Raw genomic sequence first — 60948 nt, forward strand, 5'->3', positions numbered from 1 at the left:
ACTTCTGTGCCCCCAGGGCAGGCAGCTTGCTCAGAGCCACCTGCACCACCATCCATGGTGACTCTGACGATAAGGGAGGAGAGAGGCTTGGAAGTAAAGATCCCCTACCAGAGTACCAGGTACACAGGGAAAGAGGGTGACACTGAAACCAGCAGTGACAAAGCCCTAATGGCTTCGGACAGTTACTGCCCTAGGCTATGATGTTCCCAGGATGTCCTTGCATTTCTAGGGTCACGGCCTTTTTAAAAGATGCCTTAATGTTTGTGATCTGTTCACTGTGTCACAACTTCATTGGTTCCCAGAGAACTCTGCCTCTGTGGCCCCTTGGCTCCCTGGAGTTAGCTTGGCTACCAGACCACCCTCAACTATGGCTGAAAAACCCTTTGCACTCCGGATCCTCCTCGTAGACCCCCTGCTGAGCACGGAGGCTCCCCACCCCACCCCACCCCCCAGCCCTCACAGCACTCAGGAGTCCCTGGCCAAAGGAGTTCTGTAATTTGAAACCAGCCTAGGCTACCTAGTAAGCTTCCAAGCAGCCTGGGCTACAGTATGAGTCTGTGTCTTAAAAAAAAAAAAAAGAAAAGGCCTTCCATAGTCTCACTGCCTCTCTGGCATCTCTCACGCACAACCCAGGGGACTGTGGCAGACAGAGAGAGTGGTAGCAACACTCTTCCCTTCCTGAGCAGCCGGTGTGGTCGGTCACCAGCTTGGTCATGCAGCATCAGGATGAATTAGAATTCAGGACAGTTCTTTTTCCAGTTCCACAAAGAGATGACGTCAAAACGCAGTACGGAAAGCCCTTGTTAGCCCCTGGGGAGCCTGACCTCAGAACCTGAGATGACTCAGGCCAAAAAAAGAGCTAATGGAGAGAGAGAGAGATGGAGATGGAGGCCAAAACTACATCTAACTGACAGCTTGGGTTGTTGGCTGTGCTCTAAGCACAAGGGTGGGGAGAAGTAGGTTGCTGAAACTGGGAAAGAGAAGTGGCAGAAGCTGGGGGGAAAGCTACTCCCGGCCTGCTGTGTACCATCTGGGTACCAAGTTACTGAGTGTCAAAGAACCTGGTGATCTTTGTGTGTCTTCATGGCGTACAGTGGCCGTCAGGTTTCAGATCAGACACAGGAATGGTGGGTGCTCAGGAAGTCTACTCATCTGCTCGGATTCCTCTGAAGGTTAAAGGCTCGAAGGCCTCCCCTTGTACTGGCTGACTTCTCACAGCCCTGTGTGCCTGTTTTACTCTGGGACCCATAACCAGCATCACCTCTCAGCTCCAGCCCCCCAAACCCCACCTTCGGGCCACCACAGAGCAGCATGTGGCCTGAGTAGAGCCAACCTGGAATTTGCAAAGCAACAAGACAGAAGCCTCAGTGGTCCACTGGCAACAGGACAGAGACCCCCACCCAATAGCGGCCTCAGTGGTCCGCTGGCAACAGGACAGAGACCCCCACCCAATAGCGGCCTCAGTGGTCCGCTGGCAACAGGACAGAGACCCCCACCCAATAGCGGCCTCAGTGGTCCGCTGGCAACAGGACAGAGACCCCCACCCAATAGCGGCCTCAGTGGTCCGCTGGCAACAGGACAGAGACCCCACCCAGTAGCGGCCTCAGTGGTCCGCTGGTGTCATGACATACCACGGAGAGAAAGGTCCAGGTATTTAGTGAAGCCCAACTAGGGAAAATGAACAGGAAGAGCCTCTAGGCAAGGAAAGCGTGTGTCTCCTCAGACATCAGAGACTAAGGTGGAGGACAGTGGAGGTGTCCAGGCAAAGGAGCCAGAGAGGCAGAAGTGGTGTCACTACGGAGAGCTGTGTCCTTAGATGTCCCCCAAGCTAGAGAGGGGACTCAAAAGTTGTCTTTATGCCAGTGAGACTTTCAGTGAGAACCAGCTTGCCCTGTTAAATCTAAAGGAAACCTAGAGGGCTAGCTGGTTCTGAAGTCCAGCTCTTCTTAGGATTCATTGCAGGTCTCCTCAGAGGGCCTCCCTTCCTGCCTTCCAGAAGAGCCCCCACCACAGCCTTCCTGTGTGCCTTGACTTCTTAAGCCTGTCCCAACAGGATTTTCCTCATTTAAGAATCCAGCCCCAAGGGCAGGAACTTTGTCTTAATTGTTATGTGGGAGGAACCCCACAAATGCTTCTTAAGTGAGCAAGGCAAAGTTAAGAGAAAAGGATACTGGGTGAGCCAGCCTTGTGCTTTGGATAGGGCGAAGACAAACCTGTATCGCTGAAAACAGACAACTGAGCCTAAGAGTGGATAGGGAAGCCCTAACTCCTGAGTGACCACCAGTGAATCCCATCAGAGACAAAGGAAACTCCCAGAATCCTTTATGGTGAGCTCCACCTGGCTCACCAGATGGAAGTGAGCAGAAGAGCCCAGCAGGGCAGGGAATACAAGAAAAGGGAAATGACACCATGTTAATGCCTTCAGAAGACTCTAAAGACTCAACTGCTGTGTCATCTGCCTCGGTCTCATCACAGAGAGCAGGCTTCCTACTGGAAATAGAAACCCAAGATAGAGTTGGGACATGTAAAAGAGGCCTTGACATAGGCAACCTCACAGTCTGTGGGGGGCAAGGAGCAGATACTAGGAGGCCATGGAGAAGGCCAAGGAAATGAACATGGAGCCATCCCATAAAAACAATGATGAGAGAACAGAGCCCAATCCTCTGCTCCTCAGAGGGAAGAGGACAGGATGCAAATTAAGGAATTATAGACATGGGAGGAGGCCCGGAGCCACCAAGAATTGCCTGAGGAAACATGAAGCCAAGTAGGTTTCACTTCACACATCAGTGTATTACTGGAGAGCGCTAAAAGCTTACTTACCGTGGACACTGTCTGATCACCCTTCCAGAAGTCCCAAAAATAAGACAACAGAGACTGGGGACAGCACTCAGGCAGTCCATGTTTGTTATGCAAGCATGAGTTCAGATCCAAGCAACTATGCAAAATGCTTAGCATCTTGGTGTGTGCCTTGTAACACCATTGGGGAAAAGGGAAACGGGTAGATTCCCAAGACTCGTTGGCCAACCAGTGAAGTACAGGCTCAGTGAAAGGTCTTATCTCAAAAGACTGTGGTAGGGCGTGCTGGAAGAAGATGCCCACAGTCGACTCTTGAATTTGTTTAAAATTTCAGTAAACACCAGGTGTGATGGATCATGCCTATAATCTCAAGACGTGTGGGGCAAGCTGAGGCAGGAGGATTGCTGTGAGTTTCAAACCAGGATGGATTGTATAGCAAGGCCTTGTTTGAAAAACAAGGAACTCAGTGGTACAGCACTTGCCTAGCCCTGTTCCATTCCCAACAGCGCATGCGTGTGCGCACACACACACTTTGATCAGCTGCCTGACTATTGGAGAAAAGTAGGCGCATATCACTCTTGGAAACATCCATGTGAGACTTTCCAGAAACTGTCTAGGCAGCCCGAATGATGAAGTGGTATCTGAAACAGCACAGAGGCCAAAGGACACTGGGTGCTTGACTAGATGTCTGTGTGCCTTCCCGTCCGGCTGTCTCCTGAGAAACCTGCTTCCTGACTTCTCCTATTCCTCAGGTTTCTTCATTGTCACAAGATTCAAGCTACCTTGTTTGGTTTTGGTTGGTTTTGGTTTGGTTTTGTGAGACAGGATTTGTCTGTGTAGCCCTGGCTGTCCAGGAACTTGCTCTGTAGACCAAGCTGGCCTCAAACTAAGAGATCGCCTGCCTCTGTCTCCCAAGTGCTGGGATTAAAGGTGTGTGTCATCACCACTGGCCCTAGTCACCTGTTAACAGAGCCCTCAATAGGGCAGCACCTGACCTCATAGGAAGAGAGTACCCTGCAACCATGACGCCTGTCCAGATGGCACAGGAGAGGACTTTACCCTGGATGGAAGGTTAGCTGTGTCGTCCCTACTGATGCTAGGAACATCTGCTTCTCTAATGAATTCCCACTAAGCCCAACCCTCTGGTCCCAGTCTCCAAGGCTCCCTGTCTCCTGAGTCTGGTCCTAGATTCACTGAATTACCTACTACCCTACCTCAGCAACCCTAGCACAGTTTGCCCATCCCTGCTGTTCTAACACCTGCCCCATTACAAGCTGATCGGGCCAAGGGCACTGCCTCTGACTAGTTCTGTGGCCAAGGATGAGCTACTGTGTACCACAGTACCATTGGTTCTCAAATGGGCACAACAATAGCACTTACGTTACAGAGCAACTGAAATAATTATGCACAAAGGTGGCCCAGAGCCTAACCCTGTTGAAACATCTACTGTAGAGGCATAATATTCATTAAAGGGGTGGGTCCCAACTTTTGTTTTCTTCATTGAGTCAGTATCTTTCTCTGTTACCCTGGCTGCCCTATAACGTCTACATAGACCAGGATGACCTCAAATTCACACCATGTCTCTGCCTCCAAATGCTAGGATTAAAGGCTTGTGCCACCAAGCCCTGCCCCATCCTGTAGGCCCCAAACTTTTACCAATTTAGTTACACCGGTGAGTTCACACCACCATGAGGACTCTCCAGTAATACACAGATGTATATAAATCCTGCCTGTCCATTCATCTTCTCACCATCTCAAAGAGATGCTGCAGGAAGTCAATCTCCTGGGTCAGGGTGTCCACTTTGCCGTGCAGGTCCATTCTGCCCATATACGCAGCATCTACATCCTGAGGAGAGGTAGAGAGCAGGCAGAAAGCTCAAACCAGACCCACCTCTGCAGACCCACCTCGACCCCTCGCAGCCAAAGGACTACCTCCCCCAGCTTAGCCACCCCACACACCTTCTTGAGCAACACAAATTCGTTCTCCAAGGCAGTGCGCTTGTTGATTTCATCCTCATACCTGTAATACAAGGAAGGCTCAGACCAGCTCAGTCCAGTTCTGTCTTTTAGGCTCACCTGACTCCCACCACCCAGAAGCGTCTTTGAGGGACAGTTCTTTAATGTGGTCAGACAGTGAAGACACTGGGGTGATGTCTTTGTTTAAACACTTCCTTCCCCCACTTGAAGAAAGGGACGCCGAACTTGCACAATATTATAGCACTGTGGGACTGCCATCCCTTTGGACCTGCGCCCTTGGAGGTTCTACCAAACAGAACAGCTGTGCCAACCCTGGTTAACCTCTGTCTCCACTTTCAACAACATGTTCATTTGAAACAATCAATCCCGCCCAGCCACTTCTGCTGAAACTAAGGCTTAGAAATTGCCAATGTAAAGTTATAGGAAAATTTTTTGTTGTTTTGTTTGTTTGTTGTTTTTGAGACAGTGTTTCTCTGTGTAGCTCTGGCTGTCCTGGAACTTGCTCTGTAGACCAGACTGACCTTGAACTCAGAGATCTGTCTGCTTCTACCTGAGAAAAGTTATTTTAAAATACACTTTAGTGTAATAAATATATATATTGCTAATCATGTTGAAGAAAGGTCATTTGGATCTCAATTCAAACCCTCATTTTTTAAAAATTTATATTTATGGAGCAGTTGAAAATTCCAGACTAGGTATTCCATGGGGCTGAGGGATTAGTACTCTGAACATTTTAGATATGATTGCAACATTGTGTCTCAGTTTTGTTAGGTCTGGTTAGGCAAATGAGCTATATAAAGATTTATATTTGAATTAAGATTATGAGGGTATAAAAAATTTGTGACACGGGCATAGGAACATCCGATGTTGATTTCTCAAGAAGGGGGTTTGGAATTCCACCAAACGTGAGAAAGAACACGGTGCTCCAGTGACTTTCCTCAGTCGCTAGAGAATAGTCGAGGTATGTCCCCGCACCTCAGATGTTTTTCTGAAGAGAATAGCATTGTTGCACTTGCACTTTCTATAACCTCGAGCGTACTGGGCTGGGAAGAGCCTTTTCAGTGGAACTGTAAACTCAATTGTTATGACTGTAGTAATAAAAAACGAGGCTTGTGCTTGATGGCCCCAGGCCCCTAGTTTCCCGTGTCGGTTATTGGCTTTACTCAGGAGAGGTGGTTTGGCCAAACTCTCACATACGCCTAGTAAACATATTTGTGAATAAAGTTCCAAGAGCACTAGACTTGTTTTGGAGACAAAAAGGGAGGAGGTAGGAAAAGAGAGACAAAATGAGATTGGCTAAGCTGAGTGTGGGTAACAAGAGTATGGGATTCAGGACACTATTCTCCCTACCTTGTGAAAAAAACTTTTTAAAACTGTGAGACTAAGCGAGGTGACTCACACATGTAATCCCAGAGACTGAGGCAGGAGAATCACCAAGAGTTCAAAGTTAGCCTGGGTGAGGCCCTGTCTCAAAAAGACAAAAATAATAGTAGTAGTAGCAATAACAAAATAAATGGATGAAAAAGATCATAAACAAACAAGGCAATGCCCAAGCCCCCACCGGGGTAGCTCTCCCTGGAAGGGCTGGGTCGGTGACATCTTTTCCACACTGTCATGTGTGTCCCGCAGGGAGCCTGTATGTTCTCACTTGTTCTTGAAGTCCTCCAGATTGTCTTGCACGTTCCTCAGCTCCATATCCAGCCTCCCACGCTCACTCTGCTTGGCATCCAGCTGCCTTCTCAGGTTGCTCAGGTAAGTCTCAAAGAGAGGCTCCAGGTTCCTGGTGACCCCTGTATTCTGACTCTGCTCCTGCAGCAGGGCCCACTTGGTCTCCAGCACCTTGTTCTGCTGCTCCAGGAAGCGCACCTGGCCAGGGAAAGGAAGATAGGGGGTCAGCACCCAGGAAGCAGCATCCAGCGCACCAGGGGCCAGCAGTATTACCCATTTCTCATGGGGAGGGAACAACCCTGCTCAAATGACAATCCGAGCAGATGGAAAGGAAAGAGTTAAAAAACACAGGCCCCTGTGCTCCTGTTCTGTGTGCTAGTCACCTGAGCCTAAGCACTTGGTTCTCTGTCTCACTTTCCCACTTGTTCTGAGTAAAACTGGATGATGTCAGTGTTTATGAGACTGATCCCACATCAAAGTGGACTGTTAAAATCATCAGAGAGACAGATGGGACTGGAGAGATGGTTCAGCAGTTAAGAGCACTGGCTGATCTTCTAGAGGACCCAAATTCACCCACACAGAGGCTCACAAAAGAACCAAAAGTCACCGGGGGAGAGGGTGAGAAGTGGGCGTCCCTTGCCTCACCTTCTGTTATGCAGGTCCTACCTCCACAGCAACCCAGGCCGAGTCACATGACCGGGAGCCCTGTAGCAGGTGCACTTTGGGGCTCTGCAGCCTACTTCAGTCACACCTCTGTTTGCAAGCACCTGTGTGGTCCTCTCAGCCTCAGTTTACATATGGTAAAAATGTAAAGAATCACCTACACTGACTCCGCATGAGAAGGGGACAGGGCCCTTCTGTGTCAAAAGTTCAAATCATGGAGCCAATGAGTTATGCCTCATACCTTCACCGTGACCCCAGTGCCTAGGCTCAGAGCCAGGGAACACAGTGCTGACAGAGTAAAGCAAGAAATGCTAGACAGTAGCACCAGAGTGGTCGCAGAGTGTCACAGTCAAACTGTGGCAGCCACCCTCCTCCCTGTGCATCCCAAACAGAGCTTCTTGGCTGGAACAGGGAACCAGAAGAGGAGAAGCAATGAAGGGTTCATCCTGTACCCCATGTTCTGAGTGTAACCAAACCCAAGACTTCGCCAACTGGAGACGACAGACAGGATCCCAAGGCCGTAATTCATAGGATTCCTAAGCTGTGCATGGTTGCCCACAGCTATAAAATGACACGAGTCTTTAAAGGCCACCTCCCTAGCAGGAACACTGAGGACCACACGTGTTCGAATTATAAGGTCAGGCTGCTGCTTATCCAACACAGTCAGGTGGGCTGGACCCGTCATCGCCCGAGGCACTCTCACAGAAACGCCAGCCATCAGGATTCAACCCCAAACCCAGGTAGGCAGAAACCACAGTCACCCGCACCCTGCCTGCCTAGTGCACCCGGATGACATTCCCTTTGCCCTGACCACCCTCCACTGGAGATTCAGCTTCCACCAGCCCCCTACACACACACAGTTTGCCCCACCCACCTTGTCAATGAAGGAGGCAAAATTGTTGTTGAGGGTCTTGATCTGCTCGCGCTCCTGCGTGCGCACCCGCTGGATCTCGGGGTCTATCTCCACATTGAGAGGTGTCAGCAGACTCTGGTTGACGGTGACTTCCTGGATCCCCCCAGGAGGACAGACTGGCCCAAATGTCTGCCGTCCAGCCCCTAGGCCCACGTAAGCCCCACTGCCAAAACCTCCTAGCGCCCGGCCAGAAGAGGCCCCACCAGCCACACTGACAGAGATGCCCTTGCCTCCCAAATTATAGAGGCTTCGGCTGCCAAAGCCTCCAGAGCCGGGGCAAGAGCGGACCCCACCACCGCTGCCACTACTCCTGGACATGGTGACTGAGCTGTAGCTGGTTCGCATGCGACTCCCGCCCCCTCCGCTGGCTGAGTTAGAGCTGAAGCCTCCTTTCGTGGAGTAAGTCTGGCGGGACACAGAGGACCGCATGACTGAGAGCAAGTGAGGAAGCTGGGAGCAGGAGGGAACAGACAAGTAAGCAAGCACAGTGAGCTGATGAGCTCCCAGGGGCCTTTTTATCTTTTCCCAGCTGGGTTGGCCCTGGGTTCTACACATTCCTGCTGTGATTACCACAGGTGAGAGGGAGGGGCCTTGCGGGCCTGGAGGGGAGCCCCTTTCACTGATGCATGGGAGGGCCTCGCCCAGCCATCCCCGGGACTGGAGAGCTGCACCTAAGCAGAGACTATTTGGGGCGGGAAGGATAGCCCCCACCTCTAGCCCCCGCAGGTTCTCCTCACTTGGAACAGGATGATAGGGCTCCCACAGCTACCCTCACCACCCAGTGACTGACTTGGTCTCCTCCTACCAGGCCTGCTGTCAATGGGGCTCTGTTTTGTGAGGTTTGTCCCAGGGACCTGTGGTAAGCCAAGGCCCTCAGGGCCCAGGGCTGTGCAGGTGGCAAGGGAAGGTGCGTTGGGCAATGGGCTGTAGACAGAGTGCCCAGGCCTGCTCCAGTCCCGCCCTCCCAGCCCACGGCCTCCTGTCTCTTGGCAGGTCCAGCCTGGGGGGCACAGGTGACAGTGTAGGGGTGGGGCAGCTGCTCTTCTCTCTATACTGGCAGGTGTCTGCTGGGTAGAAACCCTGTGTGAGGCAAGGAGGATTCAAGGACAAAAGGAGGTCCCGGCCCAGCCATTGGTCTAGCTGGGCACACACTGTGGGTTGGCAAGCTTTGCTGGGCTCAAACCAGGCATGGTGGTGTGCACCTATAATCCCAGCACTGCAGTGGCAAAGGTGAGTATCAGAAGTCCAAGGCCAGTCTGGGTTCCATGAGACCCTGTCTCAAAACCAAAAAATAAAAAAAAAATAAAATAAAAAAGGAGAAAGTAAAGAAAGGCCTGGTCTCCTCAGGAAGAATGTTGGGGCTTAGGACAAACTCTGCTATCTTTCCCAGAAATGGAAGTGAGCAGGGAACTTGATCACTCCTAAGCTCTTCCTTGGTGGAGCCTTCTGGAACAACTGAAGCCCCAAGGGGCTCATGCTGTACCCCATCATCCTTCTCTTTCCCTCCACCAGTAGTCCTCACGAGCAGTTCAGGGGGCAGGGACATACACCGTCACTTCACATCATTTCCCAGTCTCTTCCCAGTCAGGTTTCTAGAGACTTCAGGCACAGGATCCCAGGCTGGGAGCCCCGCCCCCCTCACCTCTTCCATCATTCGGTGCAAGGACCCAGAAAGGACAGAGCCTGGCTTAATGCAAGGATGGGCAGTGTTTACTGTGCCCGGCCAGCGCTGGGATGCTCAGTCAGTTTGGGCTTAACAGAGACATGCAGGACCTCAGTGGGGATAGGGACCGCTGGGCTCCAAAGAAGGCTGCAGGGTCTTTCATCAGGGCCCCTGGGAAGTTCAAGCAGCTCCCACTTACTTAAAGCACTGAACCCAGCTTCTGCCAGGGGTGAAGAGCCACAGAACTAGCCTCTTAATGCCACCAAGAAGACAGCCTTCTCTGCTTGAAGTTAGAACACCAGGCATCTGGGAAAGCTCAACGCTCAACCTCTCTACCTCGAAGCATAGCACACCATAGAAATCCTTGGAGAAACGGCAGCCCTAGATTGAGCCGTCATCTTCCAGCAACCACCTCTCATCTCCTTTCCCAGGCTGAGAGCGTTTTCTCAGGCTCCCTTATCTCTGCCGGGCAGCGTAGGAGTGGAGATAGCTGTGAGTGGAGCCTAGCCTCCAGGCTGCTGTTGTGGTCCCCTAGGCAGGAAGATGTTGTCAGTCAGTGCTGTGAGTCACACTGTGTGGCTGGAGTGGTGGGAGTGGGAGTCAGTTTGTAAATATGAACGTACCCCACCCCGAAGGCGAGCAATCAGGCATGCGATTCCCTTACATATTTACAGAGCACACTCTTTGTGCCAGCTTTGGCACGGGGAGCTAATGAGCTAGTGGCGGATGCCTATGCAGCCAAGGCCCACTCTTGGGAGATAAAGTTGTTGCTCACAGACAGCCTCCCCTTCCTAGCCAGACAGATCACCACCGGCCCAGGCAGGGTCGTGCGAGGCTACTTTGACTCTTCAGCCCTTATTCCTGGCTCTACTGCTGCTCTGCTTCTGGATTTAAACACCAAACTCAAACCTTCTTTGGAAGTCTTTTTCAGAGCACACGCACACACAGCCTGATTTTGTGTAGCCCAAGCTTTTCTTAATCTCTGTGTATAGCCAAAAATGACGTTCAACTCCTGATCCTCCTACTTCTACCTCTCAAACACTGAAATGACAAGCACGTGCCACCACATCTGGCTTTTGCAGTCTTTTAAGAGAAAAATCCCACCCAGGTGGTAGTGAAACGCACCTCTTATCCGAGCACTCAGGAGGCAGAGGCAGGAAGATCTCTGTGAGTTTGAGGCCAGCCTGTCTACAAAGCAAGTTCCAGGACAGTCAGGGCTGTTACACAGAGAAACCCTGTCTCGAAAAAAAAATTTTAAAAAAGAGGAAACCCCAAACCTTTAAAAAATGGTGGAGCTTATATGAATAACTGTAAATGCAACAGAAATAAAGAATAAAAAGATTCATGAATCAAGCAACCAAGCCTTCAAAAGGCTCCTGCTAATACCAGGATCACACAGCAGCTCAGAGGATCAGTATAGAGGTGGTTTAACAGTTTCTATTATTAATTAATTGGCTGGTTCTATTATTAATTAACAACCAAGGTTCAGTCCATTGGCAGTAAGTGCCTGAACTTGATCCAAATGTTTGGCCTCCCATAAATATTATAAATGAAGTCCAGGGGGAAGGGTTTCCAGAGGAAGAGAGAGCTACAGCCTAGTGCTGCTTTTACTGCTCACTACCAAGGGCTGCCCACTCTGGAGACTCTCATCCACCTGATTTCTCACCAGCTAGCAGGAGACAAGAGTTGAATGCTCTGCCACCAAAACCATGGGTCAGAATAGCGACAATGGCAATTTGCATCCCTAATACCAAACAGCTCGGATATGAACAACATGAAAGACACAGGGCAAGACGCCTCCCAAGTGGGACTTTCCAGTCTCGTAAGAATCAGTAGTATCATCAACACGTACTGAGTGCTCACTGTATGACCCAATGCAGCCTGAGAACCTTCCATACAGTAATGGCAGCCCTTTAACTGACTCTGGCTCTGCTCCCTAGTCTCTGTCCTTGGGGCCACACCCACCTTCCCCACACTTGGGCACTGCTCTCTCGTTCCCCTTCTTCCAACCAGGTTGACCTAAGAAGAGATCAGAGGGAGAAAATGTTTATTCTTGCTAGCTCCCATCATCTTGAGTCATACTTCTCCCAAGGGTCCCTGTTAGACTCAGGAATCTCATTCAGTATAGAAAAAAGGGAAATAGATAGGATAGGATTAGGGTATCTACTTGTAAACTATTTTAGCAACTATTAGTTCTAGATAATATACATTGGTATAGATTTTGTATACTGATACATATGTAAAATTATGTTTGTATTCCTGACTAAGATAATTTGTATATTGATACAAATTCAAAATTACTTGTCATATATGTTACTATTTCTGTTTATATTGCTTTTGTATATTTGATACAAATGGTTAATTATTTTTGTTATACTATATGTTTCTACTTCTATTTAAGATATTTTGTATATTGATACAAATTAAGGACATTTTTGTCATACTGCACTATACATTTCTACCTCTAAATAAGATATTTTTATATATTGTTACAATTTTGAGATTATTGTCCTTATTGTATACATGTTTGAAGATTGTTTATTTTTATAATATGAAACTTCAGTCTTTAAGCTATATAAGTTACTAAGAATTACAGGTTAATAGTTACCCATGTTTGTCATACTTATAGTTATGTTAGGTTCTCTAGATGCATAGAGACATAGATAGGTAATCTTCAAACACTTCAAAGACCTACAGAATATAACATTTAAATGTTTTAATAATTTAGAATTCTGTTGACATGGAGACACTGCTGCTACTGGCAGCACCAATCTACTCCCAAAAGAATGATGGGCACTGAAGACACTCCATATGGAGCTTGTTTTCTTCTTGGCAAAACTGGCCTATTGGGCAAAGAACTGCCCTTGCCTTGACTGCTCACAGTAAGCATGCTGTCCAAACTAGACAAGCAGGATACAAAAAAACACAACTGCTGAACCTTGCCAAGACAAGTTAGGACAGTCTTTCAAATTTCCTCCTTCTGAAAATGGTCTGTGAGATATTCTAGGCCTACATGCAAAGTTGGCTGTCCCAAATTGCACAGAGATTTGGGTGACTGTCCAGGCAGCCAGCTGTTTCTGTCATTTCTTGCATCTTTTGGAGGTCACTTGTTTATACTTCCTGCTTAGTCAGGTAATAGTATTTTCCTTCCCAGGTCTTTGATGGGGTTGAAGATTAGATAGTTACAGTTACAACCCTCTCATATCTTAGCTAAGGCATATTAGGTACAAGATAGATTCCAAGATAGGACAGTTATTGGGGTAATCTCTGTAATTTGCCTATGACCTGACCATTTAGTATGTGTTTCTTTCTTGATGTTCTTGTTGGTTGTAGTTTCCTTTTTATGTTATTACCTTTTCTTTCTTCTACACAATACTTGATAGTTGTTCTTATTGTAAATGGTTTTACATTAGAATTAAAACTTTCATATTTAGGAAAAAGGGGAAGTGTTGTGGGATTTCAATCCATTTAGTCAATGACTTTTGGGACAGCAAGCCTAGGGCATGGTCTTGTATAACACAAAAAATAAAAACCAGAGACAGATATTGGAGCTCAATCTGAAGATCAGAAAAGAAAAGCAGCCAACGCGCTAGAGAGCTCTTACCTCTATGAAATCTTCAGTCTGAAAGAGCAATTCCTGACTCATCCCAACTTATATTCCTCTCTAGTGTTGGGATTAAAGGCATGCACCACCACCACCTGGCCTCCATGACTAACTAGTATGGCTGATGGGATTAAAGGTATGTGCCACCATTGTCTGGACTGTATGGCTGACTAGTGTGGCTGTTTTGCATTCTGATCTTCAGGCAAGGAAATATCACTACATTTCCCCTTTTTGTCTAAAATAAAAAGAAGGCTATAACTAATATAAGAAAAACTATACATAACAAGTACGATAACTATGTACAATATATACAAGCCATAGATATGTCGACAATGTCTAGTCCATTTACATTTGACAAATTCAGAGAAAATACTCCATATCTATCCTATCTTGTTGAGTGCAAAGTCTTGTACCTAATTTGCTTTCTATCATAACTTGCTTTCTGTGTCTGGTAAAAAACGAAAACTATAACTATCTAGTCTCCAACTCCCTCAGAGACCCAAGAAGGAAATAATTAACTGAGTAAGCAGGAAATGCGAGCAAGCAACTTCCAAAAAATGTTAGAAATGACAGAAACAACTGGCTGCTTGGACATTCACCCAAAGTTCCTCTGCAATGTTGGGACATCCATCTTTGGCCTTCAGGCCAAGCATATTCAACAGACTTCTCTGTGAAGCAGGATATTCTAAAGGCCTGTGCCCCCTTGTCTTGACGATGTTTGGCAGTCACTTTCTTTTGTGTCTTATTTGTCCAATTAGGAAAGCATATTGTCAGCAGTGAAGGCAAGGGTATATTCTTGCCTAGTGGCTTACTTTTGAAACAAAGAAAGTAAACTCCATGTGGAGTTTCTTTGATGCCCATTATCTTCTCTGAAGTAGATTGGTGCTGCCAGGAGCAGACATGTCTCATTTTCATAATAAAGAATCTATGTTATTAAAACGTCTTACATTCCAAAATCTATAGATCTCTGAAGTGTTTGAAGATGACTTGTTTATCTAAAATATAAGTTTGTTTGATCTTGAAAACATACCTAATGTGACTACAAGTTCAATTATAATAGGTGATTAACTTCTGAACTGTATTTCCTTATTATCCTAAACAGTTGATAATAATAATTTTCAAGGACTAGAAATTTGTATTACATTGTTAAATGAGTTGTATAGGTACAATACCTTGAACAAGAGTAGAAATGTATGTACAGTGTGTTCTAAAATAAATTAATATCAAATTTGTATCACTATACAAAATTTGTATATAATATACAAAAATCCAATGTAAAACATTTAAAATAGTAATTGTTTTTTAAAAGAAGATTCAACAATTTACCTTTTTATCTTATTATATCTATATTCTCCCATTTTTCTTTCCAGAGTAGACTCACTAATCTACCCTTTTATCCTGTCAGATCTATATTCACCAATTTTCTTTTTAAAACTAGAACTCTATATGTAATCTCCTTTGTTCAACTTTCCTTCTGACCATAACCAATAACAACTTGTAACCAATCCCTCTAAACAATGACAAACATCCATAACCAATTGGATGGCCAAAAATCACCCACCCTAACTTTTGGGAATATGGGCATTGCATTCTTAAGTTTACTTCCTGCTGTCTGGGTGAGATGGTACTTTAGGGTATCCTGAAAAGAAAAATTTGGGTTACTTGTCAAGTCCTGGGAGAGGTAGCTATATCATTTGTTGTACAGTCTCTGTGTAATGGGAAAGTACAGTGCTTGAATCCTGGCTAGAATAGTCTGTTAGGCTGGATCATCTCAGCTAGCTACCTCAAAATTGTTCTGAGCAGTTTATAGTCCAAAGTCTATCGTTGGTGTTTGTCAGCTTAGTGGTGTTATCATAGTCCTGGAGGAATTATCATTGGGGGACCACATCCTCCTTATGGAGACTTAAAAGGTGTACTCATGGTTCACTGCAGAAAACTAGAGAATCAAAACCAAAATCATGCACAGAAATGTAGATGAAATATTTTTCTAGAATTAGTTAGTACTCTATATGACCACTAATATCATGACAAAAAGTTTAATATGTATGTATTAATCTTAACAATCATACACCTTGGGGCTGGAGAGATGGCTCAGAGGATAAGAGCACTGACTGCTCTTCCGAAGGTCCTGAGTTCAATTTCCAGCAACCACATGGTGGCTCACAACCATCTGTAATGAGATCAGGTGCCCTCTTTTGGCATGCAAGCACACATGGAAGCAATGTTGTATATATAATAAATAAATAAATCTTTTAAAAAAATCATACACCTTAAAAAATTGTTAAAGCGTCAGTATAAAACCAAAGGATTGTGAGATGAGTGGCAATGAAGTCATCCTTAAATATTTGTTTTTCTTCTGCCCCATATCAGGAGGCTCTATTGACGTGAGAAAGAGATTTGGATTTCACTTTGATAAGCATGCTTGAATTTAGAGGAGAGAGCCACACCCCAACTTCAAGGCCAGGTTTAATCTTTAATTGGACTGGGACTACAAAAAAATGCATTATATGTCTGTAGAGAATAGCAGAAACAAACATTTGGGAAGATTTATGAAATTTTATCTCATTGGAAATATGATATACCAGCAGACCAATTTACTCTTTTTCTTGAGACATTTTTTTCTGGATGATTTGTCCTTTCCTTGAGATGTCTCATTTGTCCAGTGGTCTTCATATTCCTCAGCTTGATACCTTTTTTTTCCTGAAAAGACAGAAACAAAAACCTTCCCCAACCCTAATTTTGGGGAGTTCTTCTTTTGGCAAGTTATAGCTGATCAAATGAAAAGAATTTATCAGTTGTATAGGTTTGTTTAGATTAAACAACCATGCTGTTTGATGAACTATCATCTCTTCTAATTAACAACAGGTGTCTCTTGTTCAAATTGAATCTTTATCAAATTTTATGGTATCCATAGCTTTTCTTCTCCTGTGGAAACAAAAACGAAATCCCTTCCCCAATGTATCACATGTCCTGGTTTCCATTAGGAGGTCAGTACATCTTTAAAGTATATCAGCTGACTTAATTCTGTAGGTTTTCTTCTACTATCCAATGTCTGTCTGCATCTGCCGTTCCTTTCTTATTAGCATTCAGAAAATTTAAAGTTAATAGAGCATTATGTAATATATTTCTGGGGTTATTTTTCATTCACTTCTGCTTATTTAACATATCCTTTATAGTTTGATTTGTTCTTTCTATAACTGCCTGATGTGTAGGATTGTGTGGCATACTTGTAATATGCTTTATATGATGATAAGCAAAAAATTATTTCATTTTGTTAGAGACATATGCTGGTGAATTGTCTGTCTTTATTTGTACAGGAATACACATGATGGTCATAACTTCTAGCAAATGTATGATTATTGTATCAGCCTTTTCTGCATTCAAAGCAGTTTCCCATTGAAAACCTGAACAGGTATCAATGGTGTGGTGTACATATTTTACTTTTCCAAATTCTACAAAATGGAACACATCCATCTACCAGATTTCATTCCATTGAGGACCCTTTGGGTTACTTCCTGCAGTTATTGGTGTTTGGTTGTATAAAGAACAAGTAGGACATTTCCTTATAATTCCCTCCTTGTTGTCATGTTATATTAAAGTGCTATTGAGATGATGTTTTTGATGAAATCCTGAGGCCTTCAACAAATTTCCAATCAATAATTGATTGATTTCTGCATTACTTTATGCTAAAGAACCCGGAAGACCCATATGGGATTGGATGTGTGTTATGTATATGGGATAATTCCTATTCCTGATAAATTTTGTAAGTGAATAAATAATAAAGTCAATTCTGTTTCACCTAGTATAAATTCAGTGGTTTCAATATGCAGAGCAACTCTTTTTTTTTTTTTTTTTTTTTTTTTTCATTTTGGGGTTTCTCTGTTGGTTTTGAGCCTGTCCTGGAACTAGCTCTTGTAGACCAGGCTGGTCTCGAACTCACAGAGATCCGCCTGCCTCTGCCTCCTGAGTGCTGGGATTAAAGGCATGCGCCACCACCACCCGGCTCAGAGCAACTCTTTCTGTACATTGAAAATTGGTAGCTATGTTGAGAGGTTCTTTAAATAAATAAATAAATAAATAAATAAAATCCTTTAGTACCATGAGGATAGCATATAATTCTGACTTTTGGACAGAACATAAGGGCTTTGGTCCACTTTACTTAGATTTGTAACCAGCCTTTCATGATTTATTTGCATCAGTGTAGAATGTTAGGGGCTCCAGTTATTGTGCAATGTGTCCTGTACAATGCAAGGAAGAATCTAGTTAGTTCTCTTTATAAGTTGGATTCTTTTGCTTTGGGATAGTTCTTGTTCATCTCTCCCAAAAAAAATTACTATACTCTTTGCCTGGGTTCACTTTTTCCCATAATTTGTCAGTTTCATCATTATTAAAAGGTACTATAAATTTCTGCTGGGTCTATTTCTACTAATTAATGAAGTCTCAATTTTCTTTTATAATTAACTCAGAGACCTTTTCCTCCTAAGTTTTTAATGTTTTACTCAGTTTATGTGGAATAATCATCCATTCTAAGATACTATATTCCCTCTGCATTAAAATTCCTATAGGGGAATATTGGAAGGATAATATGACCAGAATGCAGTTAAGATTCAGATCTACAAAGACCTCAAAATAAAGCCAGTCACACTGAACCTTATAGAAGAGAAAGTGGGAAGTACATTTTTTAATGCATTGGCACAGAAGACCACTTCCTAAATATAACCCTAGTAGCACAGACACCCAGAGAAACAATTAACAAAGGGGACTGCCTGAAACTGAAAAGCTTCTGTAAAGCAAAGGACACAGTCAACAAAACAAAACAACAGCCTACAGAATGGGAAAAGATCTTCACCAACCCCATATCAGACAGAGGTCTGATCTCCAAAATATATAAAGAACTCAAGAAATTGGTCATCAAAAGAACAAATAATCCATTTAAAAAATGGAGTACAGACCTAAACAGAAAACTCTCAATAGAGGAATCTAAAATGGCTGAAAGGCACTTAAGGAAATGCTCAACATCCTAGCCATCAGAGAAATGCAAATCAAAACAACTCTGAGATTCCATCTTACACCTGTAAGAATGGCCAAGATCAAAGACACTGATGACAACTTATGCTGAATAGGTTGTGGGGAAAAGGAAACACTCCTGTATTGCTGGTGGTAGTGCAAGCTGGTGCAGGACCTTTGGATGTCAGTGTGGCAATTTCTCAGAAAATTAGGAAACAACCTTTCTCAAGACCCAGTAATACCACTTTTGGGTATAGATCCAAAGGATACTCAATCATGCCACAAGGACATGTGCTCAACTATGTTCATAACAGTATTGTTTGTCATAACCAGAACCTGGAAAGAATCTAAATGCCCCTTGACTAAAGAATGGATAAGGAAAATGTGAAACATTTGCACAATGAAATACTACACAGCAGAAAAAAATGACATCTTGAATTTTTCAGGCAAATGGATTGATCTAGAAAACATCATATTGAGTAAGTAACCCAGACCCAGAAAGACAATTATCACATGTACTCACTCATAAGTGGTTTTTAAACATAAAACAAAGAAAGCCAGCCTACAAATCACAATCCCAGAGAACCTAGACAACAAGGAGGACCCTAATAAAGACATATATAGATCTAATCTACATGGGAAGTAGAAAAATACAAGATTTACTGAGTAAATTAGGAGCATTGGGACCTTGGGAGCGGGTTGAAGGGGAGGGAAGAGGCAGAAGTGGAGTAGAGAAAAATGTAGAACTCAATAAAAATCAATAAAAAAATCCAGAAGCAAAAAAAAATTCAGATCCACATAATTCACATGTGTCTTCTATAATTTCTCTTCAATCAAAGCCAATTCTCTCTCAGCTATAGTTGATAATTCCCTGGAACTATTTAAGCCCTTGTCACCATCTAATGTTTTGTTTAAATTAATCAGGTCATCCAGTTTTATCCCAAGAGTGAGCCATAGATGGTAAATGTCTCCTAGAAATCTTTGGAAGTCATTAAGAGTCTACAGTCTATCTCTCCTAATTTGCACTTTTTGGGTTCTAATTTTTTATAAACCTGTTTTGTAGTCTAAATAATAAAATATCCTCTTTGTATTTTTTTAGGAGCAACTCATAATCCCCAATAAGACAAAATTTTCTTTACTTCTTTAGACATTCTTTCTAAAGTATCTACATTTGAATCAGATAGCAAAATATCATCCATGTAATGGTAAACTACAGATTCAGGAAATTGCTTACATATCATTTCCAATGGCTGACTTAAAAATATTGGCACAGGATGGGGCTATTTAGCATTCTCTGTAGGAAAATCTTCCATTGATATCTTTTAGCAGGCTGAGAATTATTATAAGTAGGCACTGTGATGGCAAATTTTTCTCTGTCTTTTCTTGTAAAGGTATAGTAAAGAAACAATCTTTTAAATCAATAACTACAAGAATCCATCCTTCAAGCAATAGAAAAGGGAAAGGAATGTCAGACTGTAGAGAGCCATTGGCAGATCACTTTATTAACATTTCTTAGATCTTTACCATTCTCCAGTTTCCAGATTTCTTTTTAACAACATATACAGGAGAATTCCAAGGGCCGGTTGATCCTTCAATATGCTGAGCATCTAGTTGCTCCTGTTCCAGCTGTTCTAAAACCTGCAGTTTCTCTATTTTTAAAGGCCATTTTTAATCCATACAGGTTTTTCTGTCAACAATTTTAAAGAAAGGGATGTTGGTGCCTTTGAAATATCAGCAGCTGTTGTGCCCTGTTCTTGTACAACCTGAATGGTCAGTGATAGTTCTTTATAATATCTTGTAATATTTTTCCAAGAATTATACATTAATCTATGGCTTGTTTCTATGACTGGGGACTGTTAATCTGAGTATTCCATTGCTGTAACAAATCATGTCCCCACAAATTCATTGCTGTGTTAGTCACATATGGTTTTAATATTCCTCTCTGTCCTTTTAGCCCTGTACTTTCGACCCATCTCACACTCTGCTTTATCTGAGATAAAGTTCTGATCCCTAAAAACTGAACATCCTGAAGAAGCCAATTTGGATACCAAGATTCTGATAAAATTATTGTTGCATTGCACCTGTGTCTACCAGACCTTTAATGACAACATCACTTATTCTTATTTTTAATTTTGATTTTTGTTCATTTATAGAAGTTTGTCAATATACTCGCTTTATGGTCTCTTTTGAACTTTTTGTCCTCTCTTCTATAGCTGTTCAGTCATCCAGAGCAGTGTATTTTTTTACAATAAGCATTAAGCTCTTTAATTGCTCTAGGAAGTTTCCTCTATGATGACAGGAAACAACTGAACCAGATTTAGCATAGGGGCCTGAGAGAGGCCCCTCATGGCATTTCCCGATGGCAAAGGATTATCTTGAATATTCTTCATTGGCCTGCATAATCCAGAAGGGAGGGGCATTCTGAATGGATTATTCTTAGGAAAAAAAACATTGTTTCTAGGAACACCCTATCTGTAATCCCTTTTAAGGTGACCTTGTTTGCCACAATTATAACATTTGACATTTTGATTTTTCCTCAAACCTCTGGCAACCACTTCTCTTATCCACATATCATCATGGTCATGAGATTCAATATTAATTGTATCTCGGATCCATTCCTCCAAAGGTGCTGACCTTGCCTTTAATGTCCTAATTATCTATCCTTTTGCATAGAAATTGACATTTTCAAAAGCCAGAGATTCAGTTATTATTTGTCTAACTTCTGTATTTAGTATCATTCTATTTACTGCTGAAGTCGATCTTTGTAAGAAATCTGTAAATGGTTCCGGCTTGGTGGGAGCCTAGCCAGTTTGGATGTTCACCTTCCTAGACATGGACGGAGGGGGGAGGACCTTGGACTTNGGCTGATGAGGGAGGGGGAGTTGATTGAGGGAGGGGGAGGGAAATGGGAGGCGGGGGTGGGGAGGAGGCAGAAATCTTTAAGAAATAAATAATAAATAAATAAATACAAGATACTAGAACTGGTAAAAAAAAAAAAAAAAGAAAACCTTAGGTTGTTCCTCTCTATTCTATAATGCAACACTGAAATTGGTTCTCCATTAAATTCCTCTGTCTGGATTTGAATAACTCTGTGATCTGTTTTAGAAGGTTTTTCTAGGACCTATATCTTAGCACTCAGATTCATCAAATTTTTTAGTGATAAGACAAAAATGCTAATAAAGATGATAATGTTTACAATTGACATTACATAAATCCCATCTAAATTAGCTATCCTTTCTTTTAATCACTGTCTAGCATATTATCATACAGAAACCCAAATCCCTCCATTGTAATAGTTTTCCCCATTTTTAATGTGGGGAAAAAACTCTTTTAACTGATTCCTCCCTTTAAGAATTCCCAGTTGTCTTACATCTACAGATGATGTTGATGAAGATGTGAGGCTTATTGCTGCTGTGTACAACAGTAAAAGCCTGACTGGACTTCAAGGCAAGTACCAAGTTTGGCAGCAGCCCAAGAAGATGGTTCAGGGAGAGCCTGCATCACACAGTGGAGGGAGGGGGTCTGAAAAAATGCACAGGGGATTGTTTGGAAAAAGTATGTGTGGCGTGGGATTTGGGGGGCTACCCGAAGGCAGAACCATCCAGTCTAGGGCCAAATCCCAAACTCAGAAGCTTGAGGGGAAAAGAAAAGAAAGCCTAGGCAGATGGGACTGGAGCCCCTGTGCAGCTCCAGCCTGTGCCAGTGGCTAAAAAGCCATAGGCAAACAGCTTTTTCATGAACTCATACCCCAAATGATGGATGCCAAATGTAACATGAATAATAAAAACTCAGAGACAGATATTCGGGTTCAACCTGAAGATCAGAAAAGCAAAACAGCCACGGCACTAGAGAGTTCTTACCTCTATGAAATCTTCAGTCTGACAGAGAGAGTTCCTGTCTCATCCTACCTTATATTCCTCTTTAGTGCTGGGTTTAAAGGTGTGCACTACCACCGCCTGGCCTCTATGGCTAACTAGTGTGGCTGTTTTGTGTTCTGATCTTCAGGCAAGCTTTATTTATTAAAATACAAATGAAATATCACCACAGTCTTTTCTGCCTACATGACAACTTATAAAGCTGAGGGAATGGGCCTCTCACTCTTTTTCCCTCACGCTCTCTTAGGTGGTTTGGAGCAGAGAAGGCGGCTTGCTTCTTCACCTCCGGGCAGAACGACCAGACGAAGGCAGCGGTGGTGCCTAACCCATTCAGTATCAGTGAGCGCTTACCCCTATTTTGTACCTAAATAAATTTTTAAGAACCATTCCCAGACTTCCATGGATTCACACTGCAGCTCCCTCCCACTGTTGCAGAAACAGCTCTCTGCTCCTGCCTTGTCTCGTGTCTCTTCATCGCTATACAGGATGGTCGATGCCTGCTCCTCCCAGTCCTGGTTTAACACTGGAAGTCTTCTTGGGCCCAGGTAACTGAAACAGCTAGCTGGCTCCCTGGAGGGATGGTAGCTGCCTCCCTGCTTCTTGCTGTTGCAGGCCCATGGCTGCAGTTCTCTTCTCAGGAAGTACTCCTTCCTAAGTCAGTTCAGTTCTCTCAGGTCCTCACTTCCAGGGTGGTAAACAAATAAAGGAATCAGAGTTGTGGAAAGAGGTGGTGGATATGTACAATTCGCTGCATGGAATGGACTGGACCCAGTGTGCTCCAGGACAAGGCCATTAAGAAGTTCTTCATTTGGGGTCAGGGTGATGGCTCAGTAGGTAAAAGCACTTAACTGCACAAACCCAGAGATCAACGTTCTGTTCCCATCCCCAACATGTGGAAAGAGAAAATTAGCTCCCAAAAGATGTCACCTGACCTAAAACACACATAATAATAATGATAATGATGATGTAGAAAATCCCCTCTTTGGTTGGTGTGATGGCTCACGTCTATAATCACAGTATTAGAAGGCTAAGGCAGGTGATCACGAGTTGGAGCACAGCCTGGTTTACATAGTTCCAGGCCAGTCTGAAGAGCAAGACCCTGTAGGCTCAAATTTAACTATTTAATTAAAGAAATACAAGTCCCCCACTAGAGGCACAAAGGAGGCCCTGGCAATCAAGGAGATCCCCAAGCCAGCTTCTGTAATATCTGTGCTTTGCATGGGCATTTAAGAACCCACTCCACCCCCGGACAATCACCCCCAGCTGAGTTAGACTGTGGGTCCTTCCCCTAGGACCCCACCAAAGCACAGTTGCCAAGGAAGGTGTCCTCACAGGATGGAGGGGAAGGAAAGCATCTTTGGAAACAACTCAGCTGAATTGCCCTATCTGGGATTGTGCTGTGCATTGAGAGGCAGTGACTGTTTTGTTTTGTTATTGTTGTTTTGTTTGTCTATCTGATTGTCCTGAGGAGGGGTCTCACTCTGTAACGTGGGCTGTCTGGAACTCACTTATGTGGCCGAGACTGTCCTTGAACTCGTGGCAATCCTCTTCTCAGCCTCCTAAATGCTGAGGTTACAGACCCAGCTACCACAGCGGGTTGTTGTTAGAGTTTCCTTATGGATGAGGACACTTAAACATGGAGAAAATCTCCCACTTAGTCAAAATCTTAGACACATGTCCAGGAATGGTAGAACTTGGACCAAAGCACCCTCCCGAGCCTCCTAAACATGGGTAGGCATGACTTCCTCCCAGGTAATGTTGGACTCTACCATTTTATGTCCCAAGTCCTTCCCGACACCCATGGAGACAGTCCCGCCTCTCGCCCCTAGGAGACAAGTGGGGGAGATGTCTGAACCCCAGTGTTTAAATATTTCCTCCAGGGGAAAATCTTTTGCCAGCCTCCAGGGTCAGCTGTGGGGGATATGTATCTCAGATATCCCAGGAGGCTAGCCCTGCTACTAGTTGACAGAAATCAGGGGTAAGGGCAGGGGTATCAAAGCAAGGGCTTGAGGAGGCATGGATTGCAGGTATGAGCGGGCAGCTGCTGTTCTGGCTGTGGGGTGCTGCAGCTTTTCTCATGTCCCTCCGGATATACCCCAGGCGTCAATTCTGGAACGAATGCGAGATTTCCAGGTGTCAGGGTGGCCAGGGGTCTCTATGCCTGGGCTCGGAGATCTGGAGAGCCTTCAACCGCGCCTGCAGATCAGGTTTGTGAGCAAATGGGTCATGAGGGGCCTTAGGAAACTAAGAGGGGGTCCCCCATATTGGATCTCATAGGGGGTTAGTCCAAGCTGAGACGGGGTGTTTCATACACAGAACGGGGCTAGGGGAAGGAGCTGTACCCAGTCTCTAGTGCCAGACTCCAAAGGCTAATTTGGTAAGGATCTTTATTTATCCTTTTTACCTGTCCTGAACTCTGGGGTCTGTATGCACAATGTAATTTTTTTTCCAGTCTTACCTATGCCCTGACTTTTTTTGAGCAACAAGGCAGTTTTACCATCAACCTCGATTACCTTGAGCAGGCCAAACCTCGAGAAGATTTCTTCTTTGATCTTCTTAGTCCTGGTAAGAAAAAGATTCTCTGCCATCCAGGTGATGTCCCTTTAAGTAGACTGCTCAGCTCATTTACCATTGCTGCCCTGCCTTTTTACCAGCATGCGCCATCAAAACCGGCTCTGCTTGGGCATTGCTGAACCCCAAGCTTTCCATAGCTGCGGTCTGGGAGCTGGGAGCAGTTGTTCTCTGTGAAACTTGCAAGCAGCTCGGGAAGGCTGTTTGGAATTGGGCTCCGGAACCTCCCGGGCCCCTCCTCGCTTCAGTCAGTTGCTACCTGCGGGGGCAGGTGGCTGTAAGCAGAGTTCCCAGGCTTGGGCTGTGACCAAGGCAGCTGGGAGGATTCAGCCAGCAGTGGCTGCAAAGCCTTCCTCAGCAAGGTGGGCATGGCGAAGGCAGAGAGCAGCCTGCTTTTCTTTACAGTCCTGGAGAACAGTAGGGGAAATCAAAGTCTCCAACAGGTCTTTTTTTAATAAAAGCGTGGGACATTCAGGAATAATCAGCAGTTCTTGTGTCCATAGTCAAATGCTTTAGATATAGCGAGGGGTAACCCCTCCCCCTTTTTTTCCGTACACCCCAGAATCGAACACCTGGGTGCACAGCATAAGCAAGGGGGGGGGGGAATTTCAGTACTATCACTGTGGCTGCTGCGTTGGCCTCTCAGGTGGGCAGAGTGCCGCTTCAGTAGCCGGCTGTGCTTGGCGCCGTTCTCCGACCTGCTTCTGCTCAGCAGCTGCTTTGGGAGTGTCTCGAGCCCAAAGTCCTGTAGGGCCACTCCTCACTGAAGTCTGCATTTGGCCATTCAGGGGCTGCTCTGTCTGAGGTGCGCAGTCTCTGCAGCTGTCGTCTTCTGTTGCCTCCCTATCTGTCTAATTTTTTTTTTTACTAAGTCCTGGAGGGAGCATCTCTGCAGCCCCTCCATTCTCTGCAACTTGCTGTCTGATGCTGACTGGCCTATAAAAGACATTATTACATTGGCTTGGCGATCTGCTGCCATGGGATCAAAATGGGTTTACATCCTGTCCCGTTCTAATAGTCTTTCTAAAAATCCTGTAGGAGTACTATCAGACCTTTGCTCTTACCTTAGCCAAATTAGCAAATTAGTGGGGTGCTTTGCAACCCCCCCCCCTTTTTTTTTGACCCGCCAACTGGACTCTGGCAATAAAGACGAAGCTGCTCCCTACCAGCTGGAGTATTGAAGTCCCATCCTCTTTCTTGTCCGGTGATTGGGTTGGCCTGCTGTCAGCTCCTGGGACATTCTTTTTTTCTCTGTAGTTAGGAGCACCTATAAGAGCTGCTGGCAATCATCCTAAGTGGGCTGATGAATAACCAGAACATATTCTATAAGCCCGGTCACTGTCTGAGGGTCCCGAGAAAAGGAAGGGTTGTAAGTAAAGATTAGAAGCAGAAAAAGGCAGTATTGCAATTGGCCTGCTACTGAGTGAAGGGGAAATGTTTGGGAAGTCATTCTCATCCTTCCCCTGTCCCAGTGTGGATGCTGAGTACCGAAGTTTTCAGGGCTAGGGCCAGACCAGCGGGGCTCCTCAGGAACGAAGTGCTTCCTCCAGGGGAGGAGGAGGGAGAAGTCTGTCATGCTCGGCTGGATATCAGGAAGAACCAGAGGTGCCTGGATTCTGGGTTTCTTTTGCTCCTGTACAGGAAAGAGAGAAGACAAAGGGCTTGGGGAGGGGCAGCCACCATCTCCTCCAGCAGTGGGGCTGCTTTCGGAATCAGGGAAACTAATGATGGCCAGGGGGCCGGTGCCAGGTTCTGAATTCCTGCAGGTGGATTTTAACAAAGACAAACCGACATACAAAAACAAAAAATACAAAGAGACAGACATAAACTCAAAACCAGAAGCTGGTGCTCTCACCACCACTCTGGTGTAGAACTGAAAATACACAAGAACAAAAAGACAGACATAAACTCAAAATCAGAAGCCGCGCGGCAACAAACTGATACGAACCTGGAAGGGAGTGGGCAATAAGGGCCACACTCCCTAGAAACTAAGATGACCTAGTTGCTCCTAGTTTCACAAATTGCCAGTGAAGCGTCCTCCATGGCTGGGCCAGGGAGTGTTCCCGGACACGTCTGTCCCACTGCCTGGTCCCCTTCAAATACTAGCCCTGCGCAGGTACAATTCTCAGATTACTAATTTATAATACACAGAAACAGAAACACAATATACAAACAGACAGACATAAAAATGAGCTCGTTTCTTTATACCTCCAACTGGGTCTAGAGTGTGTCTGGGAGCGACTCGATTCCCGGTCAGGGAACCAAATGTTGGACTCTGGCGTCCAAACACCGAGAAGGAGTCGCCCCCAGAGACCATCTCACACACTACAGCCGATGCAAAAGCATGAGGATTTTATTAATTCTGTCATGACAGGGTCCCCCAGCATTCGGGAAGCCGAGGGACCTCGAATAGCGGGTACAGTCTACTTTTAAAGGGGCCACAGAAGCAAGGGGGGTTGTTCTTTGACTATTCTGATTGGCTTATTTGAAAGGGCTATTACCAATAATTGACTGGAGAGCTGTTGCCAGATCAGATGAGGTAAGAGGTCATTTTGACCCCGTTTCCCAGGGGACCGAACCAAAGCATACGTATATGGGTAATTGTTCAGGAACTGAGTACGTGCAAGTGTAGCTGTTAGGTCCTTGGTTCCCAGGGGAGGAGGGGAAGCACTATGGCACAGAGGCTGAGAGGATTCAGAATTGTCAAAAATGGCTTCAGGATTGTCTTAAAGTCTTACAGTAAGTGATGGACGAATCCATGCCACCCTTTCCCTGGTATAGCAGCAGAACTTCAGGATATCCCTCAGCCCAGGCCACAGAACTGACCGCATAGGCAGGCTGTCTCTCCAGGCCCCAGGACAGAAAGGGAGCAGGGAAGAGACATCAAAGAGACCCACACCGCACCCAGAATAGGGGAGAAGTCAATCCTCCCAGAACCTCCTAGCCCCGACTCCCATGAGCCTGGCTTCCCTCAGAACTTCCTAAAAGAGAAGAAAAACATTTCTAAGCTCAAGTTCAGACAAGTCCAGGGACCAGGACCTAGGCCATTTCAAGTCCCCATGAGATCCCTTTCCTGGGTTCAGGAGTTGAGTGGGGAAACCCAGAGGCTAATGGAGACACAGGGTCTCCCCTACCAGAGCTGAATGTGTAGCCAGGGACCACAACAGTGCAACCAGAATGTTCAGGGCACAGGAAGGGTTCAGCAGCTCAGACATGGGGCAGTGGAAAGGTTTCCAGGAGAAGAAAATGCAGCCTAAGGAAGAACTAAAGGAAGAAGCTGAGGTCAGAACCAGAGCGAGTTCAAGCCGACAGCCTTGATGGGGACAAGCTCTGCAGACAACTGATGAGCAGTTAGTCCTGAGAGCCACGGGGGATGGGGAGGTGGAGCAGCATGTTCGATGGTACATCTAGGGTACACCCGGGGAGTAAAGGACTTCCTTGATGACTGTGGTGCTCAGGGTGACGTCACAGTGTCACTGGACACTGCAGATGGTCCCCAGATGTGCTCCAAGGAGAGCGGGGTGAGAAATGCACAGGTTCCATTTTGTCGCTCTGTTTTGTTTTGCTGGGGGCAGAGTTGAATTGCTGGTAAAGGAATGGCGCAGGAGCTACACTCGCCATGGGAAACCTCGGCCTCTGCCTTTGGAACTCATTTCAAGGCTGTTACTGAGCATCTTAACTGAACTCGGCACCTGCTGGGGTGTTTCCAGTCAGGAGTGCCAAGGCCAGGTCAAGGCCCTGCAGCAGTGAGGGAAGGGTAGCAGGAACCTGGCTTGCTGCCCTGGGGAACACCGAACTGTGCACTGGAAATGGGGAGAGGACAAAAAGCAGCCTCCCACAAACCCACTAGGGGATCCGAACTAGTGACAGGAGGCCAGTCCTTGGTCTGAAAGGAAGCTCAGGCTCGTGAGCGGGAGGGACTTGTTGGAGGTGGTAGACGTGGACAGGGTGGGAGAGATGTGGTACACAGTGCTTGTCAGAAGAGCCCCAGTGTTGGTGCACAGCACCGACGTGGCTCTGAGCATAGACTGTGCAGAAGGGAAGGCGACAGGGGAACTGGATGCTGTAACCCTGCCCAGAACAGCTGAAGAAGGTGCAGAAAGAGGGCAGAGGAAGGAACCAAGCTGCACTCCTGGGTTCCAGTCTCCAGCCTCCAGTTAGAGACCTTCAGACCCTCCCTCCCACTTGAAGGGTGCTTGAACCAGCTAAAGACTGGCCAAATAGTCTTCCAGGCCAGCCTGAAGACCATGGAGAAGGGAGTGAAAACAGCTGCTGGCTGAAGGACTTAGCCTGTGCACCACATGGGCTGCACACACGCACACACATACACGCACGCACACGCACACACGCGCGCGCGCTCGCACACGCACACACACATGCATGCACACACACGCGCACACACACACACACACACACACACACACACACGCGCACACAAATGAGATTCAAATGAGTATGCAGAGCAGTGCCTGCCTGCTGAGCACTGGACCAGCAGGCAGGCAGACTTTATTGACTTTCTCCAGTAACCAGTGGGCTGCCTTGGGCTGTGGACGCTGGACATGGGGGCAGAATGGAAACAGGGCTGCTAGGCTCAGAAGGGATGTGACTGCCTGGTCTTTCAGTAAATGACAGATGTCTTCCGGCTTGACTCCACTGTCTTCTTCAGGATGGTGCGGCAGCAGGAGCCAGAGCCAGAACTGAAACCAGAGCCTGACACAGAGCAGGAACCCACACTGGGACTGCGCCCAGATCCATGGGGAATAGCAAAGCCCCCAGTTACGATACTAGAGCAGCCTCCAGACCCAAAGCTGCCTTTCCAGCCTCTGAGGTCACAAGTGCCCACTTGATCATCACCAACTCCCCCAGGCACAACCATTTGGCCTCTACGATCTCCCCCAGGCATGACCATCTGGCCTCTACAATCTCCCCCAGGCACGACCATCTGGTCTCTACGATCTCCCCCAGGCATGACCATCTGGTCTCTACGATCTCCCCCAGGCATGACCATCTGGTCTCTACGATCTCCCCCAGGCATGACCATTTGGTCTCTACAATCTTCTCCAGGCACAACCATTTGGCCTCCTCCAGTTCCTCCAGGCACAACCATTTGGCCTCCTCCATTTCCTCCAGGCACAACCATTTGGCCTCTACGATCTCCCCCAGGCATGACCATCTGGTCTCTACAATCTCCTCCAGGCATGACCATCTGGTCTCTACAATCTCCTCCAGGCACAACCATTTGGCCTCTATGATCTCCTCCAGGCACAACCATTTGGCCTCTATGATCTCCTCCAGGCACAACCATTTGGCCTCCATCAACTCTTCCAGGCACAACCATTTGGCCTCCATCAACTCTTCCAGGCACAACCATTTGGCCTCTACGATCTCCCCCAGGTATTACAACTTGGCCTCCTCCAGTTCTTCCAGGCACAATCATTTGGCCTCCTCCAGTTCTTCCAGGTATGACCACTTGGCCTCCACCAACTCCTCCAGGGACAACACTGCCTTCTGCCGTGGCTGCCAAGAAATGCACTAGGGTCACAGCAGGGTCCTCAGCACCCCAATGTAACCCTACTCTCCAAGTCCCCTCATACTCACAGACAGTGACCTGGCTGATGTACTCCTTTGACATCCTGAGGGAAGAAAGACAGGGGGACAGCTCTAAGAAAGGCTGTAAAGAAAGCAATCCCCAATATAAAATCCCTCCCAAGGAAGTGGTTGCCATTTGTGACTTCTAGGGTAAGGAAATCTCACAGAATGCCCTCTAGCAAAGAAGGCCTGCACTGGCCATTCTCCCCCAGCACAGTTCCATCCCCAGGTCCCTCCAGATCCCCACCTGCATTCCTCACTCTCCAGCAGCCTTCGATACGTGGCAATCTCCACATCCAAGGACAACTTTGTGCCCATCAGTTCCTGGTATTCGCGCAGCATTTGGGCCATGTCCTGCTTGGCCATTCTTAGAGCATCCTCCAGTTCATCCAGCTTGGCCTTGGCATCCCTCAGAGTCATCTCCCCCTGCTGCTCAGCATCAGCAAAGGCCGACTGCAGACTGTCATTCTGGAAGCGGGTAGAGAGAGGGAGGAAGTGACGGGACATCTGGCAGGGCCTCTTAAAACAACCACCGTGGGTATAATTTGAAGACCCAGATAGACCCTAATTTCATGAGCTCAGAATTATGCATGACCACCCGATGCCCAGCCCCTTGCACACTAAAGGAAAATATTGCCTAAAGGCTTTTTTGCCTTGGCAGAGGGTTCACTGGGGTCCCCCAAAATCTTTGTGTTCACCCAGAACCTCAAAACATGATCTTTGGAAGCAGGGTCTTCAATTCAGTTAAGCATCTCATGACAGCCCATGGTACTTAATTTGAGTCCTTAATTTGTGTCACTGCACACTGAAGCAGAGGTGTGTAGGAGACTCAGCATTGCCTCAGATGCAGAACGGAAGAAATCCTCCCGAGGTTGTCACTGCTCTGTCCTCACACAAATACCCCAGACCAGGAACAAGACCGTTTGTCCATGTCTCAGAAAGGAGATGGGTGGCTGAGTAGGGACCCAGCAGTCTGAGTCAGTATGAAAAGGTCTGTCTCGTGGACCTGTGCAGAAAACGGAGAGGACTCTCCCAGGGAAAGCACAGGTGAGAGGCTGTGGTCCTCGGGGCTGTTTACTTGAAAAACAGGTGTACTGATGTACATGCAAACAAAGCTTCAAATAACATAAAATAAGAGTAAATAGATGAATAAAGAAGCAGAGAGGGAAGAGATGGCTCAGTGGATAAGAGCTCTGACTGCTCTTCCAGAGGACCTGGGTTCAATTCCCAGCACCCACATGGTGGCCCACACTATCTGTAACTCTAGTTCCGGGGGATTAGACACCCTCTTCTGAGCTCCATGGCTACCAGGCACACACATGATATGCAGACTTATTGCAGGCAAAATACCCATACAAATAAAATTAATTTTAAATAAAATGCATATTTGGGGGAGGTTGTAGAGATGATGCTGGTTAGGAGGACTTGCTGTGCAATCATTAGGATGGGATGGAAGTTCAGATATCCCCACCCACATAACAGCAGCAAGTGCCCCTACATATATATTCTGACGTATGTACTCTACGCTTATCACCCGCTATGGGTCTCAAATCTGGCTTTGAGGAACATGAGGAATGAGGAACAGCGAGGAACAGTGATAGCTAGTAAGTCATCGCCCTTCCCACCTGGGAGAACGGGGCACCTCAGATCTCCTCGACCTTCTGTGAGATCTCCTGAGAAGGCTCCACCCATAGGCCCATCTCCCTTTCTTGCTCTTCTCTCTCACATACTTTTCCCAAAGGGAAACCAAAGAAGTCAGTGTTTGACCTTAAGTTCCTGTTTGCTTGCAGAGGAAGTCAAAAGAGGACATGAAGCAAGAGTTAAACGGACCCTCTCTCCAAGGAGGCAGAAGCAAGACATCCACCTGAACGGAGACTGTAAGTAAAAGCCAGCGTGCAGGCTGGCGTTCACAGGGAACTGGCAAAGTCAATTCAGAGGTGACCTGAAGATCTGTCTCTGAGTCCCAGCCAGTTACACATCCTCCTACAAGCCCGCCTGGGAAGGAAACAACGCGCAGTGGAGGACGGAGGCACCAAGCAGAAGTTGGATGCCACAGAAGACAAGGAGAGCCTACCTGCTTCTTGAGGCTCGCAATCTGACTCTGCAGCCTCTGCACTGCCTGCCGAAGCTGGGAAATCTGCATCCGGGCTTCCTTTATGTTGTCCCCTTGAAGCTGGGCTGATGCCTGAAGTTCCTGGTACTGAGTGCACAAAGGTAACACCATTGGTTGAGTCGACGGCTAACTCTCACTCCAGAATCAGGGACCTGCCCATCTTCCCACCCTGAGATGTCTCCTGATGTCTACATTTTCCCAGTGTGGACCAACTACATTGCAAAGCTCACAGCAGACTTGCCTGTTGATGTCCAAGCTATCTCCTACTTTATTGCCACTGTCCCCTCCTGATCTGTGGACACCGCCAAACCCTCTGAGCTCTGAACCTGAAGGATGTCATTGGAGCTGCCCCAATAGGACCTCCCTGGGATGCGAGTGTGACCACCCAGCCAGCCTCTCAGCCTGCTCTTCGGGCCACAGCACCTTGGTCTGGAACACAGCCTCTGCCTCAGCCTTGCTCGTCCGCGTGATCTCCTCATACTGGGCACGGACCTCGGCAATGATGTCACTGAAGTCAAAGCAACGGTTGTTATCCATGGACAGCACCACAGACATGTCATCTGCCTGAGTCTGCAGCTGTCTCAGTTCCTGTAGGAGAAATCAACTCAGTGACTCCCACCCTGCCTCCCTGTCCTGTCCCAAGAGGAGAAAGATGTCTGAATGTCCATGTACTTGCCCATCGCCCAGTGGTAGGACAAATTTGCTGAGTAAGGACCACTGAGGTGGTCTCCAGTGACTCGCAGTGTGGACAGTAAAGGAAAATTACCCATGAGGCCCCAAATCACCTATCCCTGTCACCCCCTCTCACTCCTACCCTACCTTCCTCCATACAATCCTCCTGCCGCAGCCACACTGGTCACCTCACACTTTCTCTGCCCAGAGTCCCAGAAACTTCCTGCCTGAGGAGTGCCTTCCACCCTTCACTTTTCAGCCTGTTTTACCTTTTACACAAGGCTCACTTGCAATCGCCACCTACCCACGTTCCCAACCTTCTCCCAGCTCTCTGTAGCACCCGGCACCATCTAACGGAGTGGAATTTGCATTTACTAAGACCGGTGCTCTGTCTGACTCCTAATAGAAGCTACCACAAGGGCTTTGACTGGTTATTCGTTGGTGAATCTCACACTGGTGCTTAGTAGCTGGTGGTCAAATGATGAACGACCACGAACGAAAGCTATCCTAGGAGACTTCCCCCCTAGTGGCTCCCCCCATGGCCACAGGGAGCCTGTCCCTCCAGCCATTTCTCCCTGTCCATCACAGGTCCTTACTTCTTCATACAGACGTGTCAAGAAGCAGATGTATTCTCTCAGAGACTCCAGCTTGCCTTCCAAATCCATCTTGCTCTGGAAAACCTCATCCACATCCTGAGGACAGCAAGACAGAAACCATGAACCTCACACTTCCTCTCGGACACCCGTGCCACTGTCCGAGCCCCCTTCTTCTCCCCACTCGGCCCTGCTCTGCACTATCTGAGGGACACAGTTCCTGCTTGACCCCACCCTATTGTGCTGTCTGCTCTTCCTCCCCTGCCTTCACAGCAAGCCCAGCGCCCAGCAAACAGCATCTCATTCGGATCTGTCTTTAAGTGCCTGTGTCTAGAGAAATGCTCCATTCCGGCAGAGGGTGACTGCATGCAGAGTCACGACCTGTCCTCAGTCAGTATCTCCACATTAGACCCTGCCAGCCTAGGACCAGCTTCAGGGCTTGGTGGGGGCTTTCTGGGCGGTGCATTTGAGCCTCTCCCACCTTCTTAAGGACCACAAAGTCATTCTGCACTGAGGCGTGCTTGTGAGCTTCCTGGTCATACCTGTAAATGGAAAATGACAGTCAAAAACCAGGTCAGAGCTACAGCCCACCCTGCACTTTGCACCCCATATCTCCTGCCTACAGCCCACCCTGCACTCCGTACCCCATACCTCCTGCCTACAGCCCACCCTGCACTCTGCACCCCATACCTCCTGCCTAACGCGCACCCTGCACTCTGTACCCCATACCTCCTGCCTACAGCCCACCCTGCACTCTGCACCCCCACACTTCCTACCTACAGTCCACCCTGCACTCTGCACCCCCATACCTCCCTGAGTGTCCTTGTCACTTCAGAGGCCCCAAGTCAGGTGCCCCACTGACCCTTTTCCCATTTCCCTGCAGGGGTTTGTCACACCCTAGCTATACCCCTGCGTCAGCCAACATCCCACAGAACAGTAGGTCACGTGTCTTGATGGCTTTCCAAGTGCTCAGATGCCTCTGAGCAGGTTACATGGGTTTCATGGGAAAGTGGGGGACAAGATTCTCCACTCAGACCTGAAACCCTTGGGTGCCTCTCTCCCTACCCCACCTGTTCCTTTCCCAGAGGCCCTGGAGACCACAAAGGGAAATGACCTTTTCCCAGACTGCAACAGTAGAAGCCAAGACTGGGAGACTAGGAGACGTAGGAGGCGCTCCCCAGCCCTCACCACCCCTCAGCCCAGGGCTGCCTGCACTACCAGGCTGCTTAGGTAGAGAGCCTAGCACCACAGTGCAGCCGTAAATCACAACACGGGCCTGGGGATGGGTGCACTAAACTGACTGCCCCCACCCAAGACCAGAGGACATCTGAGTCACGTCAGCCCCACAGCCTGCTAAACAGGAATTTCCTGAGAAAGACAGCAAGGTGTTGTCCTGACCAGACACATGGGCCCTTGAGTCTAGGCCTCAGCCCTCTGAAAAGAGACCTCAATATTTCTTCCAGGCCTCTCTAAGCCTGGGGGACTGAAGGGGGTGTCCTCTACATATTACAGGTGAGCCTAGTGGCAGGAAAAGGGCATTCAACGATGGAACGGAGGTCTGTTGAGCAGCCCTGGGTGCTGGACACGCAGGAGACCCTCGGGTGGGCAGAGCGCTCACACACCACCCCCTAGATTCCACATAAGAACCCTGTTGCCTACTTGGACTTGAACTCTTCCTCCTGATCCTGGTAGGTCTTCAGTTCAGAATCTAGAGCCCCTCGCTCTCTCTGCAGCTCCTCCAGCTGCTGCCTGAGCCGGGCCAGGCAGGCTTCAAAGATGTGCTCCAGGCCCTGAGGGCTGTGGCTCCCCTGCAGCTGCTGCAGCAGCTCCCATTTGGTCTCCAAGACCTTGTTCTGCTGCTCCAGGAAGCGCACCTGCAACCAGACACAGGGTTCTGAGACTCCCCAGGCACAGCCTCTGGAGAGGGACGCTTCAAAGACCCTCTCGTGGGTCCCTTACTCTTCCCCTCCATCCCTGCCTGTGCCGAGGAGCCTCAAGCCTCCCACAGGTCCTGAGCACATCCATGATAGGATGGGATGAGATTTCTCACCACTACCCAGCTGTTCTCTGTCCCTGGGTCCAGCCATGGGCTAGCAGAGCCCCAGCAGACCAGAAAGCCACTAGTTAGACCCTAGGAGGACTTCCTTGCCATCGAAGCAAGGCAGAAAGAGCCAGAGCACCTTATTCTAGGTCATCTTGTCTGGAGTGACTGTTGGAAGTCCAGAAACAGAGGCTGAGTTTCCCTCACCTTGTCAATGAAGGAAGCAAACTGGTTGTTGAGGGTTCTGATCTCTTGAGTCTCCTGCGTCTTCACCACCTGGAACTGGGGGTCAACCTGAATCTTCAGTGGGGTCAGCAGACTCTGGTTGACGGTCACCGCTTGGATGCCCCCTGGAGGGCACTGGGAAAGACCAGACCCTCCACTCCTCTGGACAAACCGTACCCCTTGCCTGGCCTCTGCCCCCCAGGCCCTCCCACCAGAGCTTCCTCTGCATCTCCTAGAGGAGCTAAGGCTCCTGCTGCTGAAGCCAGCCCTGCCTCGAGCCCCTGAAAAAGTAGAACACGCTGAGCGAGCACTGAAGCCCCTCTGGGCTCGGCACGGGGAGAGAGACATGGCAGAGACAGGTAGGCCCGCAGCTTCAGACAGACTGGAGATGGTCACAGTGTGTGTGCTTCTGCCCTGGGGCCCTGGCACGAGACTTTTATCCCCTCCCGTCCCTGGGCTGGGCCTCGGAGAGCAAGATGCTCTCAGTCTGACTGTTCCGCCACTTACTGCGCTGATCTGCTCTGACACACCTGGGAAATAAGCGCATGGCACGTGCGTGCCTGAGGTAGGAGGTCAGACCCTGCCCTAGAAGCCAAAGACAAGGAAGCATCTAGAGACATGAGCCATGGCTCTAAGTAACGGTTGACATCACTGGGGGTATTCAAGGAAGGCTTCCTGGAGAAGGAGAGAGAAGAGAGCACGTATTCAGAGGAGAGGGAGGCATAGGAAGCAGCGGAGGTACCCACACACCGTGCAGGTGCAGAACAAGGGAGAATGCAGCTCCCAAAGGGAGCTCCAACCTCACAGACACAGCACAGTTCCTGAGCAGCCAGGAGGCTGGCAGAGGTGGTGCAGCAAAGACACGCCACAATGTAGAAATGGCACCGGAAAGCAGGGCACCCAGTCCCTCCTTTGACCCAACCCAGCAATCATCCAGGAGATGTGAGACAGAACCTGCTCCACACCAAGCAGGTATCTTTAGCCAGGATCTTTAGAACAGCCATCAATCCTGTGATCCTACCTCTCCCAGCACGCTACCCCAGACCCTTCCAGTAGCTAAATGAGAGGCAGCCCACTACAAATAAAGTGACCATCTTGAAGCTGTGACTGAGAGGCTGGGAGCAGAAACAGGGGCCTGGGATTCTCCCAGGGTGGATTCTGTCCCTGCTCTAGCAGGTGGAGGAACACCTAATCTCTGCCTAATATTATGGTCCAACCTCCAGTGTGAGGTCCCCAGGAGGAAAGAATCCTGTAGATGATCCAGCTGCTGCCTGGGGACTGCCGATTCTCTCATTCTGATTCCTAGGTCTTTCTTTGGTGGAACAACAATGGCCTTGTTCTTCTTCCTCTCCCAGCACTTGGTGAATTCTGAGAGTGGGATATTTGGGGTCTTTGAGGATGCAGCTCCAAACAAGAATGAACAGAAACACAACATACCAAACGCTTGAGAGGTGCTATGAGGAAACCATCCTTGACAGTTCGCACAGCCCCGCAGGGACTCCACCCGGCCAAGCTCCCACTCCCTCCAGGAGGGGGACAAGCCCCTTCCTCCTTCTCTGGACCATTGGCAGCACCTCAAGGGACATGAAGAAGCCTTTGAGGAGGCAAGAGTAATAAAGAAATCCAAGGTGTGAGGAGCCAGGGAAGCCAGAGAAGAGGAAAGAAAAGACTCCAGAGAAAGCCGCTTGTACCATGGGAAGGGAGCACACACCAAGCTGCCTGGAGTCAGAAAGAGCTGGAATCTACTCAGCTCCCACTGAGAACTCAGCTCCAAAATCTGCTCACCACTGTCAGAGACACTGTGAAAGGAAGTTTCGCCCACATGTAGAAGCGTAAAATAAGACCCGTATCTATCAACCTCCTTAAACGTCAACTCCAAGTAGACCAAAGACCTCGGTGTTTTAACCTGAACTGCTCGGCGGCTGGGAGAGAACATAAGCCACACCCCACAAGGCGTAGGTATAGAAAAGGAGTTCCTAAATAAGGCGCCATCCGTTCAGGAATTAACAACTGGCAAATATGAGCTCATAAAACTGAAAAGTTTCTGTACAGCAAAGGAAAGAATCAACTAAGAGGACGTTCACAGAGTGAAGCCATCTTTGTCAGCCGTGTGTCAAATAGAGGGTTGATACCCAGACTATAAAAGATAAAGAACACAAATACAAAGCTGTGAAAACAAATGACCCCCATTTTTTAAAAATGGGCTATGGTTCTGAACAGAGAGTTCTTAAAAGAAAAGATTAAAGGGACAGAGACCCACATGGGAGCACTGGACTGAGCTCCCAAGGTCCAGTTGAAGAGCGGAAGAAGGGAGAATATGAGCAAGGAAGTCAGGACAATGAGGGGTTGGTTCACCCACCGAGACAGTGTGCCTGAGCTAATGGGAGCTCACTCAAACTGGACCCTCTGAGTGTGGTTGACAGTTGGGGCAGACTGAGGGGCCAGTGATAAGGGCACTGGGATTTGTCTCTACTGCATGTACTGGCTTTGTGGGATCCTATTCTCCTTGGATGCATACCTTCCTAAGCCTGGATGGAGCGGAAAGGCCTTGGGCTTCCCACAGGACAGGGTACCTTGCCCTCTCTTAGGACTGAAGGGGGATGACGGGGAGGGTATGTGGGGGAGCAGGAGGCAAGTGGGAGGAGGGAAGGAAGTGGGAATTTTGATTGGTTTATAAAGTAATAAAAAATAAGAAAAAAAGAAAAGTTTAAAAAGGTTTAAAAAAATCTCAAAGTGCTTAACAATTAGGGAAATGCAAATTAAAACTCTTTGAGAGTCTGATGAGATAGCTTAGCAGATAGAGGCACTTGCTGCCAAGCCCTACAGCCTGAGTTCAGTTGCTGAGAACCACATGGTAACAAGGGAACACTAATTCACACAGGTGTCCTCTATCTCCACACATGCATGCTGGACACACACACACACACACACCTCCATACATGCATGCTGGGCACACACACACACACACGCACACACACACGCACAAACAGATAAATAAATAAGATGTGAAAAAATACTTTGAGATTTCACATCACCCCAGTAAGAATGGCTAAGACCAAGACAATGAATGCTGGCGAGCCTGGGGTGCGTGCACGCTGGAATACTACTCAGCTGTGAAGGAAATTTTGAACTGTCCCAGATGGAACTAGGGCCTTTTCTACTAACTGAGGTAACCCAGATCCAAGAAGACAAACGCCACATTTTCTCTTATTTGTGGATCTAGCTCTGAGTCTTTAGATGTGTGTAACCTGGAATCACTGCAGAAACCTGGAGAGAAGAAAGGGTCCTCGCTGGGGAGGATTGTGAAGAGGGTTGAGCAGAACACGGGCTCTGTAAAGTGAGAAGAGGGGAAAACGGGGTGGGGACTTTATCTGGGAGAGGGAATAGAGAAGAGCGATAGAAAACACCAAGAAGGATTTGAAAAGCATAAGGAAACACTATTGTAAGTTTACTTAACAACACATGTATAACGTATAAGTGCATGTGTATACATATATAAATAATTACAATACATATAAAATATATGTGTGTTATACATAAATAAAATCACAACACATATATAATGTATAAGTGCATGTGTTTACATATAAATAATTACAACACATATATAATATGTAAGTGTATGTTATACAAATATAAAATTACAACACATATATAATGTATACGTGTATGTGTATATGTATATAAATAATTATAGCACATATATAATATATAAGTGTATGTTATACAAATATAAAATTATAACACATAATTATAATGTATAAGTGTATGTGTATACGTATATAAATAATTACAGCATGTATATAATATATAAGTGCATTGTGTACATATATAAATAATTTAAATGAAGCTGTGTCACTTGGAGCGATAATGCTCTTCCCAAGAGCCACAGACTATCTAGAAGAAAGAAAATGGTGCCAGGCATGGGGACCTCCCTTTGAGTTTTTGGGTCAAAGGTGGTCTAAGAGACCCTCAAAACAATGTAGGTCATTGTCTTTATCCTTTGCTGCCTCCCAGAAGGCAATAAATAAGGTAAGGCCTTATTGATGAAGACATCACACGCTTAGGACACAGGGCTTGAAGGAACCAAGCTGGAACTTCCTGGAAGCCTCTCCCTGGGGACTGGCTCTCCTAGTGACAGAAGGCACTATGCATGCTACCAAGGGAGAAGAGCAATCAACAGCCCTACCCTCTGTAAAGCCTCTGTCCACACAAAAGATCCCCACAATGACGCAATAGTGGTGCTCTGTTCTCGGGGTGACCAACAGCTGTCTAGCTGGACTTAAGGTCCACTCAACAGAAGGGAATGTGTTCCTAGTACTGTAAACCGAGCCAGATACCTAAGGCTGGAGAAGCCATAGGCCAAAGGAGAACCCACAACTGCCAGTTCCTAAACCAATATAATTTTTAACTTATCTTTATAACCAAAGATGTGCATAGCTCTCACCAAAGCAGTTTATTTTTGCAAGAGAAGAAAACCATTACAGGGTCACAAGTGGTCAAAGTGCAGAGGATACGTGACTGGGCCCAACCCCAACTGCTACATCTGCGACACAACCTCATGAAGGAGGCAGCAGAAACATTGTAAGAGCCAGAGAAGCAAGACAGCTGCTGTGACATAGTATCTTCTCTATGTTAGGGACGCTGCGCCCGTGAGCTGCCCCAACAAGACCAGTATAGTGACAATATCAGTTGGGCTGCAGTGTGTACAGCCCAGGGTGAAGAGCTGCAGGCTATCAACGCCTGCTAAGAAAGGGGACTCATTCTCTTCTAGAGTGAGCTGCCACAGATTGTCCAGCCCCACGTGCTCAGCCCTGAACACATGCACACACGAGCAGACCAAATGCACTCAATAACAATAATAATTAAAGGGGCTGGGCATGGTGGTGCGTGCTTTTAATCCCAGCACTCAGGAGGCAGAGGCAAGCAGATCTCCTGTTCTACAGAGTGCGTTCCAGGACAGCCAGAACTACATAGTGAGACCCTGTCTCAAAATAATAATTGTGAGCTCCAGGACAAAGCTACAATAGTGAGACCCTAACTCAAATTTTATTATTATTATTATTATTATTATTATTATTATTATTATTATTATTATAGTGATCATAAATTTGGAGGGTGACATGGGAGTTGCTGGAGAGGGAATAGGAGACCCAGAAGTGATAAAGACACAGTACTTTCATATGAAGTTTTAAAATAATTGATAAAAAATTTTAAAGAGAGGGGGATAAAAGGCCTGGGGCCTTCCTACCTGCCGCCTCAGTGGGCCTTGCTTAAATCCATCCCTGAGGTCCTATGGGGACTGAGATCTACTGCCCCTTCCTCCCTTTGTGTTGAAAGAGGACAGAGGTCACACCAAGCCTGGCATCAAATCCTCATCCATGGAGCTTCCCCATACCTGTGATGTAATGAACATGAGATTCACAGGAAGCTTCAGGGTCACGGGACCAGAGGCTTGGCTTTGCCCTAGCGTTCTCGGGCTCTGAGGGCGTGGGGCAGGCATAGACCATGCTTCCTTGGGTAACCAGAGAGATTGCACCAGCTGAGCTCAGGCCACTCTGGGCTCACTCTGGCATCTGAGGGACGTGGCCAACAATGCCACCCACACAGAGTACACTAAATGAAGCTGCATCCCCACTCCCTCTACTCTAGGAACCCTCCAAACTACCCAAACGAGCCTCCTCCTGCAAATCAGACCTTCAGAGACCCTGTCACCTTATCGGCAATGTTTTCTGGCCTTCTAGCAAGCTGGCTGGGGTGTAGCATTCACTACACAACCTGCAGTATTAGATTGAAGAGATGACCTGTGCATGTGTGACACCAGGACACGTGGCCTTGTGTGCCCAGCAAGCCCCCTGCCGCTGAGTATGTGTGACACCAGGACACGTGGCCTTGTGTGCCCAGCAAGCCCCCTGCCGCTGAGTTTAGCCTGCTTGATTCCTCTTTTCCCTTGACTTTGAGACAGAGTCTCATTCCGTTGTCTAAACTGACCTTGAACTCATTCTGCAACCCAGGCAGGTTTTAAATTTGGCAAGTATCCAGCCTCAGAATCTGGAGTAGCTTGGATTATGGACCTGGCAAAAGGTAATCCTTGATAAAAACATGGGAGACCTTCTAAAAAACCCCAGTGGCAAATGTGAGGTCATTTTAAAGACCCCAGAAAGATGGCTCAACAGGTAGAGTCTGGTAGAGAAACAGACATTAAATAGGTAACTAGACAGATCTTGAAGTACAGGATTGTCCCCAAACCTGACCATTTGAGTTCAGTTCTCAGAATCCACACGGGGAGAAGAGAACTGACTCCCACAAGTCGCCCTCCCATCTCCACAAGTGCACACGTTCACACATACATATATACACATTCACATACATACATACATACATATACACATAGTCACACATACATACATATATACACATTCACACATACATATATACATATAAACAGTCACACATACATACATATACACATAGTCACACATACATACATATATACACATGCACACATATATACATACTATACAAATATTTACACATACATACATATACACATATACACAGTCACACGTACATACACATCACATATACACACACATACATTCACACACACACACTCACACATACACACTCACACACACCTTCACACATACACATACATAATTCACACATATACACACTCACACACACACATACACACACTAATACATACATTCATACATACACTAACTCATACACACATACACAAACTCACACAAATACATGCATATTCACACACATATACACATACATGCACATAAGCATACACACATTCACACATACATTTACACATACACACATACAAAAATTAACTTCCTTTTAATGACCAGGTAGTGCCCAAGATCCATGTGGCGGGATAAGTTGGGGATGGCAGGAGACAACTGGAAAGAGGCGAGATCTGTAGGTGTGAGAAGGGAGCAAGAGAGGGTAACGGGGGTGAAGTGACCAGAATCTGTTATATACATGCAGGAGAGGGTCAGAAAGAGAGATTAAGAGAGGATCATACAGGCACCGTGTTTGGGGGTGCAGGCGGTGAAGAGAAAGCCCCTAGTCCGACAACAAAATGGAAAGTGGCTAGGATCATGAGGCTGGGCCTTCCCGCTCAGCACAGCCCAGCAGTGCAAACACACACAGGCACTGTGACCTCTTCCTCTGCCTCCCTTCTCCGGGGCAACTGTGAGAGATGGGGTTGGTTTGCTGTTGTGTTGTTGTTGTTGCTATTGTTGTGTTGTTGTTGTTGTTTTCCCAGTCATCATGGATTTATTCAGCAAACATGGCTAGGCACCTACTGTGTGCCAAGCCCTGTGATGAGAATTTAGCTAAGAACCAAGCCCAGCCTTAGTACCAGGATATTCAAGAGTCTAATGGAGAAACGGGCACTAGATAGTTAACGAAACAAGTCTTTAAGAACAGTTATGATATAAAGAGGAAAGAACGGAACATGGAAAAGGCCAGGTCATCCCTGGTTTTCCTGAACTGAGCGAGGAACACTGCATCTCAGAGCCTTTGTCCTTTCACATCCCCTTGCTAGATGGTGCCTCCCAGGACCACGCAGCTTGCTCCCTTGCCACCTTCAGCGCAATCTTGCAGAGAGGAAACCTACAGAATAAAGGCACAGCGAGAACAATGAGTTTGCTAAAGACCACACAGCTTATGAGTATCAGAGCCAGGAATCTGTTCCTGAGTAGCAGGGTCCCCAGGTCTTTGCACCTCCACCCAAACAGTGCTCCTCTCAGGCCCCCAGTGATGTCAGTGTTGAAGGAGACTTTAGTCAACAGAAGACCAGAGAGGTAGGACTACCTAACCTAAGACCACACAGTAGATCCAAAACTGAAATCCCATCTCAACACATACCGATACTGTCAACACTCATGAAACACACGGCATGTTTGTGACACCGGGCTGGACCAGGTCAAGTAAAGATTAACAAAGGTCTCTGCCCTACAGGCCCTTGCAGTCTGGTAAAGGAAAGAGTGGGTGGGGAGGGACCCTATGTAGAACTAGCATGTGCAATGGCGTACAGAGTGCCACCGAGGCAAGTGTGGGCCAGAGGACAGTGCCTGGAGTCTTCCCTGAAGCAGCAGGTCAGGGTCCTGCTCCTGACCCAGCCCAGGAAACCCAGGTCCTCTCCGGGATCACAGATGCTCAGAGCAGAGGCACAGGAGTGGAGACTGAACTGACCCCGGTTGGAAGCTGGAACACACTCACTCAGGCTCCCTGTCCCTCCGTGACTGGTTTCTGTTTGAGGGAACCCAACAGGAAAGCCTCTCCATCCTACCTTCCCTTGAGCAACTCCCTCTACCCATCCTGGACAGTACAGCGACTTCCCCTTGACTCGGTCACCATGGAACCTTCCTTCATTCTTTGACTTTTGCAGCTGAGAAATGAACCAAATTTTAACCTTGGCTATCCTAATTCTCCCAAGCAACCATCATTTGCATCTGCCTAGTGCCGTCATGTCCCTGCTTCGGTCACTGAGGACTTGTAGGGTGTCTTTACGTGCCCCTGCTGCTGCTGCTGCTGCTGCTGCTGCTGCTGCTGCTGCTGCTGCTGCTGCTGCTGCTGCTGCTGTTGTGTGGGTTGTTGTTTTGAGGTAGGGTATCTTTTGTAGCCAAGCCTTGAACTCCAGACACCTCTCCTTCTGCCTCCCACGTACCGGGACGACTGGTCTACCCTAGCTCACCAGCCCCTTGAATGGAACTCAAGCCAGTTCACTTTTCTCCTCTCCAGACTATAAAAAATTACATCCTACAAACCTCACTTCAAGGAGTTCATTCTAATTTTTTAATTAATATGCACATGGGACTTAATTATTAATATGTAACAGATCTGTCTGTGGTCCTGTGGCCTCCTTCAGAAAACATACATTTGTGTTGTTGCTACCGCTACATGGGCACCAGAGGATTCCAAGATTGCCCAAGGTGAGGTCCAGGCAGGAGGTGGTAACCACACCCTGGCCAGCAGTGCCTGGCTATGAAGAGCTCTGGTCCTCTTCTTAAACCTAACCCTGTGCCAAGACCCAGAGATGCAGTCAGTTTAGAAGGAGAGTCACGGGGCCCATGTACCTCTTCCCAGTGTGGCCACGTTACTGGTTTGTTTAGTTGACTGAGGGCAGGTGCAGGTGACTAACTAACCAGCTTCCTGGGGCTGTCACCCCAGGCTCTGACCTGTAACCGTGCGCTGTGCTTCCCCGTTTCTAGCAGTCTTGGTGATGACATCCTCTCGGTGACATTATAGACAGTAGCCCACTCTTCCTCTGCCCTAGGCTGGGCAGTACAGCTGGCCCTGTCTGCCCCAGCTCCTCTCCTGCAGGACTGAGGACAGGGAGCCATGCTTTCTTCACTGAGCTACCACAGGGGAATGCTGGCACTCTCTGGGGAATGGGCTTATTGCAACCAGGAATGGGTATGCCTCAGGGAGCCACTCTGAGGTCTACACTGTCCCTTCCTGGACAGAGAAAGGCCCCAAACCAAGGAGGGGAGCACTCCCAAGACAGAAGCTTCAAGAAGAGGTTTGCAAAACTCCTCTTGGAAGTAGGTCAATGTCTTGGGTTCTGAGGGACAGTGGAGGTGAGAGCTGACACCCAAGTTTACGTTGATAACTACCCATTTGCAAACATGTCATGGGTCACCCTCTTCCATGTCTTCATCCTCTGCTCCAGAGGAAACAAGATTATCCTCTCTACAGATACAGAAAACCAGAACATTTTTCCAAGAGACCCAAGGTAAGGATCTTCCAAACTCAGTCCAGAAAGACTTCCCAGATACCTTCTCTGACACAGTGTGGCTGCCTGTGTGCATCCTGAGGTCAGGGCTGGGGAAGAAGGCCCAGGGAGAAGGTGCAGCTCTCCTCAGCCACAAGGGGCCCAGCAGCACAGCAGAAGCAAGCTCCAGTTGCAAGCCTGGTTCCCCTCGCTCTCCATCCCTCCGGGAGGGGACAGATGGCTCCTTCCCAGCATTTGCCATTTCCCTCTCTTCTTTTCCTTTTTGTTTTTTGTGTTTTGATTGTTGAGGTCTGGGGAGCCAGCCTGGAACGGCTCAGGTGCTGTGCAAACACTGTGCACCCATGCTGTGCCCTCAGCCCACCTTTTCGCTTTTATTTTGAGTCAAGGTCTTCCTAAGCTTCCGAGACTTGCCTTTGAGCTCACTCAGTACGTCTGCCTCTGCTTCTCCTATAGCTGGAACCGCAGGGATGGTCGCCTTTGCTATGTGAATGTATCCACTGTGGCTGACTGCAGGCTATTGTGGTGATTATCACTGAAGACAGACGTGGGAAACGAGGCTACAGTTTGTGTTCCTGTTTGTTCCAGCACACACACACACACACACACACACACACACGGGGTGAGGGGGGTGAGTGCCCCCGGGCTGGGAGGCATCACATGTTCCTAGACATAACCTAGCGGCCACTGAGAGATAAAGAAGGAACTGTGCTCAGACCACAAGACTTGAGCTGAGAGCCCAGACTTGCCCGTGTGGGCCCAGCCCCCAGCACCGCCCTGGTGACCCAGTCAGGTTCTGCCGGCTGGGCTGCAGGTGCTAGCAACAACTCTAGCCCAGTAAATATTATGAGGCATATAACCAGGCACAGCTCCTAAGACAGCCAGGCTGCTTCTGGGGAAAACTCCCCAGTGCTCCTGAACCTGGAAGTGGCCAGGATGGCCAGGGGAGTGCCACATCTCCATGGAACAGATCCCAGGTTCCACCAGATCACCAGCCTTCCCCTTGAGCCATGCAGAGGGTCCTGTCTTGCCATGAAGTTGGGGCAGATTCTACCCTGTCTGCAAGGAACAGTCTGAGAGAGGGATATTTTCAAACTACACAAGGCAGCCCACAGTCCACTAACGGATGCCCGTTAAGTGTCTCCACCAGCTCTGAAGAATGAAGAAGGCCTGGCAGCCAGTGAGGGCAATAGCACACTATGGCATGCTGAAGTACATATGGATAAGTTAACCTAGAACTGTGATGTAAATGGATTTATTACTCAATTCATTGTCTCAGAAAAGCTTAGGAAACTCTCTGACAGAAGTCCATACCCCTGACACACACAAACCCTAGAAAATACGAGCTGAGTCAAGTGTTCTGGCACACACCTGTGATCCCAACACTTAGGAAGCTGCCACAGACAGCTGACAGACAGAGGCAGACTGTGGCCCAAAGTCAGCTTGAGCTACATGAGAGCAGTGTTTGATGTCAGGTCTAGGGTAAAGGTCTAGGGGTTAGCTCCTCTGGTACGCTATTGGTCTGGCAAGCACAAGGTCTTTGGTTCAGTCCCTAGCATTACACAAGGTACCACATGCCACACACGGTACCACAAGCCACACACGGTACCACACGCTATACATGGTACCACACACCACACATGGTACCACACACCACACACAGTACCACACGCCACACACGGTAACACACGCCACACATGGTACCACACACCACACACAGTACCACACGCCACACACGGTAACACACGCCACACATGGTACCACACACCTGGAACCCCCGGTGGAGGTGGAGACAAGGTCATCCTCAGCTACATAGTTTGAGGGCAGCCTGGGCTATATGAGTCTGTCTCAAAAATAAAAAGTTTAAAAATAAGTTTCAGTAAAGCCTGGTGTGGTTGTGCATGCCTTTGATCCTGGCACTTAGGAGACAGAGGCAAGCAGATCTCTGTGAGTTCAAGACCAGCTTGGTCTACATAATGAGTTCCAGGTAAGTTAGGACTACAGATTGAGACTCAGTCTCAGAGAGAGAGAGAGAGAAGCAGAGACACAGAGAGAGAGAGAGAGAAACAGACACAGAGACAGAGAAAACAAGGCGAAAGAGAGAAGAAGGTTTGGAGAGGACAGAGGCTGAGGCATCTCTCCCAAACTGCCCTGAAATTAGGAAATAGCCTTAATTTTTTTTTGGTGTTGCAGGACAAGGTTTCTCTGTGGCTTTGGAGCCTGACCTAGAACTAGCTCTGACCTAGAACTAGTTTGAGACCAGGCTGGTCTCAAACTCACAGAGATCCACCTGCCTCTACCTCCCGAGTGCTGGGATTAAAGGCATGCACCACCACTGCCCTGCCTGAAATAACCTTAATTTCTTAACTAACCCCTAACCCACTCAGTTCCCCAAAGGAAAAACATGAGCTCTTCCTCCAGTCACCCTGAGCTGAGTCACATCTACATGAGGTCAAGGCACAGGCAGCATGTTCAGAGGAAGACCTCAGGACTAGAGCAACAGACAGCAGCTTCCTGGACCTAGGGCCTGTCTATGACCACCCAGAATCTGGTGTTTGGGAATATGGACCAAAATGGCATATAACTAAAGAAGATCTGGCAGCAAACACATGCAGAGAGCCCAGCTTGTGCTGGTGGAAATGGCAGAGCAGGGAGACCCATCGGATGGTCCTACACAGTGTCCTTGTTTCATTGCAAAGCAAAAGGAGGCCCAGAGAGGGAATCAACTACCTAAGGTCACATAGCAAGATTCAGACAAGCACTTAATAGACCGGCACTCCTTCATCAAGGGACCCTCATCACACTGTCACCCACCACCTCAAACCTAAGCGCTGTGTTGGGTGCTTCAGATGCAATGACCTAGGGAAGAATGACCTACTGTTCCAGCAGCAGTGGGGACAGTGCTAGGAGCTCACCGGCTCACACCACCTTCTACGCATTCAGGAAGCTCTCCTCTCCAACCTCAATCCTTCCTGCTGCAACATTAGCCTGGTTCCTTGCAGTCTTGGAGGCCTTTGCTTGCTTGCTTGCCCGCCCAGCCTGTACTGCCCTGGCTCTCTCCCAGCTCCTGAGTAGCTAGACCATTGCTGCATGACCTTGCCTGCTACAGTGCCATGAAAGCTCCAGGGGCTAAACCAGCTTAAGCTTGTGGGCAGTGGGGGGAGGGGGAAGGCATGACTGCTGAAGGATGAAGTTGGTGGAGGAACTGAAGGGACAGGAAGATCCCACCCAGTGCCTGACTTTTAAAATCTAGACATGTCAGTTCAAATGTGGATGGGGGTATCTAAGCCTGAGGTACTTCCTATCCTAGACACAAATAATACAAGCAGATTGTTGATTTTTTTAAACAACAGACAATAAAATAACTCTTGAAAAAAATACAGAACAGGAGATATGATTCATTGGGTAAAAAGCTTGCCGTCAAGCCTAAAGACCCGAGTTCGACCGCAGGACCCATGGTAGAGGGTGAGACCTGAGTTCCTTAAGTTATCCTCTGACCTCCACATGTAGATGCCCACACACATACATAAAACATATGTAAATAAATAAATTTAATAAACTTTTAAATAATGTTAGGAAAATTAAAACAAAACTCTTTCAAAACTTTGGTCCCCTGGAAGCCACTAGAACAGCATCCTTGACTCACAGCCTGTTGTCTTTATACTCACTGCAGGCCAGATGCTGTTCCAGCACTGAACACAGCAACTGGGAATCCAGGCCTGGGCTAAGGCCACAGCTAAGTAGTAGAGTGCTTACCCCGCATGTTCCAGACCCTGGATGTAAATAAGGAAAAGAAGAAAAAAAGAGAAAAGGAAAGATAGCCAGCGTTGGTCTTCCATGTTACAATCATGTCTGTGACCTGTGTTTACGTGTGTTCGTATCTGTATATTCTTCATACGTCAAGAGTGGCATCACGTCCCGTACAGAGGAAGCATCATTTATAACTGTCTATATGGTTTGTTTTAGTTTGGTTTGCTTTGGTTTTTCAAGACAAGATTTCTCTGTAGCTTTGGAGCCTGTCCTGGAACTAGCTCTTGTAGACCAGACTGGCCTCGAACTCACGGACATTCACCTGCCTTTGCCTCCCAAGTGCTGGAATTAAAGGTGTGCTACACCAACACCCGGCACATATGTGTTTTTATAGTGAGACCACACAATACACAAATATTCCAACAGGCTTCCCCATCTGTGCACAACTGAGTGTTCTCTTACACAGCTTCTCACACACGCATACACACACGAGGGAGCCAGTGGAGGGAGCAATGTAGCAAAGTCCAGACAGTGCCCAGGCTTTCCCAGGACAGACTCATTCCCAGCATTCCGGGCAGGAGCAAGATTCTCCCACACTCGACTCCCCCTGCAGGTAGCCCAGGTTCCTGCAGCCTGAACTGTACTGGAAACCTAAAGGAAGGCTACCCGGGAACGAGACTTCCCAGAAGTCCCTTCTCACCACCACCTCCTGGGTGCGGGGTGCCCGATGCTGGAATAAATCATCTAATATGGAGGAGCCTCCGAGAGCTGGTGAATCGCGGCCTTTTTCAGGACTTAAATGTCACAGATGGTCCCCAGAAAAGTCACAAAACTTAGTTGGGAAGCTGAAGCCTGAGTCAAAGAAAGAGCTAGGTAAGGTCAGGAAAACAGGTTCCCGTGGGCTGAGAAGGAGTGAATGTGGGATCTCAGAAAAGAGACTTAGTCTCCCTAAGCACCCCATCTATGATCAGGGAATAAGAACTCCTACTTCTCATAGGAGCGCTATCCAAACCAAAGGCGGCACCAGCTGTTGCTTTTGTCAGGATTAACATCAACCCTCACCCCCACCCAGGCCCTCTCACCTTCCAGGCCTGAACTGTTGGATACTGGCCTTCCTGAGTCGACTCCTGCTCTGACAGTGCTTGGGAGTAGTAAGACATGAGTGTGAACATGCAAAGAGATCATGTATGACCAGGTAGAACTGCCCATGTGTGCTCACAAGAGCACAAATGAAAGGGTAGTCATACACGGTGGTACATGCCTGAAATAGGGAGGCTAAAACAAGAGGACAAAACCTGGGCAAACCCAGACTGTCTCCAGAAAAAACAAGATACCCTGCGTGTATGGAACAAGTGTGTTGAAGAGTGGGGGAAGCAGAGCCTTCGTGAATGAGCGCCAAGGGTGTGCGTGTGTGCCGATGTGTAAGGAGTGTGAGAGCGATGCAGCGTGCCAGAGCCAGGTGCTATGAATGTGTTAGAGATGGTTGCTGAGGTTGCATGTAAACGCCCATGTCCCCACATATCCCAGACACACAGCACTTGGCATGGGGGCTTCGTCGCTGACAGTACTGCCCGGTGCTGTAGGACCGACAGACTCTGGCTTGACTTTTTTCTCTTCCTAAGCTTTGAGGTTTTCTAAAGAAAAGCCAGCTCCACCCTGCCCAGCCTCACACCTCCTTCTGATCGAAACTGGAAAGAGACCAAAGCCAGGCTGCATGGGATGCTCCCTCTGGGCCAGACCTGTAGGCTGGTGTCGTTTCCCCACCCCTGTTCCTCTGAAGAGCTAACTGAGAACTTCAATTCCCTCTAAACCGGGAAAGCCTCTCAAACTGCCTGCTCAGGTGCACTCATTGCCATGGGCCACCCGCAGGGCTCTTCAGAGCCCAAGACCATCTCCTTTCAGGGCCAGAGCTCTGCTCCACCCATATCTCTCCAGAAGCATAATCAGGAAAGGACTAAGGGAGGGGCTCTCAAGGAGGAAGGGCACTCAGAGGACAGGGGGGCTGGATAGGGGGTGCTTCCTTCATGGCCTCTCTTCCAGGAAGTCACCTCTTGTGGTTGATACCATGCACAAAGATTACCATTTAATGAGAAAACTAGTTTCTGCCATGTGACACCACTGGCTAGCCTCATTTTATAGCTGAGAAAACTAAGGTTCAGCCAACCTAAAGAACTCATCCTAGATAGCACAACCAAAGGTGGCAGAACTGGAGTTTATAGTTGTCTGTAATGCCTCTTTCAAATCCTGTGTCTGTCTGCTCTCTGACTGGCATCAACACCCCTGCTCTTCTCCCAGCTCTAGGGGTGAGGGGAGCCCAAAGAGAGAGACACGCTCACAGCAGATGGAATACCTGGGGGCTGGTGGTCAGAGGGACACATAATGACCTCAGAGAGAAAGGGAGATGCGTAAATAGAGGAGAGAGATGAGGAGGCTGAGATCTGGTCACCTCCATGGGGAGGGTGGGTGTGGGAGCTTGTGCAACGCAGTGCAAAGAGGATGGAACTGCAGGTCTTCGCCTAAACCCCTCAGTTCAAGTCAAGCTGCAATGTCTCTGCCCCCTAAGCCTGGGCCTTCCTCCCCACAGCTACCCCCGAGCAGGAGTCTAAGGCCCTTAGAGACCCAAGCACTGGGTATCATCCTGCCATCCATGAATTCCAGTCCAAGAATGTACCAGGTTCTGTTTGTCAAACTCCCTGACACCAGAAACAGAGAGGCTGGGGGACCTCCAAGGGATTCAGTGACCAAAGGAGTGGTGGAGGGAAGGAGGGCCTGGGCAGGCATGGCAGAAGAAATAGCAGAAGCCAGTAAATGGGGAACGCTAGGATGGGATTAAGGGGCTGAAGATGGGCTCCTCACTGAGGCCACGCTAGAGCAGAGTGTACTAAGGAGAGGGTCCCATCCAGCTGTAAGGAAAAAGCAATGTCAACATCCGCCATGCCTTTCTTCCTCCATGGGCAGGGATCATTTCGAATGTCACCTGCAGCCCCCAGGCTTCTTAAAGACAAGTCAGTGATGAGCTAGATAGGAAAATTCCAGTCAACGTTCCCTCCCTGTTTCTCCCTTGCCACAAAAAAATAAAAAAAAAAAGAAGTCACTGATGCAGCAAGAGCTAGAGGTTGAACAGGTGAGCGTATGTATCCATGAGACAATGGAGTCCATAAGCCGTGAGAGGAGGTCCAGGAGGTCCAGGGGTTCTCAATACCTTTTCACCAGAGACCAGAGCCTCTTTCTTAGTCTCTCAGGAAGGCCATGAGGGAAGAGAAGTGTTGCTTGCTGTATTAGTACCAAATTTGCCTCTGCTTTAATAGAGAGCTGGAGAAAACAGAAACATTTATGGGAGCCAGATGGAAAATGAGGACAATAGCCCCTGCCTGAGTTATGGTGCCGATTAAGGGAGGTATTGAGCATTTAGCCTGCACTGTAAGGGAAGAGTCGGGCACCTCTCCCCACCCAGGGCTACAGAGGATGCCTGCCTGAGCAGACTGGCAGGTGCTAGCCAGGCGGTCCAGCCATTCTCGTTTGCATATCAATTGCTTGCGCTCTTTCTAGTCACCAACATCTGTCTCTCCTGTCACTACAGAGCCCAAATTCCCTGTCCCTGCCTTTATGCCATTTCCTGGACTCCTGATAGCTGGAGGACCCGGGAAGAAGGAAAGAGTTCAAATTGGGGGACAGCGGGTCGGAGATATGACCCAAAGTCTGAAGAAGCTATGGACTTCTGCCGTCCGTGGAAAGCTAGCTTAGGGCGACCCCTACAGGACAATCCCAGAATGCAAGGAGATTGAGAAAAGTGAGCCTGGCTCCTCCCCTCTCCGCACTCCCAGACTGTAACTCTGCCTCGTACCAAGGATCCCAATAGATTCTGAGTCAGCCCAGAAGTTTACATTTCTCCCCTTCACTAAGTAACCAAGACCAAGTGAGTCAGCATGGTCTTACCAAAAAGCAGCACAAGAGTATATGGGAACGTTGGGCTATAAGCGCCATCATTAAGTATCCAACATGGGTGCCAGAGCCCACCTTAGGCTCACGTGGCCACCCAGAGGACCAGAGTAGAAAGATTTGTGGCTCCACCTTGGGAAGAGTTTGGGGAGCAGAGGGGGTGAGAAAGTAATAGGGAGAGATCCTCCCACGGCAGAACACGGCGACCCTACAAAGTTCCCGCCGGTGAGGCCCACCCCACAGGGGAGAAAGCCGGACAGATGGGACGAAAGCCCAGGCAGGGAAGAGCTCCTCCCAGCGGCAAAGGATGGGGGGCGTGTGACCTGGGAGGACTCCCTCTTCTTTCCCACCCAGAGTCAGTTTCTGCCTCTGCAGTTCAGGTGGGAAGGAAACACCCAGAGAAATGCAGCCACAGCAATACTGGACTAGGAGGGGAGGAAATGCCAAAAATGCTCTGAGCCTGCACTTGGCTTGTTGACATACACAGAGGATCTGCCTTTGCCGTGGGCTCCTCCACCTGCACCCTTGCCTGCCTGAGCCCCGGCTGGCGTGTGAATGGGGGCACTGGAGAGGGCAGGGCAGAAGGGTGTGTGCGTGAACAAGTGAAGTCATTCTCTCTGGGTGGTTCCTCTTAATTAGTGCCCTGAAAAACTCCCAGGCAGCAAAATCGAGTCCTGCCAACTGGGAGCCCCACCCTTCTGGCTCATCCAAGTCCTAGGGACAAAGGGGGGGGGGGTAGAAAATCTGAAGGCAAAAGAGAAAAGGGCCTGCTGAGGGCCCAAATATTGAAAAAAAAAAAAAAAGCCTTCTTAGCCCTCCATAGACCCTTCAGTAGGAGGGGGCAGGATGCAGAGGCTGGGAGAGCTTGTCTGAGAAGTTTGAGAGCAGGAGAGTGGAGTGATCTCCATGTCCCAGAGCTCCAGGAGTGCAGGCCTGGAAAATGACTAGTGAACAGTCCTGGAGGTTACCCTGAGGATAGGACGTCAAAGACCAGACACGGAAAGGCTTCTGAGCGCCATCTGTTCCTTCCGCCTTTGTCCAACTTTCTAAGCAAAAAGTCATCTGGTTCCTCCTGGCCAACCCCAGAGTCTGACAGAGGGCTGGAAGCAGTGGGGTTCTCTGTGGAGGGCACAGACAAGCATTGTCCCCTTCTTCAAGACCCCTAGCCATACAGACTAGGCACCCTTTGGCTTGTCACCTCTCCCTCAAAACCCTTTCCCAGGGTGACTCTTACCAAACTTCCTAGGACCTGTGTGTCCTGTCACTGGTATGAGCACTCCATCGGGGACCTGACATCCGTTCCCCCACCAAGTGTAGAGAACAAAGCCTGAGTCCTTCTGGACCTCACCTCCCTCCCAGACCCTGGCAGGAGTCAGACCACAGATCTGCTCACAGAAAAACGGCCAGGCACTGGGAGAGAGCAGACACATTCAGGACTTTTCTAGCCACAAGGATAGGAAACCTGCTCTGAATCACAGCCTGACTCCTAAGAGTCACTGTGTGACATCAGATGTGGGGTTCATCCTTGTAGGTCTAGATTCGGTGAGGTGGGTGCAGGTCAGACAGACATGGGTGCTCAGCGGAGAAGCCAGATGAGCGCAATAGTGAAATGCTAACTGGAAGGCCAGGCCGTCGTGGCCTGAGTTCTCAGCAGAGCCGGATCAATCCAGGCCCAGGCATGGGGCTTCTTCCTAGTGCTCGCGCTCTCGCTCTCTGTCTGTCTGTCTGTCTGTCTGTCTCTCTCTCTCTCTCTCTCTCTCTCTCTCTCTCTCTCTCTCTGTGTGTGTGTGTGTGTGTGTGTGTGTGTGTGTGTGTCCTCTAAAGAACAATCTTCAGATTCCTGCAGCTCCAAGGCTGGGGACAGGGACCACAAGGCAGAGCGGACTGGGGCTACCCGGCAACCGTGCATGCGGGGCCCAAAGTTCTCTCTGTCTCCTTCGAGCTGAAGAGAGCTGAGCAGCCAAGTGCTCAGAGCCAAACCCTGCAACCCAGGACTGGCCAGGAAGAAACACATCTGTAGACCAGCAAACCTACCCAGAAAGCCTTCAGGCCCTGCCAGTAGGGTATAGATTGGGGGGAGGGGTGCACCTTACGGCTCAGTTGTTGCAAGAGGGTGTGGTCTGATTTTAGGCAACAGTGGAAAAAAGATGGGGTGACTGGTGTTGGGGACAGAGGAGGGTGTGTTAGAAAATGAAGGCGTCCTGACCCTGGGGCTGAGTGGGAGCTGCACACAACAGGCACCGCCCTGACGCGGAGGCCTCCTGCCCCACCCAGCTGCCTGCTGGTTCCCATCACACCCTGGACAGTAAAACCTGATTTTATGGTTCCTGTGGGGGTTGCTGCTTTCCTGGTTGGGGGGGGGGGTTGTTGTGTCTGTAGATGGGCACAAATACACTTGTGTTAGTGTGTATCTGAACATGTATCCACGTCTAAGTTTTTGAGTGGACGAATGCCCTGTGTGTTTCTGGGGCTGTATCTGTGTGACAGAGAAGCAAACCTACCATTTCTGGAGGATTTGTCAATTCCTAGACTTTCTATCTCCACAGCAAACTATCCTAAGAAAGGACTTCCGGCTGGTCATCCTGGGCTTGTACACGGTAGATGGCAATCCAGGCCTACCTTCTAAACTTGTCTGGGTTTCTTTGAAGCTGCATTGTGCTGACGCCAAGTCCCAAAAGGTCGGCAAACAGCTGGGGTCACCAAAGTCTTAGGATTATGACCTTCCTAGTGCGGTGCTCTTCTGAAGCAGAAAGTAGTCGGTGCTGTGACTGACGGTGCTGTGACTGACGCGGAAGAAAGAACTTTGGCCATGAGACCGCAACAGGAAGTGCCAGGGTTCAACCCCACAGCAAACAAGGGAGTCTGTATCCTTTGAGAAGGCACTGGGCAACCCCATGTCGCTACCTGGGAAGAGCCCGGAGGGGCGCAGTAAGAAAACAGAGCCCCCTCCCCACTATATGCGCCTCCTACGGATGTGGGATGGCCCTAACAAGCCGGTGGCATGGCGGGAATGATCTACAGAAACTGCCCCCACCTCACCTCCTGAGCCCAGAGCTTCCCTGGGGAGGCAGAGGTCGTGGAATCTGCAGGTCGCCAGGGTCGGGGAGAGGGGACCTGAGAACCGGATGCAGCGGGCCACTGGCGGGGGGGGGGGGGGGGGGGGGGGGGGGGGGGGGGGGGGGNCCCACGGCCGCCGGGGCCAGGCGGCGCCACCGCGCCGGATCCACGATGACTCACCCGCCACCGCACCCCTCTGGCCCTATGCCGTGCCTCTTCCCACCCAGGCCCTCCCCGCTAAGCCGGGCCAGCCTGAGTCAGCAGGGAGCCGCCCAGGGATGGTGGGGGTGCGGAACTAGCCCTCTGGGACAGTTTGCCCACTGGGGGACGGGGAGAGCAGAGTCTAACATCTGGGGGTGGGGGTTCCAGTGTCTATGCAGTGAATGAAGGAGCTTCTGTTCCCTTGAAATGGGAGATGTGAGGGTGCTTGTACAAAAGGAATTCTGTCTGCTTCCTTGAGGTTTGCAGCCTTACTTTGGCAAGCCTAGATGACAGACTGGATATTCCTTTGTGGTCACTCGATGGCTACTGTTTTCAGATCTTTTCTGCACCCTCTACCACCACCCCAGTTTTCTGCCTGGCTCAGGAATTCTTTGAGGAATTTTGCTCTAATTCTACATCTCTCCAGGTGGCCAGGGCTCTTGTGGGTCAAGCCAGATTATATACCATAGCCCAGACTCAAGGTGCCATCTCCAGCTCCACGCTCTTGGTAGAGTCTCAAAGCACAACCGTAGGAGGTAACTTAAAAAGGAAAAAAAACATGTTTCCTGAATGTTTTGTGGAAGAATGGATGAAGTATGAAATATATACATATTAGAGTACTACTCAGCAGTAAAAAACAATGACTTCTTGAATTTTGCATACAAATGGACGGAAATAGAAAACACTATCCTGAGTGAGGTAAGCCAGACCCAAAAAAAGGAACATGGGATGTACTCACTCATATTTGGTTTCTAGCCATAAATAAAGGACTAGAGAAGCTAAATAAGAAGGTGAACCCAAAGAAAAACATATAGGCATCCTTTTGATTTTGTTTTTTTTGTTTGTTTGTTTGTTTTGTTTTTCGAGACAGGGTTTCTCTGTAGCTTTGGAGCCTGTCCTGGAACTAGCTCTGTAGACCAGGCTGGTCTTGAACTCACAGAGATCCGCCTGCCTCTGCCTCCCGAGTGCTGGGATTAAAGGCGTGCGCCACCATCGCCCGGCTTAGGCATCCTTTTGAATATTAACCTTCATCAGGCGATGAAAGGAGACAGAGACAGAGACCCACACTGGAGCACCGGACTGAAATCTCAGGGTCCAGATCAGGAGCAGAAGGAGAGAGAGCACAAGCAAGGACCTCGAGGGGTGGGTGCACCCACACACTGAGACAATGGGGATGTTCTATCAGGAACTCACCAAGGCCAGCTGGACTGGGTCTGAAAAAGCATGGGCTAAAACCGGACCCGCTGAACATAGCAGACAATGAGGACTACTGAGAACTCAAGAACAATGGCAATGGGTTTTTGATCCTACTGCAAGTAATGGCTTTGTGGGAGCCTAGGCAGTTTGGATGCTCACCTTACTAGGCCTGGATGGAGGTGGGTGGTCCTTGGACTTCCCACAAGGCAGGGAACCCTGATTGCTCTTTGGGCTGACAAGGGAGGGGGACTTGATCGGGGAGGGGAAGGGAAATGGGAGGCGGTGGCGGAGAGGAGGCAGAAATCTTAAATAAATAAATAAATAAATAAATAAATAAATAAATAAATAAATAAGAAAAAAAAAAGAACGGGGGTTGACTCCAGTGGGGGAAAAAAGGAAAGAAACCCACAACTGCCCTGCAGTACTTTTGGAAGCATCCTACCTTCTGAATACAAGGAGCACCAGTCCCATTTCACAGAGGCCAAACTCAGGCAGAGAGGATGACTGTCCCAAACCACACCAGACAAGAAAAAGGAAAGTCTAATTTGAACCCAGAGCCCTCATATTCTACATCATAGACTCTTGCACTAGCTCCGGCTGCCTGGGTTCCTTGTTAGTGGTCACCTACGGCCACCGTAGCACACATCAGCAAACTTGGGCGACATCATGTCAACCTTACTCAGGTTTTTCCATCCTCCAGGCTGAATAGAGAACAGAAAGAAGCCACCTGTCAGCCTATGTGGGCTTGGGTGGGGGTGACAGGGTGTTCCCAATCTACAGGTAGGAAGGATATTTTGAGCTTAGCCTACACAGTATGTAAGGAGCTCATACAGACACACACACACTCACACACAGTGGCTACCACTGACCTCTGATCTCCATGTATCCCTGCACAAACACGGCATGTCACGTATTCACAGGAAAAAAAATCATTTTTATTATTTTTATTTATGTGTATGTGTGTGTAACACTAAATAAATATGTTTATAACTGTGATCTGTGTGACAGATCAGGACACTCAAAGAATTTAGCTGCACACAGAAATACAATGGATTTTTGAAAAACAAAACAGCACAATTGAGCTGCAAGCTACTTTTATGTTGGAACACTGTTTTTATATGAAAGAAGAATGAACAGAGCTGGGCATGGTGGCACACGTCTGTCACCCAAGCTCTTAGGAGGATGCGGTAAGGTGAGAGGATGGTGAGTTTGAGACTAGCCTGGTCCACAGGGTGACACACACAGATGTAGATACCTGTATAATATATACCAGCCCTCATGATGATCTCAGTGTTTAACCCAGTTTTCTACATCATATAACAAACTACAGCAGCATTCAGATGATCTGCCCAATTCTGAGCCAGTACTTTCCAGTGGCCAGCGCTGCTGCTACAAAATCCAGTGGGTGTAAAAGACAACTCACAGTGGCTAGGCCTGGTGGCAAAGGCCTATGGTCCCAGCTCTTCACGAGGCCGAGGCCAGAGGGCAGAGATCTGAAGATCCGTCTGAGCTAAAGAGTGAGTTCAAGGCCAGCCTGGGCAAGTCAGTGAAAAACAAAACTTTTCAGTGAAGAATCCAGCTCTGGACGTTGCTCAGGGCGGAGCACCTGCCTGCTGTCTGTATGGGAAGCTCTACATTCAACACCTAAAACCCAGCACAGATGAAAATGAGTAGAGCTGCTCCATGCAGGCCCACAGTTGTTTGTTGTCATCTCAAACACACACAGACCCAGCAAGAAGGTGGTGGAATATGAGGATAAATCAGTCCTGGGTCTGGCCAGACCCACTCAAACTTCAACCTAAAATCTCAAGCCCTCCGTTCTCCATATCACTCACAGGACAGGTCACAGCGAGCTATGGCTTCAGGCCTAACACCTGGGCTACTCGTGTGCATAAAGAGGGACACACAGGTACACGTACATACAGGCACGCATGCACACACACATGCATATATGCACACATGTGCACAGGAACACACATGCCTGTGGGAAAGACATCTGAACACTGACTCCCATGGATGTCTTCCCTGAACACAATATACAAAAGCCACACACAACATACAAAAGCCACATACAACATACAAAGGTCACACAGGTCTTTCAATAAATGCCACCCGGGCACGTGGCCTTCCCACAAACCTGCAGCCACGACACCTTACCAAGACCCATGGGTACATGGACTACAGAAACACACATGAATCAAACACATGTAATCACAGGCGTGTGCACAGGCTACAAATGTGACACATTTCACCCCAGCGCACAAGGAATCCCCACAGGATACACCACTGCTCCCACAACCTTCCATCTTGGTGAAAACAAAGCCCAGGCTTGCCCCATCACCTCTCTCCCCTCCCTGCTGGAGACAGGCCTGCCCTACCTGCCCCAGCCTGCTTGGGTGGGGCCCCACCTGCTCCCAGAAGCAGCTGCCAGCTCAGCACAGGGCAGGCGGCCCATGCTCCAGCACACTGCCAGCCCCACCCCCTCCTCTGCCTGCCACCTCAGCATCTGACTTAGGCCAGATGGGGCCGGCCCTTGTCAGCAGGCCAGCGGTGGGAGGAGGAAACAGGTCCTTGACAGCAGGGCTGGGGGCCTGAAGGAGAGGCCCTGCTAGCTAGGCTCCATGGGAAGGGGCCACTCGGCTCAGAACTCCCCCATAACTGGGGCCTTCCTTTTCTTCATATTAACCTCTCTCCACCAACACTGATCCCCATAGTCTCAAGTAACTTCCTGGGGACAGAAAGCAAACACACTAGAGCCATGCTAAGTCTACGAGGTGTTGTTCCAGAAGCAATGTACTCTCACAGCCCAGCTGCTGGACCAGGAGACAAGAGCAGAGACGGTGGTTGAAGCACAGAGCCCTGGGACCCTGAGTTTCTGTGGGACCTGCTAAGACCTGCTGCCCAAAAAGAGCTTGGCCTTAAAGAAATTCCAAGGATAACAAAAGTAAAAAACTAAGAAAAAAAACATAATTAAAGATGACTTGCTAGGCAAAATTAATCCCCACAACTACACATATACATACATACACACATATACATACACATATACACACATATACATACACATATACACACAT

General features: G+C 48.1%; 2 protein-coding genes and 2 long non-coding RNA genes across 7 annotated transcripts in view; all 4 read right to left on the reverse strand.

Moving 5' to 3' along the window:
- Positions 1–8446, reverse strand: part of Krt79 (keratin 79) — a 10805-nt gene extending 2359 nt beyond the window's left edge. Inside the window, exons 1-4 of the mRNA XM_050130604.1 lie at positions 7979–8446; positions 6422–6639; positions 4756–4816; positions 4547–4642 (exon numbers count right to left, since the gene is read on the reverse strand). Coding sequence (XP_049986561.1) covers positions 4547–4642; positions 4756–4816; positions 6422–6639; positions 7979–8446 — 843 coding nt within the window. The remainder of the gene's footprint in view (positions 1–4546; positions 4643–4755; positions 4817–6421; positions 6640–7978) is intronic.
- Positions 8447–24009: 15563 nt separating this feature from the next.
- On the reverse strand, positions 24010–27473 carry LOC126493592 (uncharacterized). The gene is made up of 3 exons (XR_007589835.1): positions 25904–27473; positions 24680–25673; positions 24010–24362 (listed from the first exon to the last, which is right to left on the reverse strand). It is a non-coding gene; the product is annotated as an uncharacterized lncRNA (long non-coding RNA).
- Positions 27474–29203: 1730 nt separating this feature from the next.
- Positions 29204–39438, reverse strand: LOC126493579 (keratin, type II cytoskeletal 78-like). Of its 3 annotated transcripts, none has more exons than XM_050130591.1 (10): positions 35953–39438; positions 35364–35578; positions 34186–34246; positions 33708–33803; positions 32863–33027; positions 32401–32526; positions 30574–30794; positions 30336–30370; positions 29883–30254; positions 29204–29750 (listed from the first exon to the last, which is right to left on the reverse strand). In XM_050130591.1, the coding sequence occupies exons 1-10, from the start codon at positions 36316–36318 to the stop codon at positions 29356–29358; spliced, it is 2052 nt and encodes a 683-aa protein (XP_049986548.1). In that variant the 5' UTR covers positions 36319–39438; the 3' UTR covers positions 29204–29355. The 3 variants fall into 3 exon arrangements, with proteins under 3 accessions (XP_049986548.1, XP_049986549.1, XP_049986547.1); XM_050130592.1 differs by having other exon boundaries at positions 29206–30254; positions 35953–36027; positions 36501–38904; XM_050130590.1 differs by having other exon boundaries at positions 29206–30254; positions 35953–38907.
- A 1611-nt stretch (positions 39439–41049) lies between these two features.
- On the reverse strand, positions 41050–56550 carry LOC126493593 (uncharacterized). Of its 2 annotated transcripts, XR_007589837.1 has the most exons (4): positions 56456–56550; positions 56036–56199; positions 49396–49500; positions 41050–43605 (listed from the first exon to the last, which is right to left on the reverse strand). It is a non-coding gene; the product is annotated as an uncharacterized lncRNA (long non-coding RNA). The 2 variants fall into 2 exon arrangements; XR_007589836.1 differs by lacking the exon at positions 49396–49500.
- Between the last annotated feature and the right edge of the window lie 4398 nt (positions 56551–60948).

The sequence above is a fragment of the Alexandromys fortis genome, unplaced genomic scaffold, assembly GCF_014885135.2.
Source record: "Alexandromys fortis isolate MF-2015 unplaced genomic scaffold, M_Fortis_MF-2015_v1.1 scaffold_348, whole genome shotgun sequence".
In the NCBI taxonomy this organism is placed as follows: domain Eukaryota; kingdom Metazoa; phylum Chordata; class Mammalia; order Rodentia; family Cricetidae; genus Alexandromys; species Alexandromys fortis.

What these genes read in the sequence shown, in the direction of transcription:
- LOC126493579 (XM_050130590.1), bottom strand. Translation starts at nt 36,318, where the DNA reads ATGTCTCTCTCCCCGTGCCGAGCCCAGAGGGGCTTCAGTGCTCGCTCA. An exon ending in AGGCTGTGTTCCAGACCAAG is followed by an intron (nt 32,527 to 32,862) that starts GTGCTGTGGCCC and finishes TTGTGCACTCAG; the next exon opens with TACCAGGAACTTCAGGCATC. An exon ending in CATCAGCCAGGTCACTGTCT is followed by an intron (nt 30,255 to 30,335) that starts GTGAGTATGAGG and finishes ATTTCTTGGCAG; the next exon opens with CCACGGCAGAAGGCAGTGTT.